This window comes from Peromyscus eremicus, chromosome 19 (assembly GCF_949786415.1).
Source record: "Peromyscus eremicus chromosome 19, PerEre_H2_v1, whole genome shotgun sequence".
NCBI lineage: Eukaryota > Metazoa > Chordata > Mammalia > Rodentia > Cricetidae > Peromyscus > Peromyscus eremicus.
Genome location: NC_081435.1, coordinates 21,950,576 through 22,022,664, shown reverse-complemented (window position 1 = coordinate 22,022,664; position 72,089 = coordinate 21,950,576). Strand labels below are relative to the sequence as shown.

The 72,089-nt window shown below is 40.0% G+C and overlaps 1 protein-coding gene across 1 annotated transcript; it reads right to left on the bottom strand.

Annotated features, from left to right (window-relative positions):
- Positions 1-30,262: 30,262 nt before the first annotated feature.
- Wdr36 (WD repeat domain 36) lies at positions 30,263-64,212 on the bottom strand. The gene is made up of 23 exons (XM_059246333.1): positions 63,922-64,212; positions 61,857-61,884; positions 60,040-60,140; positions 58,987-59,104; positions 56,982-57,114; positions 55,214-55,268; positions 53,857-53,989; positions 53,459-53,634; positions 53,028-53,148; positions 52,205-52,270; positions 51,370-51,456; positions 49,906-50,051; positions 47,509-47,623; positions 46,561-46,726; positions 46,270-46,378; positions 43,775-43,854; positions 37,920-38,027; positions 36,178-36,275; positions 35,643-35,788; positions 33,911-34,030; positions 33,672-33,753; positions 32,177-32,364; positions 30,263-30,442 (listed from the first exon to the last, which is right to left on the bottom strand). Exons 1-23 carry the CDS (start codon positions 64,156-64,158, stop codon positions 30,293-30,295), a joined length of 2,763 nt encoding a protein of 920 aa, XP_059102316.1. The 5' UTR covers positions 64,159-64,212; the 3' UTR covers positions 30,263-30,292.
- Positions 64,213-72,089: the final 7,877 nt, after the last annotated feature.

The following is a 72,089-nucleotide window of genomic DNA, read 5'->3' as shown; positions in this document are numbered from 1 at the left end:
ACTCAGGCTTCTCAGCCTCATTGCATACCTTGCTACTCATAGCCAGGACCATGAACTCGCTCCTCACCAACTCGTCTTTGGTTCTTTTGTGTCCCTGTTTGGATGCCAATGTTGTGTGACAAAACTTTTCTTAGGGAGATGGAGCACACGTCTACTCACCCCAGATGGGCAGCCCACCACAGACCAAAGTACAGATACCACTCAAGTCTGACTTAGTGAACCAGAGTTTTATTGGGGATAGTTACAGGAAGTGAGTGAGGGGTTACTTACAGTAGCAGAAATGACCCAAAGACAGGTATAGCACCAAAGCCCATTGCAGCATGTGTGACAGCTCACAAATCTGGAAACCTGTGTTCTGGGTCTGTGGTCATTCACCAGTCTGACCACGAGTATATTTTGACAAAGAAGAAGCTTTTATTCAGACACTGGTGTCAGGGCTCTACCTGGCACTAGGAATTCCCAAATATACCCTGAACCACATTGGTCAGGGTTTTATAAAGGTAAGGATGTGCAAACACACACCCTGCAATCAGAAGGCTACATGCTGTTTTGCAAATAGATGTCTTGCAGGTGTCCTGGTTATTTCCAGCAAAACAACTTGGTTTATAGAAGCAGAAACAGTGGTTAACCTTGTGACCTATTATCTTTCATAAACTACAGTTTGTTAAAGTTGTACAAGCTCAACAGGTTGGGAGTGTCCTTTCTACACACTTAGTTGGTCTAGACCCCTTCCAGGCAGCTCATCTGGGTCTTGCTTCTTTAGGGCACCTGGTCTGCTCTCGGGATCTTTGCGCCTTTGTCTGCGAGTCTGAGCAGCTTGGCTTTCTTTCTTCTGAGAGAGAGACTCTCAGCTTTTATTGCTTACAAGGGCAGGGAGGGGGCTAATGAAAACTCACAGAGATCTGCCTGGCTCTGCCTCCAGAGTACTAGGATTAAAGGCGTGCGCCACTACTGCCCGACTCTTAGGAGGTTCTTAAAATGAGAATGTACAAGTCAAGGCTTGTGTCAAGGCTCACAATGTAGGGAACTCATGGATGCTTCACTTTAGGTTCTAGGGTGCAAGGGTTTAGGTCTAGATTAAAAGTCTACTCTTGTAGGACTGTAATCAAGTCATTGAACCTCTTTACCTTAGCTTCCCATCTTTGTGTGTACATATTACTAATTTCCACCCTATGAGAAATTCTAAGGACTCATTTTTTTTTCATTTGTTTTGGTTTGGTTTTTTGGTTTTTTTGAGACAGGATCTCTGTATGTAGTCTTAGTTGTCCTGGAACTCTCTATGTAGACCAAAGTGGCCTGGAACTCAGAGATCCACCAGTGTCTGCCTTCTGAGTGCTGGGATTAAAGGTGTGTGCCACTAATGCCCGGCTCTAAGTACTCATTTAAATCCTTTATTCACTAAGCATAATAACTAACACATGGTACTTAACTAGCTCAGACTATTGTGAGTTATTATTGTTAGTGCTCTGAGGATTCATTTTACAGCACTATTGTACAATTACAATTCACATAGTTGTCTAAGCGTTACACTAAACGTTTCTTGGAGATCTATGACTCAGTTAACTGTTTCCTTAATTAAGGAGTGGCACATGGTATATTTTTATCATGCTTGCTTAATGAATGAATGATGATGGCTTTTCAGATTTAACACAGTGCTCATTCTATTTAAAGCATTATATTACTCAAGTAGTCTAATTTTTCAGGGTGTATGGGTATCTTACTCCATTTGATAGTCATAACAAAAATAAAATGACTTCTAAACAACTGAAACTAAGTTCTTATAGTTCTGGAGACTGGAGAACGTGAGATCAAGGTACCAGAAGACTGAATGTTTGGCGAGGACTTTCTGAGTTCACAGATGTCAGCTTCCAGCTGTGTTTTACATGGTGAAGGGGTGGGGCAGCTCTTGAGGGCCTCTTTTATTTTTTATTTTTACTTAAGAAATATTTTTACTCATTTTACGTACCAATCACAGATCCCTCTCTCATCCCTCTTCCTGCTCCCCCTACCAACTTTCCCCCCCAACCCCCATCCCCTCCTCCAAAAGGGTAGGGGCTCCCATGGGGAGTCAGCAAAGCCTGGTACATTCAGTTAAGGCTGGACTGTGGTGGGCCACAAGAGTATATTATAGAGATTCAGCTGTGTATTAAAGCTATACTTTGACTGGCCAAGGGTCTGTCAAAAGGCAAGCCATTTATTATGAATATTTGGTGTTATCTAGCTCTTAATATTTCAGCTGTCTTCTGCTATGAAATTCTTGCATGCCCAAATATTCCCAGACCAGTTGGCAAACAGCTCAGATCCTCAGACCTACTGAACTTCTAGGTAACTAACTTCCCTGCTGAAGCCAGTACTTAGATAAGGTCATGTAGGCAAAGACAAGCTGGCAGAGATATATAGCTTTGTTTGCTAATGAAGCTCAGACCATCCCCTCGCCTTCAGGCCTAATAGCTCTCCAGAACAATCGGCTAAGAACAAAAGAGGTTTTTACATATCAAGGTGGAAGGTAGAGCAACATTCCTGAGGAGGCAGAGAACTGAGTGCCCAGGGGAAGGAGAGACAGGAAGTTTCTGTAGAGACAAAGAGAATGGCATGACCAGGGAGAAGAGAAGAACACAGAGGTAATGTAGATGATAAGGCAGAACTCTTGAGCCAGGAGTGGAGAGCTCGCTGAGATGGAGGGAGAAGAAACAGAGGATAGAGGACAAAGATGAGGCAGGAAGCATAAGAGCTTGGTTGTCAGCAGGACTTTGAGGGAACCGGACTGAACTGAAGCTATGGAGACAGGATTTCATCCCAGAGAAATAAAGTAGACAGATAAAGAGCTTGGTGTATCTAGATGTATTCTTGTCCTGAATGCCTGACAGAGCTGTAGCTGAATAGATGAAATTTTGTCTTAGCGGAATAAAATTAACAGACATTAGAGCACAGTATATGCAGATTTTTTTTCCCTCAGATATCCCATGCCAGACGTAGCATCTCCCTGGACTCTGCGTATTCCATACTGGGCCAAGCCCTCCCCCCTGCATCAAGGCTGTGTAAGGTGTCCCACCATAGGGAATGGGCTCCAGAAAGCCAGCTCATGCACCAGGATAGGTCCCGATCACACTGCCAGGGACCCCTCAAACAGACCAAGCTATACAATTGCCTCCTGCAGGCAGAGAGCCTAGTCTGGTCCCATGTAGGTTCCACAGCTGTCTAAAGTTCGTGAGTTCCCACAAGCTTGGTTCAGTTGTCTCTTAGATGTCCCCATCATGATCTTGACTCCCCTTCCTTATACAATCCCTCTTCCCTCTCTTCGACTGGACTCTCGGAGCTGGGCCTGTGGATCTCTGCCTCTGCTTCCATCACTTACTGGATGAAGGCTCTATGATGACAGTTAGGTTATTCACCAATATGATTACTGGGATAGACCAGTTCAGGCACCCTCTCCACTATTGCTAGTAGTCTAATCTGGGGTCATTCTTGTGGATTCCTGGGAATTTTCCTAGCACCATGTTTCTCCCTAACCCCATAATGTCTCCCTCTAGCAAGATATTTCTTTCATTGCTCTCCTACTCTGTCCCTCCCCCAGCTCTACCACCCTGTTCCCTCATGTTCTCATACCCCATCTCCTCCCCTCTACTGTCCCCTCATCCTCAGTTTTCTCATGGAGATCTCATCTGTTTCCCCTTCCTAAGGTGATTCATATGCCCTTCTTAGGGTCCTCCTTGTTTCATAGCTTCTCTGGAGCTGTGAGTTGCAGTCTGATTATCCTGTGCTTTATATCTAGTGTCCACTTATAAGTGAGTACATGCTATATTTGTGTTTCTGCATCTGGGTTACCTCACTCAGGATGAGATTTTCTAGTTCTATCCATTTGCCTAAAGATTTCCTGATGTCATTGTTTTTTACAGCTGAGTAATACTCCATTGTGTATATGTACCACATTTTCTTTATGCATTCTTTGGTTGAGAGGCATCTAGGTTGTTTCTAGGTTCTGGCTATTACAAATAATGCTGCTATGAACATAGTTGAGCATGTGTCCTTGTGGTATGATTGAGCATCCGTTGGTCTTATGCCAGGAATGCTATCATTGAGTCTTGGGGTAGATTGATTCCCAATTTTCTGAGAAGTTGCCATACTGATTTCCAAAGTGATTGTACAAGTTTGCACTCCCACCAACAGTGGAGGAGTATTCCCCTTGCTCCACATCCTCTCCAACATAAGCTGCCACCAGTGTTTTTTATCTTAGCCATTCTGATAGGTATAAGATGGTATCTCAGAGTCATTTTGATTTTCATTTCCCTGGTGAATACGGATGTTGAGCAATTCCTTAAATGTCTTTCAGCCATTCAATATTCCTCTGTTGAGGATTTGCTGTTTAAATTGTAGCCCATTTTAAATTGGATTGCTTGGTATTTTGATGTCTAGTTTCTTGAGTTCTTTATATATTTTGGAGATCAGCCCTCTGTCAGATGTGGGGTTGGTGAAGATGTTTTCCCATTCTGTATGCTGTTTTGTCTTATTGATTATGTCCTTTGCCTTACAGAAGCTTCCCAGTTCAGGAGGTCCCATTTATTAATTGTTGCTCTCAGTGTCTGTGCTACTAGTGTTATATTTAGGAAGTGGTCTTCTGTGCCAATGTGTTCTAGAATACTTCCTATTTTCTCTTCTATCAGGTTCAGTGTAGCTGGACTTATGTCAAGGTCTTTGATCTACTTGGACTTGACTTTTGTGCATGGTGATAGATATGGATCTATTGCAATCTTCTACATGCTGATATCCAGTTATGCCAGCACTATTTTTTTGAAGATGCTTTCTTTTTTCCATTGTACAGTTTTGACTTCTTTGTCAAAAATCAGGCATTCATAGCTGTGTGGATTAATGTCAGGGTCTTCAATTTCATTCTATTGGTCCACATGTCAGTTTTTATGCCAATACCAAGCTGTTTTTATTACTATAGCTCTATAGTAGAGCTTAAAGTCAGAGATGGTGATGCCTCCAGAAGTTGCTTTATTGTAAAGGTTTGTTTTAGCTACCCTGGGTTTTATTTTTTCTTTCTTCAAGGACTTAAAGTTCTTGTCATACAGGTCTTTCACTTGCTTGGTTAGAATTACCCCAAGGTATTTTATATTATTTGTGGAAATTGTAAAGAGTAATGTTTTTCTGATTTCTTTCTCAGCCCATTTATCATTTGTATATAGGAGGGCTACTGATTTTTGAGTTAACCTTGTATCCTGCCACTTTACTGAAGGTGGTTTATCAGTTGTAGGAGTTCCCTGGTAGAATTTTTGGGGTCAGTTCTGTATACCACGATATCACCTGCAAATATCCAAAGTTTGACTTCTTTCTTTCCAATTTGTATCCCCTTGATCTCCTTTTGTTGTCTTATTGCTCTAGCTAGGACTTTGAGTACTATATTGATATGGGGAGAGTGGACAGCTTTGAGTTTCTCTCCATTTAGTTTGAAGTTGGCTGTCAGCTTCCTGTAAATTGGAGGGCCTCTTTTATAAAGGCACCAACACTGTACATGGAATATGTACTCTTATAACCTGTTATCATCCAAAGGACTCACATCCAAATATTATCATATTTGGAATTAAAATTTCAACACACTAATTTGGGGCGTGGGGACTCAAACCGTATCAATGAGCCTAGACAGACAGAGCGAGGTCATTCGTGATGGATCTAAACTGTGAAGCCTTCATCCTGTTCTCTCAGGCTTCCACACTGTGTGCTGTTTTTCTCAGCACTGTGGTTAAGAGTTATGGATGCTCACATCTCGAGGTGGTAAACAAGGAAACAGACACAGAATCTGTGGATTGGTATGCAGGCACTCAGCTCCTAAGGGTGGTCGGACGTGGATGAGCAGGGTGAAGTACATCAGTGGGATCTCCAAATGCTCTGCCTCTCTCACATACTGGTTAGCTGACTTTGGCCACACCGAGCTGCTTTTGTCTTCGTTTTCCTCGTATGTGATGTCAAAACAGTTAAGAGTGTTTTTTGAGAAGGCTATCTCGAGAAGCAGCTGAGGAGACTGTCCCCCTGGCTTTGGTAGCTCTGTCCCAGCTGCACACATTCCAGGATCCAGGCCTCATCTCCCAGCTTTTCGGGAGGCTTCCACCTGTGCCTGTGCCCCCTCAGTGTGGTCAAGCTCCAGAACATTCTCTGTGTTCCTGTCCCAGGAAGAGCATGCACTGAAACGAAGCAAATGAGCAGCCCTCTTGATAAAGCTCAGAGTATGATTTGCAGGGGCCTTGTTTGCAATGTCTTTTATTTGCTTTCTGTAAGATGGTATGCACCATAAGGGTGGATATACAGAGCCCAGGCTTTTCACTCAGGAGGAAAGGTACCCTTTCTAGTCCCCACAGATCGTGGCCAGCAGGTAGTCTGCTGTGTATTTGGGGGACTGAGACATGAAGTAATGAACGCCTCAAATGTGGCCAGCTGTTCTCAGTCCCAGCTGCACAACCTAATCATCTAGGAAACTGGCTTAAAACTTTTGATTCTTTATTTTTCATTATCTTTAACTGTGGATATGTGTTTGTCTGTGGGTGTGTGCAGGTGTGCCCACGGAGGCCAGAGGCATGGGATCGCCTGGAAGAGCAGCAAGTGTTCCTCACTGCTGAGCCATCTCTCCAGCCCCAAGGGTTGTTTCTTTGAATGCCACACCCCAGATCAATTAATTCAGAATTTTTTCAATGAGGAGGTATTAGCATTTTTGTCAACTATCCAGATGATTCCGATATGCAGCCAGGATTGAAAAGCCGCCCTAAAGCTTTGCAGCTACACAGTTAGACTCCTCTAATTGGCTTGCTTCTGGCTCCCTCTGTAAGACAATGTGTTCACCTGCAAAGTTCTCTTACGGTGTTGACACTGATGTTGTCTCGAACGGGGTTTTCTTAGGGCTGTAATTAGCACTAATTAAAAGATGGATACATAGCTGAACACTGGCATAACTCTTTAGACATGCGTTTCTCATTCTAAATAAAACCAACTGGTAGAAAGCCAAAATAATGTAACTGGCCACGCAAAGCAGCAGTTCCTGAGGCCTCCTTAAAAGATGGTGCCAAGCCTGTGTTTTCAAGTCTTAGGTGGTGTTGCCACCTAGTGGCCAAATGTGATGATTGCAGCACAATCTTTTTCTCTTCAAAGAATTTTATTTACTTATTTATTTTGTAACATTTGTTTTGTTTTTGAGAATTTCATACAGGAATACTGTATTTATTTCCATCCCACTCTCCCTCGGCTCTGGCTCCTCCCATGTCCCCCCACTCCATCTCAAATTCATGACTTCTTTGTTTTTGGTTTTTGTCTTTATTATTGTTCACACACACACAAATATACAAATGCACACACATACACACATAACTTGCTGAACCCATTTAGTGTTGCTTATATGTATATGCATTTAGGACTGACCACTTGGGATTAGATAACCTGAGGGTGGCGAGCTTGTCCCTGGAGAGGACGATTTTTCAGGTCATTAATGGCCTGCAGCTCGTTTAGGGATGGGGCCTGCGAGCTTCCCCCATCCGCTCTGGGATTGCAACCCACGTTGGTGCAGCACTGTCTTTCTGGAGAGAATGTTACTAGGAAGGCTGTGACCAGCAGGGGCTGAGATCTGCCTGGGAAAGCATGCTTTTCCTATCAGTGCATGGGTTCATCTAGCTTCCACAAAGTCTTACTGATTCACAGTATGCCCCACGGTTGGGCATGTCCGGCGGACCTAGACACTTCCGCCTAGCCAGTTCCGGGTCAAGATAGCCATTTCCTGGTCAAAATAGCCAGTTCCGGGCAAGCAACGCAACCATGTGATCTACGCACATGCGTGGAGTAGCCACATGAACCTGTGTACGCATGCGCGACCCAGCCTTTATAAGCTGGCGCCATATTTCCGGCTTCCTTCTTTATGCACGTGTCTCTTCAACGGGCCTGAGCACACCTGTCTCTCTCTCTTATCTTAATAAAACTCTTGTTAGTGGATTTTGTCATGTTTCATGACATTTCCTCACAGGGTAAGAGCACCACCAAATAACTAACACTTACCTAGAGCCTTGTAGTGGTGACTAAATCTGGTGCCGGGCCTCAATGTGATATTAGTGTTAGATCAAATTGTGTTTTAATACAGAAAGAATATAGGGAATGAGAATATAGGAAACATATACACAGAGAAAACTAAGATTGTATAAGTAGAGGAAAACGTCAAAGAGTTATAGGTTCAGAATGTTAGAAACCTTGATTTATTATTTTTATCAGACTTTATCTCTGTGTTATTAGCTCTCTGGCGCATACTCAGAAGCAGTTCTCAACATCTGTTAATGCCATCACCCTAGGTAGCAAAACTCCAGTTCTGCTTAAAGCAAAATTATCTTGGTCTACAAAACTCAATGTCTGCATCCCATCCCTTCAGCTAAGTGTGAAAATGCTCTCTGTATGGTAAAATTATCACGATGGGAGGAATGTTTGCTTCCCAATAAGCTGGAAACACTTTTTTCATCCTTTCTGCCAGTAAGGTAAGCAGATGTGAACTAGGCATTCATCTGTGGCCTTGGGAATAGAGGCTTATCCTAAAGACGAGGCACGGTGGCAGGCAGAGCCTGCTGTACCAACCTGGAACAACCGTCTAGACTTCCACATGAAAAGGAAATAACTCTGCCATGTACTGAGTTATCTTTCCCCCACAATTACTGTTCAAAGCTCTAATGCCCACACAAAGTCCTTTAGCACAGAGCCTTTAAGAAGTAATTAAGGTTAAATTAAGTCTTTTTGATGGGGCCTCAATCTGGTAGGATTGTGGCCTTATGAGATTAAAAAGAAAACCCAAACAAAACAATTTTTTAAGGAATCTCTAATATTGGATTTCTCAGCCTTGGAGCTATGAGAAATAAATTCTGGTTTTTGTTTGTCGATAGTTGTTTGTGCTCTTTACTCTTTTGCATCTTTGTTCTTTTGGTGGGGGGGCACCACCCTGCTCCCAAATAAATACATGGAGTCTTACTATTTTCTTATGAATGCCTGGCCTTAGCTTGGCTTGTTTCTGGCCAACTTTTCTTAACTTAAATTATCCCTTCTACCTTTTGCCTCTGGGCTTTTACCTTTCTCTTACTTCTGTATATCTTACTTTCACTCTTACTCCACAGCTGGCTGTGTAGCTGGGTGACTGGCCCCTTGTGTCCTCCTCCTTCTTCTTTCTTCTTGCTCCTCCCAGAGTTCTCCTTCTATTTATTCTCTCTGCCTACCAGCCTATGGATTTTCCAGCGTCTGAGGATTTTGCTATGTCTGCAGTTGGATATCTGAGGGAAAAAAAAAATCTGTGTACACTATGCTCTTATGTCTGTTAACTTTATTCCTCTAAGGCAAAAATCTATCAATACAGCTACAGCTCCATCAGGCATTCAAGACAGGAATAAATCTAGATGCACCAAACACCTTATCCATCTTTGGGGTGAAATCCTGTCTCCATAGCTTTAGTTCCATCCTGACACTCAGTCCCTCTTTGTCCTCTCTTACTGTTCCCTCAAAGTCCTACTGACAACTACGCCCTTATGCTTCCCGCCTTATCCTTGTCCTCTGTTTCTTCTCCCTCCATGTCTACTTGCTCTCTACTCCTGGCTCAAGAGTTCTGCCTTATCATCTACATTACCTCTGTGTTCTTCTCTTCTCCCTGGTCACGCCATTCTCTCTGTCTCTACAGAAACTGCCTGTCTCTCCTTCCCCTGGGCACTCAGTTCTCTGCCTCCTCAGGAATGTTGCTCTACCTTCCACCTTGATATGTAAAAACCTCTTTTGTTCTTAGTCATTAGGCCTCAGGCAAGAGGATGGTCTGAGCTTCATTAGCACAAGAAACAAAGCTATATGTCTCCCACCAGCTTGTCTTTGCCTTATCTAAGTACTGGCTTCAGCAGGGCAGTTAGTTACCTAGAAGTTCAGCAGGTCTGAGGAGCTGAACTGTTTGCCAAATGGTCTGGAAATATTTGGGCATGCAAGAATTTCATAGCAGAAGACAGCTGAAATATTAAGAGCTAGATAACACCAAATATTCATAATAAATGGCTTGCCTTTTGACAGACCCTTGGCCAGTCAAAGTACAGCTTTAATACACAGCTGAATCTCTATAATATATCCTTGTGACCCATCACACCAGCCCCACCTATCTTTTCTCCTGCCTCACTATTGGCCATTCAGCTCTTTATTAGGCCATCAGGTGTTTTAGACAGGCAAAGTAACACAGCCTCACAGAGTTAAACAAATGCAACACATCTTTGCATCATTAAACAAATATTCCACAGCATAAACAAGTGTAACACATCTTACAGTAACATTCTACAACATTTGTTGTTGTTGCTTTGGTTTTGGTTTGTTTGTTTGTTTAAAGTCCATAGTAGTTAGTTGTAGCTCTCTAAACAAAATGATTCAATGCTCATTTCGATACACGGTGGCAGGCTTAGTGATGCCCAATGCAGAACCTACCAACAGAATGTTTTACAGGCCACAAGGTCATTTCTATACAGATTCACAAAGCAGGAGTTTATAAAGCAGGTTGAGAAACGGATAGTTTAGTCCCATCTGTTTCAGTCTGGAAGTTTTATGTGCTGGTGAGACATTTGATATCATGCAGGAAACATGCCTACTTCCCCTTCAGCCTTAGAGATTGACAGGAATATTCAAACTGTGTGTGTGTTCCTTGCTGCTGAATCGTGTAAAGCCATCCTTGAGAAAGATTAGGGTATCATTCTGATACCCCAGAGCTCAGTTCTCCATCTGTGGCCAACAATCCACACTGTCAGAAACAATTCTGGCTCTGAGAAGAAAACCTGCAGCTTTCCCAGACTGAGCTGAAGTCTTCCAAACCAGAGCCAAAGGCCACAGCCGCTGGAGTTTCCACTTCTTCTCTGCTAGACAAAGGAACATGCAGAGAGTGCTGTTCTAAGCTGAAAGGCGAGAGGATGCATCAGAAATCAGTGTGTTACTTCCACAAATACCATTGTTGCTGCACTGAGGATATTAAACCTCTTTAAAACGTTACCCCCCTCCCCAAATGAGGGAAGGAGAGAGGAAGACAAGAAGAAGAGAAAGAAGGAAGAGGGGGAGGAAGAGGGGGAGGAAGAGGGGAATGATCAGAAAAGGAAAGAAAGAGAAACAACACAGAGAAGGAATAATAAAGGGAAGTTCCATGGAAAGATGGTGTGAAGACATAAACCACACAGTGTGACAATGGAGAAACTTGCCGGCCTAAACCATTTGATTTGGAGAGAAAGAGAGATCGAAGGATGAAGAAGCCACAAAGGGATACAAAGATGAAACTAACTGCCTACGCTATATGATTATAGCTCCAAAACACCTGAAATATGCTTTCTCACAGTGTTTGGTTCCATACAGGAAATACCCTGATGCGTGGCCACCTACAAATATGCTATTGGCAAACTAGTTCAGGGGCAAGTCCCTTAGCCCACAGTGCAGCTCACTAATTGGCCTGAGGAGCAGTGTTTCTTTTAATCTCATAGAAAACAAATGAAGCCAGAATGGGTGTCAGAATGTGTATCTGGTTGAAAACTCAAAGATATCGAATACCTCCGTAAATGATAAATGTTCAGTGTCTGCTTGGTCCTTTTGACATTTTCTGTATTCATACATACATATTCTGTATTTTGTCTAGCATATCTTACAAGTTTGCAACTATTGTGATTTGAATGTTTGCTTCTTCCTGAACTGATGTTAAAATTTTATTGTAAGGGTATTAAGAGGCGGGGTTTTGCTGTTATTTGTTTGTTTTTTTGAGACAGGATCTTGCTATATAGCCCTGCTGTCCCCGAACTAGCTACAGGCTGGTTTTGAACTTGCATCAATTCTCCTGTCTTTTCCTCCTGGATGCTGGGATTACAGGGATGCACTACTCTGCTCAAAAGGTGGGATCTTCAAAAGGCAACTGGGTCATGAGGGTGCTGCACTCAGGAACAAGTCATTGCCGCTACCATGAGAGCACATTTTCAACCACTGGTATGTGTTCCTTAGGAAAGGATGAGTTTAGCCTTCTTCTGGCTTTCTCGCTCTCCCTTTGCCCTTCAGGCACAGGATGATACAGTAAGAAGGTCAAGTCCCTCAAGGACCAGCTGCTCAGTTGTGGACTTCCCAGGCTCCAGAACCATGAGTCAATATGTCTCTCTTCATTGTAAACTGCTCCAAGTTGTGCCTTCGGTGGTCTTCCTTTATAACTGTACCAATTTATCGAGTTCTGCTTAACAGAGATGAATGTTCCCATTCATAGACTTTTATTTAGCCTTCTGTCATCTTTCACTTTAACAAAGCTATGACTTTAAACAATGCTATGTTTTTCCATAAAAGATAAAAATGCCAAGTTTGGAATTTAGCCCAGTGCATCTCACTAAAATAAGTGTATGAAGCAGTTGAACAAAAACCCTGTCATGGAGGATATATGCTGGGTTGCTATCTGACTATGCCTTCACTGGATTTCTCAGACATGTATTTTATTATGCAACAATTCTCTTATTTTCAAAAGGGCAACAATGATTTTGTTTGTTTGTTTGTTTTAGATTTCCTTATTGCTGTGGTTTGAATGTAGTTGGCCCCCATAAGCTCATAGGGAGTGGCACTAGGTGTGTGGCCTTTTTGAAATAGGTGTGGCCTTGTGGAAAGAAGTGTGTCACTGTCGGGGCAAGCTTTAAGGTCTCTTTTGCTTAAGCTTTACTGAGTATCATAGTCCACTTTCTGTTGTCTTCTGATCAAGATGTAGCCAGCACCATGTCTGCCTGCATGACACCATGCTCCCCGCCATGATAATAATGGACTGAACCTCTGAAACTATAAACCTAATTAAATGTTTCCTTTATAAGAGTTGCCATGGCCATGGTGTCTCTTCACAGCAATAGAAACCCTAAGACACTTATAAGACTATACAATTTTATATTCAATCAACTATAGTAAAATTCTGCAGCTAAGTATTAGATGAAATAGACAACACAGTGTTAAACAACATTAGATTAGCCCGACACCCCAAAGTTAGTTCAAGAAACAATAGAACTCTTTTTAGATGCATTGTTGCTAGAAGAGCCAAATATCAATGATTCCCAATAACACCAAGATTTGTTTTCAATCTCCGCCTTGGTGTTCATATGGAAAATCATGGTAAAGCTTAATACCTACACAAACACAAGCAATGGGCCAGGTAGCAAATATCACTAAACAGATCAGTTACGGTACTTGTCTGAAGGCACATTTTGCAACTTACTCATCTAAAAGGTAAACACCTCCATCCAAAAGCAACTGGTACAGAGATGCTGGAGTGTGGATTTGTTCTGAGAACGGAGTTTCTGTTTTTCTCACTGCCAATTGCTTTCAGTTCTAAGTCGTTATGGGTTTTTCCCCTTTGTTGTTTATGAAACGGAGTTATCATTTAGTGTTTTTAGTATTGTAATAAAGGACATTCCTGATAGCTCCCTCAATAATGAGTTAAACACACCTTTCAGGTATTCGTCATACGTTTACTCTCAATTGTTTTCGGTCTCTTCAGACTATTTTGTCACACTGCATTTTCTTATCTTAGTATGAACTAAATTAAAACTAGATAAAACTTGGAGACGATATACTTATCGTCTGTCTTAACTGGAAATTTGGTGTGGAGAGCACAGAAATGGAGATGGAGCCAAGTGATTTCCCCAATGCCTCACTCATAAAAATCACTTGCTCATCCAGTTTCTGGCATAATTAGACAAGATCAGCCCACAACTCTCCATGGCTGAGCCCTTTTTCACTTATGGCGGCTGTGGATAGCAATGATTTCTAGAAGTAGACAGACATGCTGGTTGTTTTTTTTGTTCAATTTGACTAAACTAGCATCACCTGAGAAGAAGGAACCTCAAACGAGGAATTGGATTGGTCTGTGGACATGTGCATTTTTTGATTGATGATTAATGTAGGGGGGCTCATCCCATTGTGGGTGGTGCCACTGTCATGCAGGTAGTCCTGGATTGTATAAGAAAGCAAGCTGACTTTATAAAGACTGAGCAGGTTGTATTTATATATTTATGAATAAATATACACATGTATATCTATCTCTTTATATGTAACATCAATTAAATAGAAGCCATGAATTTGACAAAAAGCAAGAGGCACCTACAGGATTGGAGGGAGGAAAGGGGGAAACGGTTTAATTTATATTTTAATTATTTTTAAAAAAAGGAAGCTGAGCAAGCCATGGAGAGCAAATCAATAAGCAAAGTTCCTACGAGTTCTTGGCTCCCAGGTTCCACCCTTGACGTCCTGACTTTGTTTCCTTCAGTGACAGACTGCAAAGCACAAACTGAACCAGGCTCTTTCTTCCCATGGTGGCTTTGGTCAGTGTTTTGTCACAGCCACAGAAGAGTAACTAGAACACATCCCAAAGGAGGAACGGGAAAAGGAGTTGATTTGCGCAATCCCTTCTCCCAAGCAGATTGGTTCACCCTACCCTCATGTGGGGTGGAGGATGTCAAACGTGGAGAAAACCCAGAGCAGGTTTTTGTCTTAATAAATGTTATATCCGCCTGTGTGCTTAGCGTCTCAAGCATATGCCAAGTGATACTACGGGATATCAAGGGGGGCCCAGACAGGCCTTCATCTGTTTATACACTCTCAGAAGAGGTCTCATTCAACTTTGACCTGCAGCAAAGCTCAGAGTGGGAACCCTGGCATGTAGCAAATGGGGGAATGAGTGAGTGAGCTCACAGCAGGAAAGCTAGCGTATAACGAATGAATGAAACCATACACACAAACCCACACTCTGTGTAATCTCATGTTTATGAAACCCAAGAGTGGTCAACACAGAATATTCTAGAGCAGCAGCAGCTTGTACAGAGTGAGTGGAAAAGAGAGGAACTGGACGGGATGGGTCAAGAGGGATGTCTGCAGTGATGGAATGGGGTATATCTTGTTTGATATTTTAATGGATGTTGACAGTTGCCAAAATTTGTTAACCTGAACACTTAATATCTCTGTGGTTAAATATGTAAATAACCCCCCCCAAAAAAATAGGGTCTTCACAGTTACCATCCATAACCTTGCAACAAGTCCCCCAAGTCAAGGATCCTGAGTAGCAGATTCTCTCTCCACCAGGAGTAGTGAGGGTCACCAGAAGAATGAGTGAGGAGGGAGCCAGTTTCCAAAAAATGCCATACTCCTAACCATACAGTGCAGACATGGGCAGTGGACGCAAATGAAATGTGGATCGATGACTCCTGCTCTGAGTTAGCCAGGTTATTTTTTGGATGCAGTTCCTAAGCAAACAGGACTAGAGGCAATTAGGTGGAAACTCTGCACGGTCATCCCCTTCCAGGCACCAGATCAGGGAAAGGCTTTTCCAATGCATCAACAAATTAATACATCACCTTGTTTTTTTCTACACACGTTGAGATCTTCCCCCAGGGTGAAGAACAAGAGCTGGCTGTGATAATGAATCCCAACCAGGACACCTCAGTATTACAAGCTCTTCATTAACCCCGTGTTCCTGTTGGTGGTACGGCATTGCCTTCCTTAAATAGAATGCTTGGAAACAGGAAGCCAATATTTCCCAATTTCAGCTTGAATTTGTCAAACTACAAACTATTTCCGAGTCAGGAAGGAAGCAACAGAAGGGTTAAAATGAGATGATGTTACCAGTTGTGGTCAATAAATGTAAATCTTGAGATTAGGGCTGTTCATCACTTCTGAAGACCTATGTGCTTTTGTCCAACATGGTAAGACAACTGTGGTTTTCTTCTGAGGAACACACTTGGTCAGAAACAAAATTGGTCTTTAGTAAACTATCCACCATTCTACCAGGCTATTGGCTGCTGTGGTTTCATAATTGTGAAAAAATGTCAGCATATTTGTATGAGTAAGAAGGGCTGCCTGTGGGGGAGAGAACCAGAGCTTCTGGAGCAGGTAGGGAAATCGCAGTCTGGGACGATGGGCACATTTGTTTGGATGCCTCAAAGACATTACAAATTGAACTAGCCTTCACTTCATACTCAACTACTCTGACCCCCAGTCTGGTGAATGGTAAGGTCATATATTCAGAATTGCAAAGCTGGAACAGGAGGGAATTTAGGTTAGTGGTAGAGCCCTTGCCTAGCTAGTACAAGGCTCAGTTCAAGGCTCAGCTCAGGGGCTGAGGAGGGAGAAACAGGAATTGACATTACTAACTTATTTTCGACTCTAACCAGGTGTGCTGTTTCTAAACACCCTCCTAAATATGTTCCTCACACTGTAATGTAACAGTCTCATGACTAATTTTTTTCTCGAAACATTTTATTTCCTGTACTGTCTTTCCCGCCTAACTTTCCCAATGAATTTTTTGCCTCTGGTTTGGTTAGTGTGTTTGTTTGTTTTGAGACAGAGTCTTTGTGTATCCCAGGTTGGCTTCAAAGGCTCTATGTAGCTGAGGGTGGCCTTGAACTTCTGATCCTCCTGCCTCTGCCTTCTGAGTGCTGAGATTTACAGGTGTACACCCCATACTGGGGTTATGTGGTGGAGGGGATCAACACCATGACATCCTTCATGCCAGGCTACTATTCTACCTGCCTCTTCCCCAAAATGAATTCTTACCTACACTTTTTTTAGGCATTATTTTGGTCAATTTCCATTTTTCTGTAAATATTCTCCAACTTCTCATCTATTTTTTTTCATACCTCTGACAACACATTCCTACGAGCTTCAGATCATCTCTGACTTCAAATATGTTCAGGACTAGATCAGAGTAGTGTGTAGGGCAGGTTCCTTCCTCTGACAGGCTCCTGGGGGCTCAGCCCCATGCATCTCCCACTGCTCCTGCTCTGGTTCGCCACACTGAACCATCTGATCAATACACACTCCCTGAGAAGGAGACTGTGGGCTGGAAGAACAAACTTAATCGATGTTGTAGAATATTAGTTTAAGATATGTTACATTTGTTGATGCTGTGGAATATTTGTTTAATGATGCAAAGATGTGTTGCATTCTTTTATGTTTCATTTGTTTAACTCTGTGAAGCTGTATTTCTTTGCTTCCTTAAAACACCTGATTGGTCTAATAAAGAGCTGAACAGCCAATAGAAAGGCAGGACAAAGGATAGGTGGGGCTGGCAGGCAGAGAGAATAAATAGGAGAAAAAGAGGGGGAGGGGAGAGAGATCAAGGAGAGAGAAAAGGGCCAGCCACACAGAGTCAGCTGCAGAATAAGAGTGAAAGTAAGATTACAGAAGAAAGGGGGAAAGCCCAGAGGCAAAAGGTAGATGGGATAATTTAAGAAAAGCTGGCTAGAAATAAGCCAAGCTAAGGCTGATCATTTATAAATAATAATAAGTCTCCTTGTGTATTTATTTGGGAGCTGGGTGGCGCCCCCCCCCCCAAAGAGTAAAGAGTAAAAAACAACCAACAACACATCGAAGTACCTCTGGATTCCAAATGATCTCACCAGCCCACAGACAGTAGTTGGAAGCCTTTTCTGATTTCATCTTACGTAAGATCAGCTGCCAGTCTCTGCTGGCCAAACCTCACTCAGCAGCCACCTGAAGTGATGACCATTGGTCTTCATTTATCACAGAAGCTCTTTTCTCCTTCCTTTATATTTCTTTCTATCCACATTTTGATGCTTAAAAGTATATAGTATTAAATTCTATCCTTCTTTATATCTAGTTATTTACAATAAAACTCCCAGGTGTTCTTGCCATGATAGGAGCAGTGGTCTATTGAAAACCTTTGTAGTCTAATTCTTAAATCTATTTTGAACATTTCCAGCTTTCTTGACATCCATTCTGCCAGTAGATCCAGGCTATCTACTAATATGTTCTCTATTATGGAGTCACTGAACTCTTCAAAAAGAGAAATATTCAACACGTTCTTGCTCAGTGTTCCTCAGTGTTTCAAGGATTAAGAATAAGGATCAGAATCTTTGCCATGTGATCTTTGGGTAATAATGTACAGATTCATCATCTGTAAGAAATGTGCACTCAGGCAGGGGATGCTGATCACAGGAGAGGTTGTGTGTATTTAGGGGCAGAAGAATATTTTCAAAATCCCAACTCTAAATTTTTCTGTTAAAATGCTACTACTGCTCCAAAGAATAAAGCTTAATATAAATGCATATCCATAACTCACCCCACCCCCTGTGTGCAGTGTCTATGCAGAATCTACAGGTCTGCATTCATGGATTTAACAAACCACATAAAAATATTTGGGAAAAAGTGTTAGAGGGCTGGAGATGTGCCACTTGGCAGAGACTGCTTTCCTGGCAGAAGACCCCGAGTTTGATCCCCAGAACTACATAAGCAGATGGTTCAGGCTTATCATCTCAGCTCCTAGGAGGTGGAGGCAGGAAATCAAGAACTCAAAGTCACCTTTAATTACATAGCAAGTGTGAGGCCAGTATGGGCTGCATGAGACCCTGTCTCAAAAAATAAAAAGTCTCTATAATGACCACATATAGACTCTTGCTTGCCACTATTCCCTGAACCATCTAGTGTGACAACATGCTCATTACATCTGCCTTGTATTAGATATGGTAACTAAAAATGTGAACTTCCCAATCTGTGCTGGGCCACTGAGGTGTCCAAGGATATGGCTTTTACAAGAGGCAGTTTAGTGGTTACCGAATTGAGGAAGGGAGAGAAGGGATATGTTTTAAGCTGCTGTAGTAAGTTTAAAGAGAAACAGAGGCAACATTGAAAACACAGCATTATTTGTACCGGAAAGTGGCATGACATTTTTTCTTCCTCCTTACAATGCCATGCCCTCTTCTGTTATTGCTTAATAAAACGTGGCGCTATCTCTATTGTTAACAGCAACCAATGCAGCATATTTTCATGAAGGTAATATTGGGGTGACATTTAAACTTTTGGAAATAGGTTCTAAAACTTTCCCAAACAGCCTCCTAATGTGAAGGCATTTAACATATGTAGATGTGAGAAAGAGAGAGATTAGCCAGCTGATTACCATTCCTAGGTTCAATTTTCCTTCATCCTGGATTTAAACAGGCTGTCACCACTGACAGATGAGGAGGTAAGAAGACAGACTAGAATCTCCAGAACTTTTGGCTGGGTCTGAAGTTGACTTGGATTCTTTAGGCTGAATGGGTATGGGATGCAGAGAGCACCCTGATCCCCAAGTCCAACAGCATGAAAGCAGTCGGGCTCTGGCCCTTCTTTTCCTTCCTTTATTACTCCAGTAGAGGTGGTCTGCTCAAAAGTAGAGTTGGGGCATGCAGCAGGGGCAGGGCAGGGCTTGGAGTGGTGCCAGGTAAGAAAGAGCAGGAGACCTCTTAGTGCCACCTTAGGCGGGAGGAAGCCTGGAATTTGGGCAGCTATTTAAGGGCGAATTTACTCAAAGGAAGACTAGTTGGGCTTTGCCACAAATATCATCTTCTCTATTCTCATGTAAAAGCCACATTCCTGTCAACTTCAGGAACATTGCTCATCACTCACAGCTACTCAGAGTATGCACTATATCCACAGACCACTGAAGACTGGGCTATTTGGGCCAGTTTTTTTTTTTTTTTTTATCTTGTAATAGCCACATAATTTCATTTCCTACTAGATGGGTTTACCTTTGATAATGTATATACCAAATTTTATTGGTTGAAATCAGATTTATCCATAACTTATATTTAAAAATCCCCAGTACACAATGAGCCATGGGCAGTGGCTGCTGCCAATGTAGCAAGTTCTGTGGTTCCTTTCCTTCCAATGGAATCCCGAGTTACTCTTCCCCCGTTTCCGTTGGGTTCCTTGCTTGAGAAGGCTTTCCCTGGTCTGATGACTGGAGCTGTGGCAGCCACCTTGAGACCACACAATGGTAGCAATGAAGAACAAAGTGGCCTTGTCCTATGTATCTGCGTCCTTCATCATATCACTGAATAACCCAGTCGGTGGGGAGTAAGTGCCCACCTCCATGGTCCCTGAAATGTAAGAAAAAGAGATCCGTAACTGTTCTTGCTTGGAACTTGTTGTGCTTTATTAGCTTGGAGGGTAGAACTGCCTGTTGTTGCTGCTGAGAAGTGGGCATCTAAGGGGAGAACGGCTCCGCCTTTGAGGACAGATCCCTCGTGAATATCTTTTCTATGCTTCAGGAATTCGCACTGTAGAATCCTGAACCTCTGTGTCTTGGCTGGCAATAATATGAGTTGTGAGTGCTGTGAAGCCAGGGCTTCGTGGAACCTGACCAGGGAGGGCGGTGACCGTAGCTTCCAGTGTTCAGAGGCATCATAGACTGACGTCACAACGCTCAGTGTCCACTGTGGCAGAGTACCTTGGGGTGATCTGAATGTTGTCCTCAGCCATACAGGGTAATAAAGATTTAGATACATACCTACTATTTTTCAAATACTATCCTGAAATGTATGATGCTGAGACTAATCACCCACATTGACTTATTACACTGTAACAACAATTTAAACATTCTGGATATATTGGTTTGTTTATTATAGAGTTTCAATCTAGGTACAACTGGACTCAACTCATTGATACTATCTAAATATAAGGGTTAATGGGGTCTTAATACTCGAGAGCTGCCTGGCCCTCTGGCCCCACAAAGGGATTGATAGTAGTAGCAACGTAGGTTCCATATCTTCCATTAGATGGAAGGTGTTTTGGAGATGAATCTTTTTATACAGCGCATGTTAACATTTCCTGATGAGGCCATGATTCTTCAACCAGACTAGCAGGGCAGTGATCTTCAATTTTTTGTTGTTGTCTTAAGACTCAGTCTTAAAAACTGAGGGCCCTCAGTTTTGGTTTAGCCCCATTAAATTCTGTTGGTATTTGATGTCCTTGGCATACTGAAAGTGAAAAGAATCAGATAATAGTGACTATGAAAACAGATTTTCATAATAGTTTGCCGACCTCCTGAAAAAGTTTCAAGGAGGCCAGGGAATCCTGGGCTACTCTTTGAAAAACCACTAAATTAAGTATTTGTTGAATACCAGCTGTGTACAAAGCACTGATGTGACGTCTGTAGAAAATCTGTAAATTCAGCTAAGACAGAAGCAGAAGCCAAGGCAGAGCAATAGGGATGAGATTATCATGTGGACACAAGATGATGAGACAAGGGAGTAGTCCAGGAACCAAGATGACATCACCAACTGGGCGGGGACAAAGATACAGGGGTATTAACGATGGAAGTCATCTAGACTTACCTTTAATGTTGCTGGGCAATGCTACTATTTATTTGAAAAGTTTTGCTCTATAAAAATGGCCTTTTCTTCTCCTCAAAAGATAAATGTGATTTTGTGTGTGTGTGTGTGTGTGTGTGTGTGTGTGTGTGTCTGTCAGTGGTTTTAGGGGATTGAACCCAGGTTTCATGTAGACAAGGAAAGCACTCTACCATTGAGTTATACCTTTAGCCCCACATCAGGGATTTTAAAACTAAACTGTCAGGTGATAGGTGTGGTATACCTGCAGAGTGACTGTGACTTCTCAGCAGGAGGGAGAGTGGTAATTTCCTCCTGAGCACTTGAAAGGTCAAAGAGATAAGCTAATGTGAGATAACACCTCTTCACCATTTTGTTGGCCTGGAGTCAGGTGGACTATTTTTGTTTATTTGCTGAAGGAAAGTGAAACTCTGAACCCATATCCCACCCACTTTCTGGGAAACACGGGGCCTGACCACTGCTGGGTGAGGAGCTCATCTGACAAGAACTGTACTTCCCACAACTTCCTGGAGGGCTGCCTGGCTCAGCACTCACCCTGTGACTCATGGCTACTTGCCCGTATCTCTTCTCGGTTCATGCCAGAGCCGACCTGGAGACCACCCACCACTCCGAAGAGCCAGTACCAGAAACTCACATCCAGATCACTGCTCAGGTGAAGAGGGAGCCTGGAGTTTTGGGGAAGCTCCAATGACTCAAGCAACAAACGTGGCTGTAGCTTCTTGGCATACTTTTCTGGGAGAAAATGAAATCAGACCAACCACATAGGCTATATCTTTGTAAACAGGATGTATGAACATGGTATATACATACATCTTATAACAAATGTAAAATTCTGTTTGAAAAGCTAAACCAGAGGTAAAACAGAATGAGCTAGAGTACACACACACACACACACACACACACACACACACACACACACACACACATATATATATATATATATATATATATATATATATATATATATATATATATAGCAACACCAGAATCAGGCTGTTAACACTGTATCCTATTTTGTTTAAGAAAAATACACACAATCCAAGTCTCCTTTGTGCCCAGGTGAGGCCCACCGACCTCCCCATAGCCTGGAGACGGCAGTGAGCTTGCATGTGGTCACCCTGCTTTCTTAGCCCCCTCACATTCGGTGCTATCTGCCCTCCCTCCTCACTCTCTTCACTCAGGGTCCAGGGCATATGACTTCCCGTGGTCCCTGGCTCTGGAGATGGATAGACACATGTTGTCTTTCCTGCCCTGCTCATCTTCTGAAAGTGGGGGCATCAAGGAACTTGTCTCTTTCGCTTTGGGATTCTGACCACCGTGCTATGTGTTCCTTTCATCCCAGGCTTACTAAGGAAACAGCCCAGGAAAGAGAAGAGAGGTGGAGAACAGTACAGAGTGCCACTGCTGTTTCCTCACGTTTGAGCTCCTGCCTATGAAGCTTCTTCATCTCACCTCCATGGTGCCACAGCAGTCGCAAGGAGCCACCCACATCTACGCCATCTCCATCTTTCTACCTAACGAGCCGAGAACTAAAGCTGGACCTAGATTGCTGGGGAGTGGCCCTCTGCTCCGGAAGCCATGTTCGACGATCAGCAACATGGATGCCTGGCCTCCTCTTCTCCAAATCTGGTCATCTATTACTAACCAGAGAACAGAGAAGTAGTCTTTTCTAAAGAAAGGCAGGTTCCTATTCTCCCTCCTGATTTTCTTTCTTTATATACACTGTGTATTTTACACATTCCCAAACTCCCTGTTAAAACAATGACAGAAAAATGGCACATGGCACTCTGATATTTTGTCTTGTGTGCATGCAGCTATGTATGCATATTAAGGCTAGTGAGAATTCCAACACACACACACACACACACACACACACACACACACACACACACTTTGAAACAAGAGAAACTCGCAGAATGTACTCTTTTCAGAGCGTGAAGGCTTCTTTCTCCTTTGTTACTGCTCTCTGAGAGAGAAAGGCCAAAGGCTGAGCCAAGCGGAACAGCTGTATGAGCTAAAACCTAAACTTCCCGGTGACGAGGGTGCAGCATGCTTCGTATTCTGAAGCAGTTCAAGGGCACTCAGCAGCAGCCCGTCGTACAACGCCCACCCGCACCCTGCCTGCTGGATAGAGGCTGCCAAGTTATGGAAACAATTAGCCTTCCATACCTCACCCACTTGCCACTCGCTCCCCGGCAGGGCTTTCACACTCTTCACTCAAGCAGAGCGTGATCAGGAGGAAATAAAAGGGTCAAAGTTGTGGGAGAGGCTGCCACCCTTGCAAAGAGCCAAAATAAATTAGTTGTGGAGAATGAAATTCAGTCAGGGATAGCAGGACAAATAAAATAGTTAACCTATTACTAGATATAGTAAAAAATATATATTGCTTAAAAAAAAAAAAAACCTGTGTACTAATATTTATGCTGTGATGGCTGTCTCCACTGTCAGCATCACTGGAATGAAAAAATAAGATTGTAAAGCATACAACTGGAGTGTCTGTGAGGTCTTTTCCAGAGACGATGAACTAATAGGGGCAAGATCTAACCCAAGGGGGCCTGCATGATAGCATATTCTCCCTTTTCCTGGTAGTCATCACGTGGTATGCTATACTTCTTTGCAAGCTCCCTGCTATGAGGGCCATGGGTGCGGTGGGGTGAGGGGAACTTAAGTTAATTTCCTCCCAATAAGTTGCTTGCGTCAGGCATTCTACCCAGAAAGGAGAAAGCTAACAATATATGCTACCCTTTTGTTTTCCAATGAACACTGAATTATTTACATTACTCTGGTCCAGGTGATCAGCCAGTAACATGCTTCTGGTACACAAATAATGATCTAAGCTCTGACCCCTAGCTTCCAAGTGAAACACAGGCGCTCGAACATAAGCCTGTAATCTCACCACTGAGAGACTGACACAGAAGGAGCCGTGGGGTTTGCTGGCCAGCTAGTTTAGTCCATTAGTGAGCTACAGGTTCATTGAGAGATCTGTCTGGGCAAGCTGTTGAGGAAGATGCCCAGCATCAACCTCTGGCTCCCACACATGCCAGAAGAGACACTCATGAATATCTGCATATTCATACACCACCCACAAGTACAAACAAAACCAACCAGATAAAAACTAAGTATTGAACAACTTTATGGGCCTGTCTTAGGGTTACTATTGTTGTGACAAAACACTGTAACCGAAAACAAGTTGGGGAGGAGAGGATTTATTTGGTTTACACTTACACATCACAGTTGATCACTGAAGGAAGTCAGGGAAGGAACTCAAACAGGGCAGGAACCTGGAGGCAGGAGCCGATGCAGAGGCCACGGAGGGGAGCTGCTTGCTGGCTTCCACCTCCCGGCTTGCTCTGCTTGTCTTCTTCCGTTACCCATGTTACCTGCCCAAGCATAACTGGGATTGAAGGTTCAGTATAGACAAAGACATAAGTCACTACGGAATTCTTCATATAAAGCTCCCAAGACCAACATCTATAAATTTGAGGCAAAGATAAACCACTAATCAAAACTGCTGCCTCTCACATTCATTTAGGCAATGGGTGGCTAGTGATATTTTGTCTAAATTCTCTATTTTAGCTGTTTCTTTGCTGGCAGTTTAATTCCTTTTTCCATGTATGGGCAGAAGGAAAGGCTTCCAGGAGAACTCTTCTCATCTTCCCTACACTCAAGTCCATGAGCCCACTTCGTTTGTGCTGGCAGCCTGTCTCGGGCTAAGATGGTACCACCACACTCTGCTCTGGTGGAGGATGATCGCTGCTCACTCCACCACAGGGGCCTGTTAAGTCTTCTTTCCCAGCATTCTTCCCCATTTTCTCTAGGAAGCAGATAAAAATTTCCAGAGCGCTTCAAACATCTCTGTTACGGGGAAACGTGTGAGCAGCAACAGGCCCTTCTGTCTAAACATGTCAGCACGTACACATACTGAATATGACCACCATGTGTCCAAGGGCACAAGCCCCCCTAGAGGCTCCTCAGGGGGGCAGTAGTACACTTCCTAACTCCAGGGTTGCAATGCACCCAGGTATTTTGCTAATATGGCTTCATTAACCCCATTTCATTATGGGGAGCCCAGGGCCTACAAGTCTTAACCAATGCCTTCATTTCTTTCATTCTAGCTTTCCCCCCTGGAAAGGAGGGGATGTTATCATTCCTGACACCCTAACTGCTTCCAGAGTCCCATGGCCGTGCATGCGCTGTCAGAATTCAGGCAAAATGCTTAGTCATTCCAGGGCCTTCCATCCTACCTAATCTGCAAGTAGCTTGGTCACATAATCGATGTGCATGCCTGACATGGCTAAGTAAGCCCCTATACGCATGCTTGAGGTGATCCTTAAAAGCAGACTCCACCCGTTCCCTCCCATCCTGCACTTTTCTCGCTGGCAGGCCTGCTCACTTGCCCATCTTTCCTATCCCCCCCAATAAAACTCTTAAAGTGGGTTTTGTTGTATCTCGTGGTCTTCCGTCCGATAAATAACAGGGGTCATAGAATATGCCTTATGGCCTCCTCCTCCTTCTGGTTCTTCTCAGTGTTCAAGTTCAGTCAAACCAGAGGCCTTAGAACACCGTGAGGTCTCATCCCTCCAGGCCTTTATGGCAGAGGTTTGGGGTTGGGATCAAGAGCGTACTTTTAAAACAAGCCGATGCTGACTGGAGGTCTGCACTTTCAGAGAACCAGTGTCCTCTGTGATCATCACACATGAGAGCCAGAGACAGAGAGAGACAGAGAGCGCTCATGTATGCCCGTGAGGTAGGGTGTTAGTGCTTGCATAGACTAGAGAACATGGGGTCTTAGGTGTCCTGCAATGTTATTCTCTTCCTTACTCTTTTGGGAAGGTTTGTCACTGAACCCAGGGCTACGATGGTAGCCATCACACCCCAGGACCCTCCTCACCCACTTCCCACCCCCTGGGCTGGGCTTGCAGACACACTGCACTGACCTGACTTTATGTGGCAGCTGGAGACAAACACTGATCCTCATGCTTGCAAAAGTAAGCTCTCTTCAACACCAACCCAGCTCTTTAGCCCCTTAAATTGTTTATCGTATATTATTTAGGGCTCTGGATCACAAATTATAGAAGACTTTGGTACTTGTTTAATAGGAAGGATTTTATTTTTTAAGAATTCAAGGGTGCCTTTATCTCAGGCACACTAAGCAAGATTTCTATCATTGAATTATAGTCCCAGCCTTTAGTCTGCTCTTTTCATAGTATTTTATTCCTTTCATTTCAAGGCAGTTGGTCTGAAAGGTATTTTTCTTACACACTTTGGTCAGAGTTTTGCTCTGTGCTCTGTCTTATTTCTACTGATAAGCGATTTGAGATCCTGAGATTCCAAAGCCACAGTCATTTGTTTCAAAGAAGTAGTAATTGCATGAGCCATGGGTCACAGCCCTTCTCGTCCTGAGGCTAACTCATGAGGCTTAGTGTATGTGCTTCTCCCTAGAAATCCAGTGCTACAGAAGCATATGAAGTGCAGTTATGTGAAGAATACAAGGCCTGTGTGGATCTCTAATTGCAGATATGCTAATGTGTGACGATCACAGAGGACACTAGGGAAAATGGAAGAAAAATGAAACTAGCAATATCATAATATATTAGAATTTAATGAAAGATGGTTATCTAGCAGAATCCTAGTTCATGCATCATCATGTAACAAAGACCACTGAAGGCATCTGCACCTGATCTGGCAACAAGACAAGCACTTCTGCAAGGCAGGCCTAGTAGTTTATGGAGATCAAGCAATCCCAACTCAAACCAATCATATGGCACATGAACACTGAGTTAGAAATAGCCTCAGCAACTGCAAAGGATGATTTTCCAGGAAGAATATTTTAATTAACACCTTTAAAAGAATTCTGTAATAATTTATAAAATGTTTTCAAAGAGATTTGATTACAGTAACACAAAAATCCCCAGAAATGTCAAAAAATGTATTTTACACATACACACATACATACAAACTGTGAAACTAAGATACCAAGAAAGCCAGCCCACAAATATTTAATAATAATCATTGTTCTTGAAGAGAAATACTCGGCTTAGTACTATTAGAAAAATATAATTATAATTCTATGAATTAATGCCACCCAAACCCAGATTTTAAGAAGATATGCCTAATAGGAGACAAGAAATATTTGAACTATATTTAAGATAACCTTATCCCACTTAACTATAATTGGAGCATTTTGCATTATTAAAATATCAAAATAGCACAATGAAAATTTAGCATACAATGAAACAGCACTTTTGCTCAATGACAAAAATAACTGGATCTTCATGGTTTTTGAACAAATGACCAACTAAAGGCATTTCCATATCTTGTCTTCATTGTGCTGATGAATATAGATGAAGATTTAGCCATTAATCACTCACACAGATACATACACAAGCACACGGGATAAATAGCTTAGAAAATGGAGGACTTACTTTATGACTTAGAAAAAGACATACAAATTATCAACTTAAACATATATAAAAAACGTAAAATGCCTATAAAAGTCAAAAACATACAACCACCTGGAGGAATTACTGGTAACCAAGACCAATGTTTAGGTTGCATAAAACCTCAACAAGAGTGGACATGGTGGCATACACCTTTTCTCAGCACATGGGAAGCAGAGACAGATGGATCTCTGTGAGTTCTACAACCTGGTTGACATAGTGAATTCCTGGCCAGCCAGAGCTACACAGTGAAACCCTGCCTTAAAAAAAAAACCAAAACAACAAAACCCTTCAACAAATCTATAATAAAAAGACAAATGATTCAATAGATAGAACACACAAATGAGTTCTAAGTAAAAACCAAACCAGAGTTTTTATCCTATTAATGCAAGTGGTAAAGATATGATTCCAAATATCCCTCATGTTAGGAGACAGCAGGTACTCACTGTGAGTAGAAAGAATAAACAATACAATCCCTTTGGAAGTCATATGGAAATATCTCTTCAAATTAAAAATGCTTATTCTCTGGCCCACCCCTTCAAACCCTTAGCTTTGCTACACAGAAATCCTTAGAGCCAGAGACCTAAGCAACATGTTTACTTAATTCAGCAGTGGTTTGTAATTACTGTGTGTGTGGGCGGGGGTCTGGGGGGAACAGAGGAAAACTCCCTAATTTTAGGTATTTGATAGGAAGAGTAGATTGTAAGACATACACTGTGCAAGTGAAGACATTTCAAGTTACAGACTTTTCTTTATGTAAAAAATTACCAAACCTCTACATTTCATTTTTCTGTGGCTATGTACTGGGATCAAAAACTGTTGTTAAAAACAAATCTGTCTGATATTTTTATAAGTAAAATGTCATCATATATGATGCATATTAAATTTCAAAAGTAAAGATTAAAGTTCAAAAGTAAGTAAGTATGCAGAGACTGATAACATTTTAAGAAAAATATGTACACCAAAATATTTTGTATTTTTTTTTTCTTCTTCTCTTCCTTGATGTTAAATGTCTAAGGTTTTGGAGGGTTATTGACAAAATAATGTGGTAGCACTGTTTTAAGACATCTCTAATAAAAATGACAACAGGATCAAGCTTGCACTTTTACCTGAAAAGGGTAAGAAAATTTAGTTTATGATTTATGGAACAAAAAAACCCCACTTGAGCTCACAGCTCCTATCATTCTGTTTTACTTACTACATTGTGGGATTATATGCACTCAGGCTTTACTGCAGCTTTAAGCTATTGTCTGTCAAAGTCAGAACTTAAGCCATTACTAACATTCACGTCACTGCCATTGATAAATTAATATAAAGTCAAATACAAAGTCAGTAGAAAGGAGGGTTGTATTATTCCTATAATAACTGACAAATTTTACCTCACACAAGTAGATCAAAAAGCACTTTAATAATACATTTCTCATTGGTTCATTTTCATAAGTTTGATTCTACATTTGAGTGTGTGTGTGTGTGTGTGTGTGTGTGTGTGTGTGTGTAGGTTAGAGGACAACTTGAAAGAATTAGTTCTCTCCTTCCACCACGTGGGCCCTAGGAATTAAACTTGGGCCTCTAGGATTGGTGGCAAAGTCCTTTAACCACTGAGCCTTCTTACCAGCCCCTCTTTGTATGGACTGTTCTTTCCTGGAAAGAAATATGTAACGTTCTCTAAACTAATGCTGAGCAAGAGTACCCAGGTGTATTCTAGGAGTAGTTTTTAGAGCATGGGTCCTTAAGAATTGCTTACTCTTCATTTGTTACTATTTGAGCAGGATCTCATGTATTCCAGGCTAGCCTCCAGCTATGGTTTCCAGTGTCTTTCTAGTCTTCCAGCCTTTCCCTCTGGAGTGGTGGGATTGCAGGTGCACACCAGCAAGCCTGGTTTATACGGGCTCTGTGCTACATCTCCAGCCCCAAGAATTGCTTCATTTTAATTCCTGAGTTGCTAAAGCCTGGGCCATAGAAAAGAAAATGATGACAAGTGTAGTCAGCAGTTTCTTCCCAAATAAACATGTCAGAGGAGGAGGAGAAACTGTCAAAGCCAGTCTCAGTGGAGCTTGGAATCTCCCTGTGCAAGTACCTGCTGCACCTCTTCCTGGTGCGCCTGCCTGGAGCAAGGACCTCTCACATTTTGATCTAACAAAAACTTGTTAAGGAAGGAGTCAACAGAGAAAGCTCTAGATCCTGTGCTATAAACTAGACGTGCCGCAGGTCCCAGACAACCTTACTTGGACTCTTCTGTAACACAGGAGGGCTGTACCACAGGTACCAGACATAAAGCACAGCTTCAAGAACCAACAATTTATGCTTCATCAAAAGCCACCCAGAAAAGAAACACTCATTTTTCTAATATAACAAAAAGCATTTTTAGAAATACATTATAGATCTGCTTTAATTGACATTGTCAATTTGATTCAGCAAAACTTCATACTAAATAGACACAATTATATGTAACATACTGAAAAAATACTAAATGGCAATAATTCAAAAAGCCTCATGTATGTGACTAGTGTGAAGGAACTCAGGTGGTTTTAGATCCCCTAGGTGTTCAGAGCATAAAGAAGGTATAGTTCTACAGCTACAAGGTGTTTTGCACTTAGAACACAGAACACTGCTGGTCGAGCATTGCCAGCACGTCCTTCCATACTGAGCTGGGAATGAAGACAAGTTCAACATTTCACATACAGCTTTGATTTCTGTAATCACTAAGTTTATTTTTTACAACAAAGCACTTTTGATATAATTTAAAATACACATGCTTTGATTGAAGAGAGACTGTAAATGAGTCCAGTCTTCTTCTACCTGTGACGACAACTTTGCCAGTTCTTCTAACAGCACTGCTTCTGAAGGGAGCATCTTGAGGTGTAACTGCAAAGAAAAGTATGATGGTTAAGTTGGACATTTTACTTAAGAATATTAAAATTTTGATTTTTTTCTACCAAGGAACCTAAGAAAATAGTATCTAAATATTTCTTTCTGAAATGGTGGTTTATTGTTCTCTGATTTCCTGCTGTTCCATCAAACTACTTTTTACTTCAAACTTTTTTTCATTCTTCCACACCACAAACCCCAGTTACCAGATTGTGCTTCCAGTTTTCTTCTCTATACCCTACTGATGATGGTCATTGATTTTAGTTTCTAAAGATTTATGCAAATTTGTTTGTAGGGACTAACATTTGGTTAACAGAGGAAAACCTATAGACACAATCTGGGATTTCTTTAAAAAAAACAACCTATCTGGTACTGTGCAAGTATTCAGCTTGTAAAGGAATTTAAAATACTTGTGTCTTCAGCACATTACACCACCACAGTGGACCCACAAAGCACATCTCTATTTCATTCATCAAAAACCAAGTTGTGCCAAATTACTTGAAACTGATGGTGGTGAATACTTTGATTTCAGCAGCAGACAAAAATGAACAAACAAAAGAACCTGACTTTCCCTTATGATCACAGGAAATTTAAAAAAACGTAACTACTTAAAAAAGTTAAGGTTCAGCACAAGTAACAAACAGATGACAAACAGGGATAAAGTCAAAATTATGCCAAGTAATAAAATAAAGACTACAAAGCGCATAGCCCAGACAGCTGTTGTTTAGTTACAGTTAGCCAGAGTATTCATCAGGCTACCTATTTGACTGGCTACCTACTTGACCCTGTGGATGCAGAGCATGTCCATCTGTTGTAGATTATTTTAAGGTGTGTTACTTCGTTTAACTCTGTGAAGCTGTGTTACTGTACCTGTCAAAACACCTGACTGGTCTAATAAAAAACTGAATGGCCCAGCTAGCTCAGTCAGCAGAGCATGGAACTCTTTTTTTTTTTTTTGACAGGGTTTCTCTGTGTAGCTTTGCGCCTTTTCCTGGAACTCACTTGGTAGCCCAGGCTGGCCTCGAACTCACAGAGATCCGCCTGGCTCTGCCTCCTGAGTGCTGGGATTAAAGGCATGCGCCACCACCGCTGGGATTAAAGGTATGCGCCACCACCGCCCGGCTGCATGGGACTCTTAATTCCAGTGTCATGGGTTCATGCCCCACATGGGGCGCCAAAATATTTTCTTACTCTTTTGGGGGCCCGCTACCCAGCTTCCAAATAAATCACACATGGAGGCTTATTCTTGATTATGAATGCCCGACCTTAGCTTGACTTTGTTTCTAGCCAGCTTTTCTTAAATTATCCCACCTACCTTTTGCCTCTGGGCTTTTCCTGTTCTCTTACTTCTATAAATCTTACTCTTACTCCATGGCTTGCTGTGTAGCTGGGTGGCTGGCCCCTGAGTCCTGCTCCTTCCCTGACTGGCTACTTCTTTCTTCACTCCTTCATATTTTTTCTTCTTTTTCCTCCCAGATTTTTCCTTCTATATATTCTCTCTGCCTGCCAGCGCCACCTATCCTTTCTCCTGCCTTGTTATTGGCCGTTCAGTTCTTTATTAGACCAGTCAATTGTTTTAGACAGGCAGAGTAACACAACTTCACAGAGTTCAAAATGCAACATAAACAAAAGTAACACACCTTAAAATAATATTCTACAACACCCATCTTTGCAGAATATTGTTTAATAACACTACTACAAAGGAAGGGAAGTTTCTTACATCTCACTCACCTTTAAAAACAATGCAAGGTATGCCTGGGCTAACTCAAAGTCACGCTTTCTGTCCAACATCATCCCGATCATTTTCAAAAAGGCTTGCATGACTTCTACTGAGCCACCATCATCGGGAGACAAGTTTCGCAGCTCTGTTTCAATTCCTGATGGGCCTAATTCTTTCAGAAGGTGAAGAGCAGCTTCATCTGTATTATTGTAGAAGGAATCTAGTTATTTCTTACAATTACTTAATTTAAGAAGCTACACTCTTCCTTCATACCCCCAAGCAATATATATGTAAATGGAATCAGAATTTCTTTCTGTGCATGTTTTTTTCACATTACGCCAAGGTTAATGAAACAGTAAAAATTTCAATAGCAGTAAAAGTACTAAAAGTCCTTAACATTTTGCATTGTCAGGAATTTAAACTTTGCTGCTCTTAAAAAAATCCCAAATCTTCACAGTAGACATTTCATTAATCATAAATCAATTAGAACAAAAAATCTGTAACATGAGGTCATCGAGGAACATACTGCACTGTTAACAGTGACTACCATCAGGAACAGGATGAGGTGGGCGAATTACTTTTTCTTTCTATCACTTGGTTATTAAGATACATCAACAATATAGAAACACACAAGGGGAGGACTCCAGCCTGTTCTATCAACCCCAAGGCTCCTCTAGAGGTCAGCACTACTGTTTACTATGCATCCCATGAAAACACACTCAACACCACCAATGTTATCCGTCCCTTGCTATCTTAGTCTATGGTTTTAGCTTTTGAATCATGACAAAAATCTGATTGACCTTGTTTTCTGTCCTTTAGTATATCTTAAACAATTGTTTATTCTTTATTCTTCAATAAACAAGAAAATTAGTATCATTCTCTGACTTTTGCCCATGTAAACTCAAGTGATAATGGTATGAAACACAAGCATTCTGACCATAAAACAAGAAGATGAGTCAAATTTCTCAGGAGAGTGACCATTTTTAAAAATTGCTTATATTTACTATAAGCTACACAGTAACCTAAAAAGTTTAAATAAAATAAAATTTTCCTTTAAAATTGCATATAAAATTTACCTAAAATCTTTATAAATGTAGTTATTGTAATAAATATAAAATTACCTGAAATATCTGCCTTTGCTATATTAAAAACCACATTACTAAGCAGATTCTCAAATGAAAACAAGGAGCTTGAGGTTCCCTGTTGGAACTGGCAATGCAGCACTGAAAAGCACATGCTGTCAGGGAGTTCTCCTTCCAAACACAATCTGAGCTTCCATTCAGAAGGCTGGGAAGAGTCTCAATAGACTTACTATCAACATCATCTGAATTTAGTCATTCAGTCAGCATAATTGAAAAGCTATGTTGCTGTAGATTAGAGCCAAATTCTCAACATCTTTATTTTTACTTATTCTTTTATCTACTATGAACTCTGTTCAACTTTTCTCTCAGATAAACTGAACCAGAAATGAAGAAACTTGTTGAAATATTTCATAATTTAACTTACACTGATTATTTACCAATCCTTCTTCAAGTTTCAGGTAGAAATTTGACTTTTGAGCCAAAATCCCAAGATTTACCACCTTTGACTTAAATAAAAACAAACACACATTATTTAAAGAACATAAATATTACTCAAAATACAGCTTATAACTTAAATGCTTCTTAATTTACTCTGTTTATGACACTGGGAGCTATACAAAGTGACAGACACCCCATAACTTACAACACTGATCTGATTCCTACCTGCTGGGGGTCCCCATTCTGCTCAGGTACAGCAAACCTGGGTACAAGCCCAGGAACCGTTGGGATGAAAAATGGTGCTGACTGGGGTACTTTGGGTGGCTCTTTTGGTTTATTCTTTTTCTGATGAAGAGAAAATGAGGAGAAAAAAGACTAGTAAGTATTTATCCTAGTAACAGTTTTGAATGTCTTAGTACAAATGAAATTGAAAACAAACATCAAAATGAACAGTAGGAAGAAAAACTTACCACGTAGAATGTTAAAATAAAATCATTTTCAACAATGCTGTAGCTAGCCTTCACTCAGGCTTCCAATGTATAAGTGCTGCTCGGGAGCAGCTCTAAGACAACGTTCTTGTTCACAAAATGAATTGCTATACTCAGTATCTCTTAACAAAACAAAATATAAACAATTTAACAAATGGCTAGTCTCCAGAAGAAAATTCAAAACTAGAAGTTCAGACTCCCCCATTAGAAATAATTTGCTAAGATTTTGGAGAAATATGACCTTAATTCTTTTTTTTTGTTTGTTTTGTTTTTCAAGACAGGGTTTTTCTGTAGCCTTAGCTGCCTGGAACTCGCTCTGTAGACCAGGCTGGCCTTGAACTCGTAGAGATCCGTCTGCCTCTCTACCTCCCAAGTGCTGGGATTAAAAGTGTGTGCATCACCACCTAGAGACCTTGATTCCTTTAATTTTGTTGGAATTTAACTTTTTTTTTTTTTATAATTCCTGCCTACTACTACTTCTTCTTCTTTTTCTGTTTTTTCTTTTTTGAGACAGGGTTTCTCTGTGTAGCTTTGGCGCCTGTCCTGGAACTCACTCTGTTGACTAGGCTGGCCTTGAATTCACAGAAATCCACCTGGCTCTGCCTCCTGAGGGAATTTTAACTTTAATACTTTTAAAAGAAAAATACTATTGCCAATTTATAAAATATTTCATATCGTAAAAATTCCACTGAAAGTTCTATTGTCAGAATTTCTATTTTATGCAAAATTGTTATTTTTTTCATTATGTGCATGTGTGTGTGGGGGTTTGTGCCCTTGAGTACAGTGACGACAGAGGCCAGAAGGGGATAACAGATCCCCTGACGCTGGAGTTACAGGTGGTTTTGAGACCCAATGTGGGTGCTAAGGACTGAACTCAGGTCCTCTGTAAAGCAGTACCTGCTCTTAACCATAGAGCCATCTCTCTAGCTGGAAAAATTTCTTCAAATTGTTCTGTCTTCAGGGATAAATGGGCTCCCTTTGTTTTCACCACTACAGTATCATCAGACATCCCTCAGTCCTGCCTCATGAACTCACTTGCTGACTCTGACACAGAAAGTTCTGAAAGTCTACTTAGCAGCAGAAAGAACATGCAACAGTAAAAGGTTAATTGTAGCTTAATAATAATAATAATAACAACCCTAGTATAACTTTCTTAAACATAGCAGTAAGACACACACATATTTAGATAACCACTTCTCTTTCTTTTGTTTTGAAAGCAAGAAATATAACTTATTGAACCAGATATTAAAATAGCCTGGTTCTAAAAGCCCTGCAGTCATGGACTGCTTCTGCTACAACCAAACACCTGCAGTGCGCTTAAGTGGACATAGAGAAGGGACCTCTGTGATGACATCCATGAAACACCATCAAACAGCAGAGCCTGATGACCACTCCCCTCAAACCCTCAAAGCAGGAAATGCTGCTGGAGTACAGGCTGGGACGCAGCCTCAAGACTACTACAATGTTACCTTGATAACATCAAGATTCAGAAGGTTTTTCCAGCGTGACTCAGGGAGAAGTGACAGAGTCACCAGGTGCTCACTCAACTGTTGTGGCGACTCATACTCTATCATTTCATCACTTGGCTCAATCTGTTCTTCCAACACTTCCGGACCTTAAAACAGACGCTCAGGTAAGACAAATGAAGGCCAAAGCTCTATCATATAAAATAACTGATTTCATCCCACATTCATTTGCATTTTATAACATTCAATCAATGTAGCTTTGCAAACTCTGTTCCCATATTTCCTTTGCTTATTCCCTTTTCCTTCTTTCCTCCTATTAATTATAATTCTCATCAGTAGACTTCAAATACTTTTACACTGGTATACTTTATATCTCAAAGATATATCATCAGTTATGGCTTTCTATAAATTGAAGTCATTCAACATATTTTAAATCAGCTAAAAAAACCTTTGAATGCATTACATTTTGATTTTTTGTAGTAATAACCCAACAGATTTTTAATACACCTCAGAAATTATTTTGTTATTTTGTGATTACCTTGGGTTTGACAAGTCCCAGGAAGCATCACTACCGAAGGGACATAATCTGGAGGAAGTGGTCGTAAGGAGACAACTGAATAGAGGGAAATATTCGACCTGAGCAAGCAAAAAGCAAGTATTTTATAATAGTATCATTACTACAGAAACATTATCTTCAGAGAAACTTTAATATCTGGTAATGATCTCGAATTTGGCCAGAGACTACAATGGTTAACTAGTTAATACCTCAAAAGAGACTATTAATTTGAAAATGTTATCATAAAAAAGCTGTATAAACACATTAATGGGGCTGGAGAGCGCATAGCAGTTAAGAATACTGGCTGCTCTTCAGGAGGATTGGGAGCAATTCCAGCGCTAACATGGTTGTTTTACAACTGTCTGTAACCCCAGTCCCAGCAGATCCAATGCCCTCTCTGGTCTCTGCAGGCACTGTATGCATGTGGTGCATAGACAAACATGCTAGCTAACCACACATACATTAAATAAAATAAATGAAGTTTCTGATTTTTTGAGACAGGGTCTTACTATACAGCCTTGGCTAACTTGGAACCCATTATACATAGAGCAGGCTGGTCTTGAGTGCTGGGATTAATGGCTTGCACAACCACAGCAAGCCCGAGTCTCAGTTTTGAACATAGTACAAAAACTTGTTGACAAGAGACTAGTAGTAGATAGTATTTTAATAGGATAAAATAACTTCCATATAGCATTTGACAAATACCAATCTTTACTCAAAAAAGCATGGTACAAAGAAAGCTTGAGAAAGTGAGCTAAAGTGAATACCCTAATTATATTCTTGGGTGCATTAAATAGTTGTCAAGTGGCCTTTTCTAAAAGGGCTAAGTGATCATGCTTCTGCTATGCATCTGCAAAGCAGCCCCTAGGTGAGTGTTCAGGATAGGAATATCTGTACTAAAGTAGGGGCAGATTTCCCTATACTTACGATATGAATCTCAGTGGAAAACAGAGTGGGAACTCAGGTCCCAAGTCATATTATCAGCCGTACTCTATGGAGAAGCACCACACTCCTACACAACTCCCTCCTCCCTCAACTGCTACCAATCTATTAAGTGCTCAAGCTTCACTGATTGCAGATGACACGTTTTACTTTTTAAGATGGCCAAAATGATAATTTAAATTGACTTTTTTCCCATTAAAACTGGAAAATATTTTATAACTAGAAAAGACTGATAAGGTAGACTACGCGTGCAGTCCCAACACTCATCAAATTGAGACAGGAAGATTACAAGCTTAAGACCAGCATGCAATAAATATACAAACTTCAGGACAGCTAAAAGAATTGAGTTTATAAACTCAGGAAAGAAATAAAATCTAGTTGCATGCAACTAGACTCCATCTTAGGAAGCACTTTGCGCATGTGTGCCGTACTTTATATTATGAAGCACACTAAAGTTCAGCAGTGATTAGCCAAGGTCACACAGCTACACAGAGGGACAAGTCCTAATGGGAACTTCCTTTGCTAATCTTTGAAATCTCTTTAGCAAATCAAAGACAAATTTAATAATAGACATAAATGATGTAACTTAGAATGTAAACTTGAACAAAGCTGTCTAAATTATCACGCATCAGTTGTAGATTCATGGTAGATTAATTAGTCTATGTGACAGTTATATATAAAAACAAACGAAATGGCAATTTTAACCCCCACTGATTTTGACCATTGTCATCTTCCTCCTCCTCCTCCCCAAAATAAAAGAGGTAGTGTATGAAAGAACTCACCACAGGTAAATCCCAAGGTGATCCACATGGGAAGTTGCTAGAAAGTCTCCAGTTGGGGACATAGTGACATTGAGAGGAGCCGAGTCCAACAGGAAGCAGTCAATAAGGCTACAAAGAGAAGTTTAAGTACTTAAGCTCTACTTGTAGAGGTGTACTCTTGTTTATTTATTTATTTATTTATTTATTTATTTATGTTTTTCGAGACAGGGTTTCTCTGTGTAGTTTTGGTGCCTTTCCTAGATCTTGCTCTGCAGACCAGACTGGCCTCGAACTCACAGAGATCCGCCTGGCTCTGCCTCCCAGTACTGGGATTAAAGGCGTGTGTCACCACCGCCCAGCTGTAGAGGTGTACTTTTAAAAAAAGTATTTTTTTTTACTAAAATAACAAGCAACAAAAGTTGGGGAAAAAGTATTTTGTTTTTTACAAATTATAGCCAGAAAGATCACTAAGCACTGCTTTGTCAACTAAGCTGCTATGTGAAAACAGACAACTGGGAAGAACCAAAACAGTAAACAGACTGATAAACTGGAGAGGATTCAACAGTAAGGAGAATACAAGAAATACTGTTTTTCTTACCCCAGTTTTGGTACACTATATATTGAGAACAATTTTAAAGACATCACACATCAGACATTGAAAGTAGAGTAGGGAGGGACCATTATGCAAAGCATACCAACACAACCTGCACATCTTGATAGTGAGCCACTGAATGTTTTTGAGGAGATGATTTCATAAAGAAATTCCCCATCAGAATAATGCAGAATACATTTGAACAGGAAGAACAGTGGGATTGCAGTAGTAATCATCTAGCAGCAAAAATCTCCAGAGCATGGTTAGTGGCTGCAGAAAGTCCAAGCAGGCCAGGGGGGCAAGAGAACGTCTAGAGCAGAGGCTCCTCAGCCTGCTGGAGGAAGAATACCTTCAGGAAGTGCAGGCAAGTTCTTGTTGTCGTTTTTAAAGATTTACTTATTTTACTTATGTATAGGAATGTTTTGCAAGCATGCATGTATGTGCACCATGTGTATGCCTGCTGGATCCCTTGAAACTGGGGTTATGGATGGTTGTGAGCTACTATGTGTGCTAAAAATCCAACCCCAGTCTTCTGCAAAAGCAACAAGTACTCCTAACTGCTGATCCAGCTCTCCAGCCCCAAAGTAGACTAGTTTTAAAATTATTAAAAAAAAAAAAAAAAAAAAAAACCACGTCAAAGACAATACATTTTTCATGGAAACATATAACAAATGTCTGAAGTTCAGGCTCTATGCTCATACATGTGACTGAAGAGAGATAATAGCACCCAAGTTGTCCCCTGCTCCTGTATTTTGTGCTTACAAGTATCCTGATGTGAGCACTTGAGTGGAGTAACTAATGCAATCTTTACCAGCCTGTGAGACACAATCATCTTTCCCTATAGATCAGAAAACCAAGTCTCAGTGAGACTTAAAAACTTTCTAAGATAGAAAGCAACTGACTTAGATTTAAGCCCAAGCAGACTGCACTTTTAACCACACAATTACAATAAAACCATAGCTGTAATTAAAGATACACAAGCAGTGTATGGGACACACCACAGCAGTGCAACTGTCCATGGCAGCTCTTCAGGGAAGACATTAAGTGACAAACCCAAAACGAGAGGGGGGAAAAAAACCAAAACAACTAACAAACGCCAACTGTATGTTCAAGATAATCACTGTTGGCCAGTTCTCTGTTATGGGAAAGAGAGGCAATAAGCGACCGGTCTGGCTTCTGCTTAAGCCTGCATGGGAAACTCACAAGAAACACTTGTGGTAGGGACTTAAGACAAGGAAGCAAAGTGATCAGCCACTTAAAAGCCAGTGAAGATTAAATGTCAAATTATTTCTCTTAATTCACACAACCTGAACAACTCAGAGTGGACAATATTACCCCAGCATATAAGGCACACCATTTCCTCATTTGTTACTTCTCCCTTGTCCTGAAGCACAGCAGAGGTTGAAGTATGCAGGGGTGAAACCCCTACCATGTTTTAGTCCATCTGTTCAGAAAATTAACTGCTGGGGCAAACTTGTTCTAGTTGAGAATTCAATTTTGTCAATTTCATTGTGCAACTTCATTTCTACAGCTGTAGTGTGTGGGTAGACTGGCCTTCCACGGTGTAAAGCACCAAACTGAGGAAGCAGTTTCCACATATATAGCATATTTCCACCGTCACCTACGCTCACAAAACTTCAGTGTGCAAGCTTAATCCCAGACAGAAGTCTCCTGATAACCCTAGAAAATGAGAAGTCCCGGGTATGTTGTCATTTTTCCTGATGGACATTAGCATTCAGAGGGATCTAATCTTTTAACATCAGAGCCTTGCATATACAGAGGAACATTAAGTTATTTCTATTATTCCAGAAAACTGAACTAGTGTTAGCATATTTTATTGCTGTAGTGGCAGAATCACTTTCCACAGGAATTTTCAGTAAGGAGAACAAATGGATGCTTCTGCCTTAAGAGAAATGTTATAACAGCATTGTCTTCTAATTTGTCTCATGCTAAAGCTGCACGAAATGTAAAGCTGAGGAAGGAACGAGATAAAACCAAATGCAAACTTCTGCTATAAAGCCATTTAATCATATGTATTTCTCATCACCTAGAGAGTTAGCCTGAATGTCCAGTAGATCAGAAACCAGAACAGAACACAGGAGTGGCGTCGGCATTAGCTGATGCACGTAACTTCAGGGATTATGAAGTCTACTTACATTTGCCATCAGTGAGGTGAAGAGGTGCTATAAAGAGGAGCAGCTCCAGAGGGACACAGCTGCGGGGCACTACACTCAAATATTCACTCAGGCATCACCTCACTTTTTAGGTTGCATAACAATATACTCATTTGTGTTTTTAATTAAGGATACTTATTTTCATTTTATGTGTAAGAATGTTTTGATTGAATGTAAATATGTATTTTATATCATGTAGTGCTTGCCGAGGCCAGGAGACAGTATCTGGAACTGGAATTACAGACAGCTATAAATCACCTTGTGGGTGCTGGGAACCAAAACTAGGTCCTCTACAAGAACAGCAAGTGCTCTTAACTGCTGAGCTATCTCTCCAGTCTGAGTATATTCATTCTTCAAATACTTACCATGCTACATAAATGATGAAAATGTTAAAGAAGAAAAAACAAAGAACCAAAGGTTGCTGTTCTGGTATGTTTTTAAAAGGTGGAATCTAAACAAATAGCAGCTTCCTAAGCTTCTACACTAAGACACCAGCACTTCTCTATCACCTGTCTCCTACACTGAGACACCAGCACTTCTCTATCACTCGTCTCCTACACTGAGACACCAGCACTTCTCTATCACCTGTCTCCTACACTGAGACACCAGCACTTCTCTATCACCTGTCTCCTACACTAAGACACCAGCACTTCTCTATCACCTGTCTCCTACACTGAGACACCAGCACTTCTCTATCACCTGTCTCCTACACTGAGACACCAGCACTTCTCTATCCTCTGTCTCCTACACTGAGACACCAGCACTTCTCTATCACCCATCTCCTACACTGACACACCAGCACTTCTCTATCACCTGTCTCCTACACTGAGACACCAGCACTTCTCTATCATCTGTCTCCTACACTGACACACCAGCACTTCTCTATCACCTGTCTCCTACACTGAGACACCAGCACTTCTCTATCACCTGTCTCCTACACTGAGACACCAGCACTTCTCTATCACCTGTCTCCTACACTGAGACACCAGCACTTCTCTATCACCTGTCTCCTACACTGAGACACCAGCACTTCTCCATCACCTGTCTCCTACACTGAGACACCAGCACTTCTCTATCACCTGTCTCCTACACTGAGACACCAGCACTTCTCTATCACCTGTCTCCTACACTGACACACCAGCACTTCTCCATCACCTGTCTCCTACACTAAGACACCAGCACTTCTCTATCATCTGTCTCCTACACTGAGACACCAGCACTTCTCTATCACCCATCTCCTACACTGAGACACCAGCACTTCTCTATCACCTGTCTCCTACACTGAGACACCAGCACTTCTCTATCACCCGTCTCCTACACTGAGACACCAGCACTTCTCTATCACCTGTCTCCTACACTGAGACACCAGCACTTCTCTATCACCTGTCTCCTACACTGACACACCAGCACTTCTCCATCACCTGTCTCCTACACTAAGACACCAGCACTTCTTTATCACCTGTCTCCTACACTAAGACACTGGTCCTGGGGCTGGAGAGATGACTCAGAGGTTAAGAGCACTGGCTGTTCTTCCAGAGGTCCTGAGTTCAATTCCCAGCAACCACATGGTGGCTCACAACCATCTGTAATGAGATTTGGCTTCCTCTTCTGGCCTGCAGGCATACACACAAACAGAATACTGTATATATAATAAATAAATAAATCTTAAAAAGAAAAAAAAAAGACACTGGTCCATTCTTAGAGAGCATGACATAACCTGAACAAAGCTGATATGGAAGGTCTTCTTCTTGTGTTTATCATTTTGCTCAGCCATTTACAGTGCAATCCCTTGGGCAAATTACTAAATCTCTTTAAGCCTCCTTTTCCTAACTTGTTCAACAGAAATAATAATAATACTAATGATGATGATGATACCACCATGTTTACGGACACAAAAGAAGTGGAAGTGCAGAAGCACCCAGTACCAGTGTCATGCCAGCTTAGTTGACATTAAACAGCATCTGTTGTTTGATATCGCCTTTCAAGTTATATGTTCCATTCCAAATTTCAGTCCAAGAATTACTTGTTTTTTTCTTTAATAAAAATATTCCTTTGTCAAATTGGTGATTTCACTTTTTTCTAAAACTCAATGTCTTGTTTCTTGCTTGTGCATTAATCTTAAATAGTGTTCATCTAAAACATACATATTTAAAAAAAAAAGTTGAAACCTTACCAGGTTTAAATCTACTCAACTAGTTACTAAAATAAAATGTTCAGCAGATAGGCTATTGCTGAATCAAAGCTTCAAGGCTTTAAGTGCTACTTTCAGACCCTAGTTTTCCATTCCAAAGATAAACTTGCTACCAAAAAAGTCACCATTCTTATTTTAACTCCAATTCTATGATACTCATTTTTGGGAAACTGCAACAGGCCAGGATGTAATAGATTACCAGTATTTCTAAGTATCTTCAAACTTCTGTTCTTCAGTCTTCAAGCTAAGCTAAACTAACTACACTTTGCTTTACTCTACAGTAAGTGAGAAGGGACACACCTGTAGACAAAAGTCCCCAGGGATTACGGTGGACTCACTCACTGGCTCCTCAGCTGTGCTCGCTCTCAATCAGATGCACAGGCTAGAAGGTGGGTGTGATTTCTGCCTATAGCAAAGTTACAGGGAAATGAGAAATACGGGTATTTCCTTCCTAAAGGTCAGACTGCTTGCACATTTGAAGTTAACCAATTCCTGAGAATGTGCTGGATTAGCAGTGAGTTCCACTCAGCAAACAGATTTCTGACACTGCTGTATCATTGAGAAAAGAGAGAAAAATAATATCGAGGAAAGCTATGGTCTTTTAGTTTTTAATTAAATTCAGTTTGAACAATAGCAAAAATCCTCAAAATAAAATTTGGGCTCTACTTTAGAGTGCCAAGACCACACGGGCTTTCTCAAGATTTACACACACCACTTCTGTATCTGTTTTGCAGAAATGAGTAAGAGATTGGCATTTACCTTGCTCATTTGATTTGTCATGCTACTGTCTGACACTGAAGAGATCAACGACACTCGACAAGTAAAACATGCCAACCACATAGCAATAAACAACAGGCAAAAGTCACATGTTCAGACAGTGATTGAGAAATCATCCGAGGGACTTAAAAAATGAACTCACCAGCCAGATGGAAGGTCCCAAGTCCTGACAGAGCAATCCATTGCAGCACTGATTAACCAACGGCCATCAGGACTGAATGTCTTCAAAACAAAACAAATATATATTTTTTAATGTATTTTTTATATATTATAGATATTTTTATGTATACTACATAGGTATGCATATATAGACACATGTATACACATGAATACCTTAAAGCATACAAAACTTGAAAGGATTTTAGGTTTCATGAAATGATAAATGTGACTGCAAAATTCAGACTTTTAGTTTACATAAATAAAAATGTATTTCCTATTTATCACTTCTCTGGAACTTACATAAATATTAGGTTTTTAAGTGAATCAAATCAGGTTCATTAAATTAACATTGTGCCAATACTTATAGCACTATTTATTTACCTAAAGAATTAATAAACTGTGACTACACATCATTATTAAAAGTAAATTTTAAAAAATATTCAAATATTCTGAAACTGTGGTTATAGATATTCTGTACTCTAATTTCAGCTGTAAAGATTTGTAAATAAAACAATGTTGCTTCTCTGAAAACTGTATCTACTGTACTTAACCCTAGGAATTTATCTAAATCACTATGATTCTGAAGATAGAGAATGAAAATTCTGTTAAAACCATGTTAACAAAGAAATCCTACTTTTACAGTAGGATTTCAAAAAAAACCAAAAACAACCTTTTCCCTGTAACAAAACTTTTATTTCCAAGAATGAGCAAAAACATTTTCAAAACACAATGAGGTAACAGATTCCTGATGCCACTTTAAATATCTGTTTCCAGCTATAAAAGGATGGACAAGAGGTCCTCCTCCATGTAGTGTTGACAGCCTTAGCTTAGAAGTGAAAAAACTCCAAAGGAAAAATTAAAATTTATATATACCACAAGGATTATTTATTAGCAAATGTTACCGAAGTAAACTCAAAGCTTATCTATTCATCAGGCTGCAGCAAGATTACCAAAACTCAGACTTTAGGTGTGGGCAGCTCAGTCTGGGGAGGGGTGGTGCAGATGTGGAGGATGGGAAAATCTGGCTCTCAGAGACAGGCCTGTGTTACAAAAGCTAACACGAGGGATTAAATGGAAGTGAACACCTCTGAGCAGGAGAAACTACAGATACAAATGGGGAAGTAAAAGCTACAAAGGAATAAATAGGAAGAGCAAGCTGACAACAACAGATGTTTTTAAAATGCTACTTCATCATAATATCTCATTCCTACCCTGGTTCCTCCAGATACTGTCAAAACAAAATCTGCTGAAGGCAGATTTTCTCCAAGTTGCACAATGTAATTCCCTAAACCAATTTCTCCTACTTTTAAAGGAAAGAGTAAAGGACTGTCAATTCTGACTTCTGCTCATAAGTAATATGGTTGTTAACTACTAGCTTTATCATTCAGTAGTTACCATTTTCTTATTTTTTTTCTCTTTTCAAATAAATAAATCTGCAATTAATACTAGATGATACCATATACCCAATACAGTCCTCAGTTAACAATTTTAAAGGTTTTAGGTTTATTTAAATATAATATAAATAAATATAATATACTTTAAAATCTGCTTATGTTTTAACAGTGTTACACATCCCCATTGAGAAACATAACGAAAACTTATTTTTATTGAAACCTTTTGTAGTTTAGTTATATAAATTCTAGAGTACATAATCGGGGAACCCACAGAGACAGCTGACCTGAGCTCCTGGGAGCTCATGGATTCTGGACCAACAGCTGGGGAGCCCCCATGGGACCGACCAAGGCCCTCTGTATGTATGTGACAGTTGTGTAGCTTGGTCTGTTTGTGGGACTCGTAGCAGTGGGATCAGGACCTGTCCCCAGCACTTGAGCTGACTTTTGGGAAACTATTCCCCATGCTGGGTTACCTTGCCCAGCCTTGATACAGGGGGAGGAGCTTGGTCCTGTCTCAACTTGATATGCCATGCTTTGTTGATGGCCAAAGGAGGCCTGCCCCTTTCTGCATGGAGATGGAAGAGGATGGGAGGTGGGAGGAGGGAACCAGAGGAGAGGAGGGAGGGAAAACTGTGGTCAGTATATAAAATAAATGGAAAAAAATTTAATAAAACTTAATTAAAAAAAAAGTCTAGAGTAATATATCAGAACAAATCTGTTGTTCGACTACATAAATTCATTACAAATAGAAAAAAAAGGTAAATTCTCTCAGCTCATTTTAAAACTAAATGAAAAATGATATATTCACACTCAATGGAACATTCACTCTACAAAGTATATATCTGACTTTATTTAAAGACAAAATAAACTCTGGCATTTATACTTCAATCTGATAGTATCAATTCTTGGCATAGTAATAAACCATTTCCCAAAGTTTTCTTAAAATCTCTTTAAAAATTAGCCTGAAAATTAACACTCATTTTGAAAATCTTCTTAAAAATAACAAATTCAATTACTTGAACATCTTTATCCTAAACAGAAGGAGAAATGAGTGAGGTTATTTCAAAAGCTGTTTTGTTTTTACCATGTCATTTATTTGGCCTTGGTGTCCAGAGAACTCTCTGACAATCTTCCTAGTTTCTATGTCTAGGACAGTGATGGAGAAGTCATCCAAGGCAAGTCCCAGAATGCCACTGGGAAGATAAACGCACAAGTTTAATAAACAAAGAAAAAACATGGGAACCCGAATTTTGTTAATTAAAATATATCTTTGAGGAAATTAAACTATGAAGTTATTTACCAAAATGCTTTTGGTTTCTTCCCACTTGGTAATTTGCTTTGCTTACGAGTTTTCACTAAAAACAAAAATGTTTACCTGTCCCTATGGAGCAGCATCATATTTGGAGATGAATCAAGGCTCAAAGAGTGGATTAAAACCTTGCTTTTAAAGTTCCAGAATTTGAGTAATCGTTCACTACCAGCTGTAACTGTCAGCTGGTTTAATCCATCCACTGCAACACCTCTAACAGAACCTGTATGAGCTTTTAAATACATGTTGAAAGAAAAGAGAAATCAGGATTGGCAGGCAGTATCTCAACAACAGGCCAAGTGACTCTTTTATCCAAACACCTCAAGTCTCATTAGTGATAAAACCTACAATACTGCCGGGCGGTGGTGGCGCACGCCTTTAATCCCAGCACTCGGGAGGCAGAGCCAGGCGGATCTCTGTGAGTTCGAGGCCAGCCTGGGCTACCAAGTGAGTCCCAGGAAAGGCGCAAAGCTACACAGAGAAACCCTGTCTCGAAAAACCAAAAAAAAAAAAAAAAAAAAACCAAAAAAAAAAAAAAAAACAAAAACAAAAAAAAAACCCTACAATACTGAAATTAAACTGAATTACAAAGTAGGGGAAAAATTCATAATTATTAGACTGTTCAAGCAAAAACATTTGATTCCATGAAAGATAATTTAATAAAAGTTGAAATTTTGTCTAAAGCAAAGAAGAAAAATATGTATCTACTTTCCCCCTAATGTATTCATGACTTTCTTCCCTTTGAATATTTTAATATGGTGGGTTTTTTGGTTTTGTTTTTGAAGACAGGGCTTCTGTGTAACCCTGGCAGTTCTGGAATTCCCTCTGTAGACCAGCATGGCCTTGAACTCAGAAATCTGACTGCCTCTGCCTCCCAAGTGCTAGGTTTACAGGTCTGTGAAACCACCGCCTGGCTTCGATATGGTGTTTATATCATATATAACAATATCTGCCTCACAGAGCTGTAGAAACCCATCTGAATCTTAATTTTAAAAGAGGAAAAAGATCCAGTACCTTTATCATCTCCAAAACTTCCTCGATGTATACCAGACTGCATGTTATATACATCTACAGTTCCTGATGAGAGGCCAATTATTGCAAAGTTTCCACAGGACGTTATATCTACTGCCTTTAGGCAAAAGAAAAAAAGAGGGACAATTCTATTTCTGTTTTAATTAAGTGTGAAGAAATTAACTAAGGCAACAAAATATAACTAGTTAACTGAAATTTACAAACGTAATTTTTTATAGTTATTTTTAGAGTTGACATAAAACTGAAAACATAATAAATACCTATTAGAAACCAAAAATATTTTAATTGTGACACATTAATATAATATATATATAATAATATATATACATATATATAAAAACACTGGATAGAACACATCAATTTATATGCATTTATGTAAAATAAATATCTTAATACTCTAAATATCAGTATGTGTCAATAAGCTGCTTTTTTTTTCTAAGCCAAAAATACAAGATTATCTATCTCTTGTTTGGGGCCAGAGAAATCACTGGATGCCAATGTGTAAATTACACGTTATTCACCCAAAAGACAATACAAAAGACTCACACACAAATAAATAAACGGATGGCTTCTAAGACTTAAGTAGAAAATATTTAATTAAAGTTTACTGTACTGGTAACATAAAATTTACACATTATGCAAGATGTACTTCTATAGCACTGCATAAGAATGTTGAATGTATCTATATTTCTCTAAATAACAGAGCTTACAAAAAAAGGAAACAAAACATTCTGTTTAAAAACATTCTATCTTTGAAAACGGAATACTTAGTCTTACCCAGTTTTGAGTACCTCATATTGATGTAGTATTACAGAGTGTACCCTCAGGAACTAAGGCATTACTTACAAGCAAAAAAGGTCCCTATGGTCCCTTGCATTTATTTAATAGTATCTGCCACTGTTAGAAAACCTACTTCTAGTAATTTCCTTTTCTAATTAATTCATTCAAATATATTACCTAAGACAGAATAAGCAAAGCAAAACTAAAAAGCATGAAGGCAACCTCTGAGTGATAACCTTCAGAGCAGACTTTCTAACTGCTGCTCCTGCTTATTCGGTACTGGTTACTGGCTTTGCTCCAGGTAGTTGAGCTGTCAGACAAATGATTCAGCACCACTTAAGATCCCACAATATATCTGTCCACCAACCACAGAGGTACACACATTATACTCTGAGTGATCACTGTAGTCTGTACATTACAATTGTACATTTAAATCCCAGCCTGATCACTTACTACTTTTAATGGACTTAGACATGTTACTTGCTACGTTAAGCCTCAGTCTTACTGTTATAGTACCAGCTAACAATGGACTGTAGCAAGAGATTATTGTGAGGATAAATGAAATAGTACATGCTACTCAGAGAGGCTGGGATGAAATAGGTGTTCGTAAAACATTAGCTGTAATCATCTTCACTACTTATATGAAAACTGTTATTAAACACTTTGCAGATAGACTTCCTAAAGAAGCTTAAGATCTCTGAGGTTTAGAAATCCATAAAAAATGCTTAAGATTTGCTTTTCATACAAGAAAATACTGCATACATACTTGTAAAGCAATTTGCACAAAATAGGGTGAAACACTGAATTATATACTTTAATAAGCATTTTCAATCAAAAGCAGAGATATCCACTAAGAATCATTAGAATGAACAAGTACATCAAGGTCACAAGACACAAGAAGGATATGTAAATGTAAATTATATCTCAATACATTAATACTCAGTACAATTTAAAAGCAACCCCACTTATAATAGCAAAAATTAAAAAAAAAAAAAATCTTAATTGTCTTTCTGTAAAATTCATAGGACCAAAAGAGCCAAACTAGTCTTTGGACAAGAACACACTTGGAGGAATCACACTTCTTGTTCTCAAACCTTCCTACAACACAAACATAAGACAGGGCAGTAGTTGTTAAAAATAGACACATGTAGCCGGGTGGTAGTGCACACCTTTAATCCCAGCACTGGGGGAAGAGGCAGGCAGATCTGTGAGTTCAAGGCCAGTCTGGTCTACAGAGTGAGTTCAAGGACAGCCCGGGCTACAGAGAGAGAAACTCTGTCTCAAAAAACAAAAGCAAACAAACAAAAACCCAAAAAAGAATATACACATACAAATGGCCCAAGATCACATGAAAAGATGCTCAACACCACAAGTCCTGCAGGAAATGCAAATCAAAACCATAGGATGACAGTACTTCACATACAATCACAAATTCAAAAAACTCAACGAGTTAAAAAACTTGATACTGTTAAGGCATTATCTCCAAAATGTTAAACCCTGTTTTTGTTTGTTTTTCTATTAAAAGTATTAGTAAACCTGAAACAAAATGACTGAAGTGTTTCTTTAAGGAGAAAATGCCACATAAACAAGGTCACTTACTGTTGCAACGATGTTATCTGTCTTTAATTCTTTTGGCTTGAGAAAATAAGCACCTATTGTAGATCTTTGGTAATTCCAGGTTGAGCAAGACAGCTTTCCCTGGTGGCAAGCAATGATACCATCCCAGTCACTTTGACGAGCTTCCTCTTAAACACAGTAAAATCATAAATCAAAATGCTGGTCCTTCCATTCATTCACCTATGAGCTAGGCATCTTATAGTCCACATGCACATATAGTCCCAAGGGCCCAAGAGTAAAACAAACAGTTTATCTCTAATAATAACCAACTTCCCAATTTAATGGATTATGAACAGATAAAAATCATTTATTTTATAATGTTCGACATATGCAACATAAAATGGCTAAAGGAAGTTAATACATCTTGCCATAGATTCTGTTGAGAAAAAAGTTTATTATAATCAAGTATGACAGAATGACAGTGTTTTCTAAAGGGACTCAAGAACAGTTTACTGAGATTTTAGGATAAAAATAGTAGCTCACCAAGAGTGGTAATAAAACAGAAATTAGCAGGCTAGTGGTAGAGGTGGTGTTGGAGCCCTATAGGTAGGGGGCCCAAGAGCGACTAAGCAGGGCTGGAGTGATGGGGAAGGTTAAGGGCCCTGGCTGCCCTTCCAGAGGACCCAGGTTCAATTCCTGGCACCTACACTGTAGCTCACAAACATCTGTAACTCCAGTTCTAGGGACTCCAAGACCTTTTTCTGGCCTCTATGGGCACCAGGCACATATGTGGTACACATATATAGATGCAGGTAAAACACCTATACACATTAAAAATGAATTAAAAATTTTAAACATTAAAAAAAGTAAGTAAGAAAAATTGAGGAGAGCAAGTAGGTGAAGTATTTTCTTGGAAGAGGTGGGAGAAGAAAAACTACTAGTCAAAATACAGAGGATTTTGAAAGTCATGTTTCGAATATTCTAGCCAGAGCCACTAAACGGTTCTAAGTATGATTGAGATGTATGTTTAGAAAGGCAAAACAGACAGGAAAGTGGTCAAAACACTTGGTAATCCGGTTATTTCTGTAACCTGGAAATAACCTTAAAATTGACATAAGTTTACAGAGTTACTTCTTGGTAGTTTTCAATGACCTATTATCTGTGTGCCTCCTCCTCACAAAGGTCTGACCTAATGCCACAGCAATGCAAAGTCAGGGAGTTTGGACGAGAACTGTGTCCTCAAGTGTTGCTGTCTGAATGATCTTTCATTAGTAGGCATACGATACAGTAAAACGAACTATAAAACCAAATGTTACTAATGGCTGTTATAAGAAAAGGGGATTAACATAAAACAAGCTCCTGTTAAAGGCAACCTTGTCAGTGTTCACACAAGATTAGCATGCACTTGAGTTCACTTCCTGGACACTTACTATCCAGAAACACTTATTAAAAGAGGGGATACAAACATAAATCAAAGGAGACATGAAAAAGTGTGAAATTACTCACCAGCAGCAAACTTGGTGATGGGTGGGAGCCTTACTGACATGGTATTCTGAAGTCCTTTACGTTTAACTATCTTTTTATTAATTAATCCTGGGGTGGGTAAAAGGGGTAATAGGAAAGTTCTTTAATGAAAAAAGTATGGTAAGGAAAAGTTTTTCCTTGTTATAATAAATGTATAATATTCCCAATTAAATTAGAGGCAAAGCAAAGATGTTATTACCACTGCTATTAAATAGTGTCTGAAGTTAATGAAATCATGAAAATAAGTTGTATGAAATAACAGGAAAACACTATTACTTTTCAAGGATACTATAGTCATAGAGGAAATGAATCAAAAGAACCAAAGAGTGCCAGTCAGGGTTTCACTGGGATGTTTCACAACCAATAGAAAAACCACCCAGTAAGTGGCCAACACCGTAGCAGCAATCAGATAAAAATATAGTTAAAAAAATATTGTGTGCTTATTAGTAAAAACACACATGAAAACCTGTCAAGTCCCACTGAGTACCATCATATGTGTAGTGGCACATGAGAACTAAAAACTTTCTCTAAAAATCATACAATCCTGGTGAGAAGAGCTGGGAAGGGATTACCTCTCTCCAATTTTATTCCAGGAGGAGTTACTTTAGAAATGTGAATATAAAACACATGGGTATACAAAGGTATTTGCTTAAATAATGCCTCCTTCGTAAACTTCTCAAAGAGAAAAGTGTTATCCAAGAGAAGAAATGAATTAATGGAACTTCAGGTCTCTCATAGAATCCTGAACTGATTTTGTGTGTGTGTGTGTGTGTGTGTGTGTGACCAACCCCATGTTTCTACCTTGCAAATGACTTACCATGCCCCAAGCTCTTGTTGAATTTTTCATGGACTGTAGAAAAGGACTGCAGAGTTCCATCTTGACCTAGTGATATGAACAGAAACCCCAGTCACATTTCATACAGAACACGCCTGTTAGGACAGTCCAACAATGGAGTCGGTCGTGTGAGTGCGTCTAAGGAAACAAGTGTCTTGTGATCTGTTTCTCTGAAACATAAAATTACTCTTAGAGTGTGTTTTTGTGCTCCACGTGTAGCAGATAGGAGTGAGTGGACTTCAGCTGTTGTTATTCATAGGCATCTATAGAAAAATAGGCTTTGCCACAGCTATCTTGTCCTTGTGGTTGAATACCTTAATCATGTGATTTTTTTTTTTTTTTTCCCTTGGTTTTTCGAGACAGGGTTTCTCTGTGTAGTTTTGTTGCATGTCCTGGATCTCAATCTGTAGATCAGGCTAGCCTCAAATTCACAGAGATCCACCTGGCTCTGCCTTCCCAGTACTGAGATTAAAGGCGTGCACCACCACCACCGCCCAGCTAATAATGTGATCCTTAACCCTAAGATTATAAATTACCTAATGCTCTGAATAAAATTGGCTATGGCATGAGACTTTTAGTCTGCCTCATTTTTTGGCCCCGCTCTCCCAGGTTTCACGCCACCAACCACAGCAGTAAACACAAGCCAATCACAGATGTTGGGAAGTTTGGTTCTATGCAAAGCTACAGTTTGGAACACTTCAAAGAGCGATTTCAATTGAAAAGTCTGTAAATACCAAACCGATTGAACACTGAGTTTCTACCTCTTAATGTTTACTCAAAATAATGCTAAGAAGCAGGGACTCACTTGCACTTAAAATCTGCTGTCCATTTTGTCCATAATATCTGATCTTGGTAAGAGAAGCACTATGTCCCATCCTGAATCTCAACAGTCGTCCTTCCCCTGCAGGGCCGTCAAATATCCATATCTACAGAGAAACAGAACGCGAGCTGCTTCAACCACGTGCCATCCGCAAGGAGTTCAGTCATCTCCTGAACACGTTAACCAACACCGGGCAGTGCCTGCAGCACCCGCCACTGGCCCCACGAGGGGTTTCAGGAAAAAGTCAGCTGCAATTCCTAACCGCTCGCCAGTCACACACCCTGCTAGATTTCTGTTTCATCTGCACCGATCTCATCCCACACTCCATTAGCCGTAAGTTCAAGGCTGACATATTAAAGCAAATTTATAACAACCCCAAGCCACTTGTGCTTAGAAGAGGACAATAATCATAATACCCTAAGAGCATTGTCAGCGCCATTTGTAACAAGCAGCGGCTCTCTGTGGAGAAATGTCAGCCCAGCTATTGCTGTGGAGTGTGCATTTCTCATTTGATTGATTAATTTTTTGTCTTCCAGATCCCAGAGTCCAATATGGCCACACGGGCTTCCAGCTGCCATTACAGGATGACCATCTGTTAATAAAATAAAAGCATTAACCAAAACATACCAAGACAATAATTCTCTCGATGTATAATTAATCTGCCCACATTTCTATGCTTTCTTCTACCTTAGTCTTATCTTAGTTTCTATTAGGTTAAACTATAAGAAAACATGGTTTTTAAAAATACCCTTATCTTTTTAGTAATGAATTCTAAGGAGTCTTAACTCTTACTTGATTAAGTAAGTTAAGTTACCTGTGCGAAATGAAATGGAAGTAATGGGTCCCCAGTCCTGACGGAACTTCATTAATGTTTCATCGAACTTAATGTTGTGAATGACAACTTGACCAGACGTAAGACCAACGGCAACAACATCCACAGCCGGTGCCTGAAAATTAAATGACTCAGCCTTTTATTTTCTTAAACAATATAACTTCTTGATGATGTACACTACTATGTGCTATCAAACGAAATGAAGTATCTTCTAAAAAGAAGAAGAGGAACCCCACTAATACTATCATTCTGGCATTTACAGTCACTAACACGCAAGTATTTAACAATATATTTTTCAAATTACTTCCCAGCTTCAATTCTGCTAGTCACAGTGACTTTCCAACCTCACATCAGTGCTGACTTGGTAAGAAAACAGTCATACAGAAAAGGAGACTGTATATGAATTCACTACGATCTCTGACTAGAAGAAATGGGGGGGAAGGTCAAATCTTAAAACCATGGAAAGACTTGCCATAAGCATGGAAACATAAGTGACCCACTTAAATGGGAAGTAAATAACTGTTTACTAAAAGAAAATAGGAAAAACCTATAAAGCATTTTACTGTTTTATAATTAGTCTGTTCCAGCATTAATAGTCAATAATTACAACAGGGAAGCCTCCCTTAAGAGCTCCTGTTTTAATACAGATGAATATCCAGTATCATTATGAAATGAGTCAGGCTATACATTTCATCAGCAGGCTGTTAAGTGCCTACTACAGCCAGACTCTAGAAGCTAAGGACAACAAACAAACAAGGTCCTTGTCCTCCAGACACTTAATCACTTGAGAACTGGAGGCTTCAGGGCATACAATCAAAACCAGAACAACGCCAGTGGTGGAATGCAAATAAACTAAGCCGGTGTGGGCAGCGCATATTTAGAAAAGTAAGGCTACACCAGTAGATAAACCAGATATTCTGCAGATGTACACCCATGCACATGCTTGGCTGACTAAACGTGAAAACAAAAGCAGTTGTTTATGGCAGATTCTACCATCTAATAAACACTAGATTTGGAGCCTCAATTATTTCAAATGCCAAAGTTCAGTCCTGATGGACTTCGCTCTGTGCTCTCCAGTCTCCTTTCCATCATAGTTAAGGCATTGAACGATACGCTCATTAATGAAATCACTAGGAAATTCCAAGTACATAGAATCACACAAACTTTCATAGCAACGCCAGTTCTTCTTATTTTCAGCTAAGTTTCTATAACACTATTTCCTCAGGGTAACAGTTTGAAGAGAGAGCAAGGCACGAATCTTTACTTAAGTCTAAAGCACGGTCACTCTGGAAAGGCGTGGCTACACTAGCCTTGTTTCTCTTTAATAAGCAACACTGACCTGCTGAAGGGCTGTCACTCCAGCTTTCCACCCTGGAAACGTATACAGAAGTCTACTGTAAGAAGAGAGAGATAACACTTAGTTTTCAAAAGCAAACAAAAGCAACTAGCATTTACGAAAATAACAGGTGCTTTTTATTTTTTTTATCAAGGGATGCTACAGTCTCTTTTTAAAGGACTCTTATGTATATGGGTGTTTTTGCCTGAATGTTATAGCTGTGTACCACATGTTTACAGAGCCCTCAGAGTCCAGAAGAGGGTGCTGGAATCTCTGGAACTGGAGTTACAGACTGCTGTCAGCTGCCATCTGGGTGCTGAGAATTGAACCCAGGTCCTCTGGAAAAGCATCCAGTACTCTTAACCCCTGGGCCATCCCTCTGGCACCCAGATGATGTTTATTATAAATTCTGGCTTCAACACTCACTATTCTTAGAACATATGTTAATTTACTTAATATTTAAAATGTAATCACATAAAATAAATGCTATCAGTATTCACCATTTCCCAGAAAACAGAAGTGAAATAATTAGGCTAAGATAACATAGTAAGAAAGGGAGTCGAGATGGATTTTAGACCTCAAGCTGCTAATTGCCAGTTCTTAAGAAAAATAACATTATGAACAAAAATCATATTAGAGTACAATAACAAAAGTAAAATATAGGTAGACTTCATTTTTTTATTACAAATTATTTCTAGAAACATCATCACAGATGGGAATAGTATTTGTACATTTCATGACTTACATTGGACAATTCTGATGCTGCCCTTGGTTTCAGAATCAAACCATCAATGAAATGAGGTCATGACACAAACATATAAAAAACAAAACAATCACCAAAGAATTAAACCATAAATTCAATTGTGCAAGTGGGCACAGTTTAGATTACTCAAAAACTATGCAATGGATAAAGTACAGCAAATAATGTAAAAGAAAAATCTAAGAAAATCACTATGGATAGAAACAGATTTTGGTCAATAACCCTGAACCTGGCACAGAGTAGGCAGTCAAAAGCATTAAGTTGAACTGAAGACTGATTGGAAACTAAGAAATAGGATTAATATCAAACCTTCCCCTTGCAACCTTATCAAGGCTTCAGAAAGGACAACTGGGGAGGACTCAAATATTTTGTCTATGTGTGAGTGCCCACGTGTACGTCTGCACACCACATGCACGCTTGGTACCTGAGGAAGAGGTGTCACATCCCCTGGAATTGTAGTTACAGGCAGTTGTGAGCCACCTGATGTGGGTGCTGGGAACCAAACCCAGGTCCTCTGCAAGAGCAGAAAATGTTCTTAACTACTGAGCCTTCTCTCCAGCCCCTTGTTTGCTTTTTAAAATACTACATGAAGAAGGTTGAGCTGCCTTCCCTTCTCTTTGGATACGTGTTCAAATAACAGGTAAATATGTACTTAAAATCATTTTGGCAGTCTTCCATCTCTACTAACAGTAGACAGTAGACTGACAGTGATTAGAGTAATTTGTGTTTAAACAGATTTTTACTAGTCACTGCCCAATTACTTTATGGAAACCTTCACTAGGACTCCATGGACTCTTCTCCATTATTGAGCCATTAGCAAATACTGTTCAATGGGCATTTATGACACTACCCATCAAGTACCAGGACAACAGACCAGCTTTCACATGCGCTGTCAAGGCAGTATTTCAAAGGGAGTATAAGGGAAATAGAACGAGTGGAGAGACTTCCTAATCCTTGAGGAAGCAGTAGAGGAAGTGGGAGTTACCTAAGGCACTTAAATGAAGCGCTTACTTGGATTTTACATTCCATAACTGCAGGCTTCCCTGTTCACTGCCCAGCAGGACTTTATTCAAGTAGGTGCTTGGATGCAAAATTGTAGAAATTTGAAAAACTGATTTATCAAATGTCAATTGAAGGTATTCTTCTACAAAAGTAAAAGTTATTAACAATATAGTTATTGTTTATGAAATAATTTTTTACATTTTTCATATAGTCACATCTACTACATAAGTCAATATAGCACACTAGAGACTTACTATAACGAAATCAAAGACTTACATATTAATCTATAAACATTTATTTTATTTTGTTCATGTGATAGACACACATGTACACAGTGTGCATGTGATGTCAGAGAACAGCCCACGGAGTTGCTGGTTCTCTCACTCCATGCAGGACTAACACCAACCACCGGCAAATGCCTTTATCCAATAAACACTTCTTGAGAAATAAAATGTAATAGGTCACCTTGCAAATGCCATTTAGACTACCAAAAATAATTGACAAGTTCTAGTGTAAATACTACTGCTCAAAATTTTACTGTCAAATCAAGTTTACAGAAAGGATTAAAAATGATCCTGAGGATCAGCATTAGGATTTTTATAATTCAATAAAGAAGCAGGAAAGAAAGTTCTAAATGAAACACAAATATTTACAAAGCTCAATGAGTCACTGAAATAAAATACAAAGAGGCAAACCTCATCAAAACTAACAGTAATGATTACATATTTCCTCAAAAGAGTTTCCAACAGAGGAAGTCAGTTATAATCCTGCAGAGTGTGTGTGTGTGTGTGTGTGTGGGGGGGAGGTACAGCGAATAGTTACTTGCTGAACAATCAAAAAGCTCTTAGAAATTGTATGTTTACTACGTTTAAGATTACTCTTTATTTTGCTTTTTATTTCAGTTTGTGATTAAAACAATGTTTCAATAATTTGCCAAAAATTTAGTATCAAAGAAGACACAATAGCTGGGTGGTGGTGGCAAACATCTTTAATGCCAGCACTCAAGAGGCAGAAGCAGGCAGATCTCCGTGAGTTCAAGGCCAGCCTGGTCTACAGAGTGGGTTCCAGGACCGTCCAGGCTACATGAAGAAACCCTGCCTCAACGACCGTCCCCAAAAGGCACACAGGAGAAGGATAAGGGAAAAGTATGCAAACGTCAGAGTGCACTTTACTATGTCCTTGCCTTTCTGTGCCAGCAGTTTTACTTGAAGTCACTATAAATAGCTCCATGCTGCTGTAACAGCAACAAAACATCTGGGAATTGGCATTAAAAAGGAGCCACACCTGAGACCTTATGAACACCTGTCATCACAGGAAGTACTTTCCCTTACATGAGTAAAAAGGAAACAAAGGGTTATAACTTCAATGAGTAAATGGGATACCTCCCACAAGGGCAGTATCTAAATAGTATTTGCTAAAAACAAACATGCTTACTGTTCAATAGATCACCGAGAGGTAGTAGTAACTAAAAATGCAAACTGAAAAGATCCAATTCAGAGTGGACACACAGCACCTGATGAAGGAAAAGCCAGGGATAGCCTGGTGGTAAACTCCTCACCTTTGAGGCTTACACAAGCTTTAAACACAGTGCTGCTGCAAAGGAACATCAATTAAATGGCACTGACTCACATCCTTTGGAAAAGGATGACTATTTTCTTTCAGGCTATAGGACCTTCAAGTTTACAACCACAATCTCCTTTACTTAAAGTTGAAGATATTACCCAAGAATGACTCAGGTGTGACTGTGCATCCAAATTAATTTCACAGAGAAAACCACAGAACATATCCCCAACCCTGGAGGATGTATTAGCTGAGATGAGTACACCTAATATACTGAAGGTGTGCACAGTCTAAGTAATTGTTTATTGAGAACCTTTTTTCATACGTGCTAAATACTCCCAGTGTTTTGTTGTATACATGTGAAAACTCTGGTAGAGAACTTACGGTTTTCAAAGACTTTTAACTACATACATAAGTATATATAATATCCCCATGCAGAGAAATAAAGTCTTACCTTCTGAATATATGTGCCAAATGATAAGAATGCTGTCAGTATCCACTGAGATAACGTGATCCCCAAAGGGTTGCAAAAGATGGATTTCTGCTTTATGGCCCTTAAAAGTATGTACTATCTATAATGTGAAAGTTTAAAAGAAATTCATGTTACTCAGTCCATCATGTATTATCCAGAAAGCATGTTAACACTAAAAATGTTCATGCTAAGAAATGTAGTCCAACTTTTGATTATCTGAGATTAAATGATGAAATAATAAGGAACCGGGGCCATTCACCTGCTCAACCAGCCAATTCATAAGGAAGTGAAGTAGGAAGATGTCATAAATGAGAGCTAGAGAGCTCAGCCTCTCTGCTGTAGTTCAAGAAGTGGTGTGCACACACACAGGGGCCCCTCCCAGTACTACCAGAGTAACACCATATATCCTAGAAAAATGTATGCGACAGAAGACTTGGCCTCCAGAGATTCCACCATAGTGACTTGCTGATGAGAGAGGAAAAATAGGCATAGACTACTTCTTCCTTATACCACTCTGGTTTGACACAGAAACACATTACAGTAGCTAGCCCTTCCATAACTTTCTCCTCCAAGGCTTGGTTCCCACCAGGACCCAATAATTCTACTCTTTTCCTTGGTTCTTTGGCCCAGCAGGTGGTCAGTTTTCCCACAGCTGATAGCCTCCAACATCTCCTTGTCTCTACTTTGTTCCTCTAACCTCAAACATACAGTGCATACTTAATGTTTATTCAGCTGCACACACACACACACACACACACACACACACACACACACACACACACGAAACCCATCTTCTCTTCCTTCAGAAACTGACATAAAATAACAATAAAGCAAATTAAAGTAGCTCATAATTTAAACCTCAAGGCAGGTGGTGGCGGCACACACCTTTAATCTCAGCACCCGGGAGGCAGAGGCAGGTGGATCTCTGTGAGTTTGAGGCCAGCCTGGTCTACAGAGTGAGTTCCAGGACAGTCAGGGATACTATGTAGAGAAACCCTGTCTCGAAAAACAAACAAAACAAAAACCATAACAAACCTCTTTATTACGGGCAAATGCAGAGAAAACATTCCCATATGCAGCAAAGACTAGCCTCCCATCAGCTGCCATGCAACAGATATCCTGTGGAACAGAGTTACCTAGGAAAACAGAAAAGAAATGTGGGTTGTTAAGACTCTGAATTGATTGGAAATCTTAAATATACATAAAATATTTTCACAACTGTAACTCAAACTTAAATAAAGATGAGAATCAGGATATAAAATTTTTACTTCAATGTCATAAATATGTATAGCATGCAGACATAACAGAATTCTAAAGAAAGAAAAATCTTTTTGAGAAGTTGAAAAAAAATCAGCACTTAATATACAAAATTCTGGCAGATGGACAACTAAGTAGCTATCACTGGGAACATGTTAAACAAAATAATTCCAAGCAAAACTGAAAAGTACATCGCAACTTGGACTAACCCTAAAAACTCTATACAGTATTCTAGATGCTGAGCACTAAAATAATTACATACATTATGGATGGTTTCTACTCAGACTTTTGCAAAGTAAATATGCCTATTACCTTCAGCCATTCTCACATGATATTATTTCCTAAGGCCTCTTTCACTTATACAATCACAATGCCCGTTCCTTCTCTCTTAGGGCGAAAAGAGTTTTGTAGACAGAGGACAGTCTCAGGTAGTTTTAACCCTGTGTATTCCATTTGGGGATTTAGGTTCTACAACAGTATTTTTATAGGACTACCGATTTACTTCTTACTCAACTTGGTTTACTCTCTTCTGCTTATTTACTTAAAACCAAACAAAACACACACATGGTTTATCAGATATATACAATGAATTCCTTAAGTCTTACATCTAACAAGGATTGTATTTGAGGGTAAAACTAGTCTGTCTCAGCTGCCAAGCCCTTAGTCTATTAAACAGCCTTCAGAAAGTAAATATACTTCTCACTGAAAACAACAACAAACTAAATTGAGTCTCTATAGATAGATAGATAGATAGATAGATAGATAGATAGATAGATAGATATTTAATAGTAGAAGGAATAAACACAGTAGTTGGTCCTTCCAGAACTAAATCCCTTTCTCCTCCAGAGCTTTAGTTCCACCAGGATCCAACAACACTACTCTTTGCCTTGGTCCTTGGGCCCAAGTGGCGGTCAGTTTCCCTATAGCTGATAGCCTCCAACATCTCCCTGCCTCTAATTTATTCAGCTAACCCTGAACATACAGTGAATGCAGTTCTTCCATTGAAGTTTCTTTGTCTGCATACACACACACCCCAAATATCATGCCAATAACTGATTCTGGCAAGTATCATGCAAGAGCTAAGAGACACTCTGAAGAACAAAGGGACAATCAGTCTCTAAGTGCATGTTACAACAAAATAAGTAGTGACAACAAAGGATCCTCCTCACCAAAGTCACCTTAACCAAATCACCAAAGTTATCACTGAGAGGAATAAGGCTAGCAACAGCACATGTCTCCCGACACAGCACCAAGAACCTGAATCCAGAAACCTCAAACTGAAAGTATTAAAAGACAACAACAAAAACCTGCACTCCTCATAAGCACCAATCTCATCTTGAGATGGACTTTAGTTGTACAATGTCTGCTTAGCATGTGCAAGGCCAAGGGTTTGATTCCCAGCACAGAAGAACCAGCCATTAAAAATAATAATAATAATAATAATAATAATCATGTAGATCAGAAAAACAAAGTTCTGATGAACTATAACTAAGTGATATGGCAACTAACAATACAACATTCTGTCCTTTAAATTTATGACAAAATCAAAACTGGATGTAGCAAACATGAACAAATTCAGAACAAAATACACTTACTTACTGCAACCAGACTAAGTTTCTGAACCTGTTTAAAAAAAAAAAAAAAAAAAAAGAATTAAGCACATTTTCATTAACAAAACAACTACAATACCTAAGACCCCAAAATTCAGTTATTACCTCCTAAATAAATTTGTTATGCTGTCCTTGCGAAGAAAGACACTCACTGATCCTAACTTGTATTATGAAGAATGCCTGTATTTTCACCTGTTTTACCAGGGGTGATAAGTGACAGACAGCTTCTGTAAATGGCTTTGTGGGTCACACAGATTTTGACTGTGGCATGAAAGCACATGCACATAATAAATGGGCATGGGTGAACTCCAGTAAACTTTTATCTATGGATATTAAATTCTAATTTTTACATAGTTTTCATGTCATAAAATAATTGTGATCTTCCTCCAAATTTTACAAAAATATGGAACCACTCAAAACACACAAAAACAATGGTCATGACTAGTTTACACACTGTAACTCACTGATTTTAGTATGTGGGTAGTAATCCAGCTGGGTGACATTAGGAACTTTACTTAGCTACTATGTGCCTCAAATTTGACCCTTCTGGAGGAAAAAATGGGGTGGGATTAGAATGCATACACACATTATAGGATCATTCAATGAGATTTTGAGTAAACATCTGTAAAACAGAATGGAGCCAATCATACAGTAAACGTTCAATAAATATTAGCTAGCTAAAATAAGTCCTATGCAAAAATCTGTCTAATTTTCTTGTACTATAAATGAATCTGTGGGAAGTCTGAAGGCATGGTAAAAAAGCTAGAGGAGAGTAAATGGTAGAACAAGTTAGCTTACAAGTTATCTTGGGCACATCAGTGACTTGAACACAAAAGGTTCATATTTTTACTGTCAAGTTATTTCCAGTTTCAGACAATGCACTGGTTGGTATGAGCAGCACAGAGTCTTCAAATATATCATGTTGTTATGCTAAGAGTAAAAGTAAAAAGCACCACAAGTTAGAACAAAATGAGACCTTCACTGATTTTTTTTTTAATCAGTAAACTTCAATACACAAAGCAAAAGGAGAAAGTTTTATAAAAATTCTCAATGTGTTACTTTTCTAATCACAGTGTTTGTTTGGAAGCAGAGTACAGGGGAAAGGTGAGTTTATATGTAACAGAGTAGCGAGAGAGCACTAGACCAAGGACAATTTCAAGCACTTTTAACTGAGAAACAGAAAAATTACACTTCAGCTGGGAATTCAGCAAAGCCCACGGTTGGCAAGCAAGGAGGAAGCATCATCAGCACAAGCTTGTACAGGGTGAATAACCTCATTATAACCCACTCTTGACAACATCACTGAACCAGGCTTCCAGAACTCAACAGCTTTCTTCAGCCACACCTACTGGGACATGCTGTCCTCATTAAGAACTCACACTCTTTTGCATAAAATAATAGAAAACGGGTGTAATGACAGATAGGCTATTAAAAGTTAAATACCATCGATAAGAGGAAGGGCCTTGGCAAGTAACTTAATTTTCCTAAGACTTACATCCTAATTTAGTTAAGGTTGCTACCAGATAATGAAACCAGCCTTGAGTGTCTGCAGTTTCATTAAAGACCTTTGCTATTAACGCTCAAAAACGTAGGAAACTAGATAGCTATCAAATGTGAAGGGTTCCCTAAATCTTTATCTCACCGTCTCTATTTCTTCCACTGTTTTAGTCTGAATTTCCAACCAAATTCCTGTGGCCAATTATACAATGAAATGCCCAAGAAGTCTTCTTGTGGAGAAAGATTATGAATGAGGGATAGGGTCTTGCTCTATATGTTTACATCCTTAGGCGTATGTATGTAAACAGGTATTCTGCCAAACAACTGAGATGTTCACCAGTAGTTTTCCCCTGGGCCAGAAGATTCCTCCGAAACTCGCCCCAGGTGGCGAGGTGCCCTAGCAAGGGCAAGGATGCCATGAGGACAGCACCACAGGGAGGGATTACGTAAGACAGGGCGGCAAAAAGGGAAACCCTAGGTAGGTGGGAGGCGAAAGTGGGACAACACCGGGCCAGTTCTGGTTCCTGGGAAGCGGGTGGAGGAAATCACTCACGTCATACGTGTGGAAGCTCTTGCCCACGCAAGTCGTCACATAGAAGCGGCGCTTGAGCGCGCTGTACCGCACCACGTGTGGAACGTCGTTGCTGAAGAGCCCCAAGGCCCGGAACCCCGCGAACAGCACGCTGGCCGTGCGGCCTTCCACAGGGCTCTCCATCTCCGCCGCAGCCAGGGCTCCGCTCAGCTCGCGGCCGGGTGGAAAGTGCTCACCGGGCGCTTCAGCATGCCTCATGGAGGAGCCTGTGCCGGAGCAGTGCGGGAGGAGTACTTCCGGGATCCGGCGCCAATGTGCTAGCCCAGCCGGCTTTCGGTGTCACACAAAAGCGGCTCCCCCGGAGCCCGCGGGCCACGTGCAACTTTGGTTCCGCCGGTCGCATTCGCTGGCCGCTTTCTCCGTGGCGTGGGTTTCCTATTGGTAGAAGGGAATCACTTTCCGGAGGGTCGCTGGGTTGGCAGCTACAAGTGAAGTAAAATACCCAATAGCTTGGAAAGGACTTTAATGACAATGGGAAAGGCTAAAACTGGGATTATAAAAGATGTAAAAACAAGAGACCAGGGATATTTGTTAAGAAATTGAAATCAATGCCGGGCGTGGTAGTACACGCCTTTAATCCCAGCACTCAGGAAGGCAGAGGCAGGCGGATCTCTGAGTTGGAGGCCAGCCTGGTCTACAGAGTGAGTTTCAGGACAGCCAGGGCTTCATAGACAGACCCTGTCTATAAACAAACAAATAATTGAAGTTAATTGTTAGTTGATAGTAATATCGTGTTTGTCTTTAACATTTTTTATGGGTTGAGCATGCACACTGACATATGTACGTACACATGTATAGTGTAGCAGTTGTGGTGACTCAGGCCTGTAATCTCAGCAGCTGGTAGGAGGAGGGAAGATGGCATATTGAAGTCCATCCTGGGCTACGTAGTGGGTTCTACACCAGCTTGAACTAAATAGAGAGATCTGATTGGAAAAAAACAATGTAATGTGTAAGAATTTACTTCAGGGTAATTGGAAATGGGAATAGATTTAGTTGAAATAAGATTGATAGTTGTTGAATCTATAAAATAATGTGAGAATTCTTCATATTAGTCTTTGGGGTGGCCCACATCTTTAATCACAGCAGAGGAGGCAGAGGCAGGCAGATTTCAAGGCTGGGATTAAAGGCGTAGGCCACCACTGCCAGGCTAAATGTTTATATAATTTAAAACTTTTCTGTGAAGGTCTTGTGTGGCTCCAGACAAAATCCCAGCGCTAAGAGGACACAAAGTCCCACCCATAACCAAAAAGCTATTTGCAATTGATACCATCAGGGTTTCTGCAGGGGGGGCCTGTGTGTGCCAACGGTGCTCCAGGTCAGTTGTTGACCAATGCAAAATGGACTCCACGTTTTTTATGCACTTTTTGTTATTTTTTGGTATATATAATTTTCATTTTTTTTTTTGAGAGAGAACACAAACAAAGTTGAAGTTGCATCAGTAAAGAGGTGTGGAGGATCTGAGAAGAGTTAAGAGAAGGGAAAATAATTTAATCAGAATATATTATGTGAAAAAAACTTTTAGAAGTACACATTCAAAAGTAAAACAAATGAAAAAAGTTTTGTAATCATGTGTAAAAAGATATTATTTTTTATTATTAGAAGCAAAAACTTTTCAATACATGATTAATTTTGTGGAAAGGTTTGAAAAATTCCCTAGCCAGGACTATACAGTGCACAAAGCCTTTTGACACCCATTTTTTTTTCTTGATATCATCAAACTCTTGTCAGGGGGTGTTTAGACTAAAGTCTATGCTACTGTTTCATAAAGGAGAAAACTTGTTTATCGATGTTAAGTGATTTGCTCAAATTTGCAAAATTGCTTAGTGCCAAATCCAGACCAGCACAAAATTTCAAAAAGAGGAAGAAGGAGAGGAGGTCACAGAAAGACAGTTGGAGGATGGGAGATTTGTGTAATCAGCAATTATATTTTAAGAGAATATACGGGTCATATGATGGGTTTAAATTCATTAGACCCCGAGATTCCCAGATATTATCTAACTTCATCAGGATCACTTAAATAATGTTAGTCTAGCAGCCTGACTTTAGGAAAGTCTGACAATCATTCTCTCTCTCTCTCTCTCTCTCTCTCTCTCTCTCTCTCTCTCTCTCTCTCTCTCTCCCTCTTTGATATTGTGTTATTTTCTCCAAGGGAAATAGGAGCAAATGCCTATTCTTCCTAAAAAGGGCACTCAGACCAAAGAAACACTTCAACCTAAATCCTGCTTTGTGAACCTATATGTATTTGGAGATTACTTACAGTGCCATGGATAACTCAAAGGCAACTGTATCATCAAAAGCCTACCCTAAAATTGATGACAATTCACAAAAAGCACATCCCTGGAACTTCTAAACTGCAGTAAGCTCCACCCTTGTATCCACTCCCCAGCAATTATTTTTGTTTATAAAACTCTTGGGGAGCTGGGAACCCTTAATCCCAGCACTCGGGAGGCAGAGGCAGGCAGATCTTTGTGAATTTGAGGCCAGCCTGGTCCACAGAGTGAGTTCCAGGAAAGGCTCCAAAGCTACACAGAGAAACCCTGTCTCAAACAAACAAAAAAATCAAAATGGTTATGGAAAATCTAGCAATATGGTTGCAGTAGATATGTGTGTTAACTACTGTGTTACGTCATTTTAATGGGATGTAATGGACTAGTTGGGAGATATATAGTTTGAGCAGTTAGCCAGAATTCACTTCTTCTTGAGTTACTTACTATTCAGCAGCCAGTAAGTTGTGTGACTATGTGATTAGATAAAGGAAAATCGCTCTTCTCTCGTCCCTTAGAGATGCCACTGAAGACACCAGAACCAAGCTGAAATTACAGAGGAGAAGTAGAGTCTGGGACAGTATGGCAGAGATAGTAGTACACTGCTGAGAAATGATAAATTTCAATTGATTCAATGAATTAGGACATAATATTCAGGCAAATGTATGAGTATGTCATGGTGTCACTTTGAGCTAATACTTTTCTTCTTGATAAAGGATCCTTATTGGTCCTGGATATGCCCCTCAAGTCTCCTGCCTCAGTGTTGGGATTGTAAGCACATGCCACCATTCCAGCATGAACATTTTTAAAGGTTGAACATGACTTTCCTTGATATTTTGTGTAATAGGAGTAATAATTTTTGTTATTGACCTGATATCATGATATCAAGATCCCAGGATGTTCTTTAATAATTCCTGCTCATATTCATCCCTCATATACGACTTTCCCCAAGGATATGTTAAAAAAAAGTCTACTGACCCTAAATAAGGAAGCAATGATCGGTCACAGTAGTGATTCTAATACAGTCCAACTTGAACATGCACTGAGTTTAATGGAGTTAAAGAAATGTGGCCAAAACATTACTTAAGAGAGCAAGGAAGACACAAAAGTAGCTGCATCACCAAAAATCTAGCCCTACCCTGCACCAAAAGCTGTATAAATGCTGCATCCCTCGAGGTCCCTTCAGGACTTGCAGGAAGCTGAACAGTTGGAGGGTTTTTCCCAGTAGTCTTTACCTAACTCTGGTGAGGGGCCTGGTCAATCTGGTAAGTTCCAGGAACTTCCTGAGACTTTTAAGTTGTCTAGTTCCTGACTTTTACTGAGCCTCCCTCCAGGATGAAATGCATCAATTCAGAGGAAATTGCTGTCCAAGTCCCATCGCTAGTGATCTTTAGTAAAAAGGTTGACCCTATGTAACATGGCTGGATCACATAAAACATTCCTGAGTCACTAGCTTCTAGGGGAGTTAACTGCCATGTTAGGATTATCAGGAAGACTTACAGAGCACTCCACATTGCAAAGAACTGAAGGCCTCTTGTCAACCAACTTCCCTACCTTGTCAGGTTTGTGAGATAAATGTCTTGGAAGCAGATCCACCAACCCCAGTTAAGATTTCTGATGACTGAAGCTTTGACTGAAATCCTATTTGAAGATACCTGAACCAGCTCTGGGGACATGTCATTCCTAAAACTGAATCTGGAACTTTATAATCTAATAAATACTTGTTGATGTTGAAAACCAGTAAGTTTTAGGGAACTTTTAAGATAGTTTGATGTTCCTTGGGCTTATCCAGTTTGTAAATGTTTGCTTCTTTTTTATTGTAATAACTGAATGCAGTAGAAAGGTAAGGTTTCTAGGTCTTTTTTAATTTACTTCCTCATTTCCTTCATGAGTGAACTAATGTGGACTGTGAATATGTAATTAGATAGTGGTATTGCATATAAATTCTTTTATTTTCAGTCCAATATTCTTCACTGTGGGGACTTGTTCTTTCTGGTTGTCCCACTGTCCCTCTGGTGATGGAGGATGTACGAGTTCGTCTATCTGTTATTAGTTGAATAGTAGCGTAGTAGCAAACATTATAGTGGGAAATTGTCAATTGGGGTGTATTTGGGTGAGAGCTCTACCTCTACCCCTGGCACCCTGGCATCCCTATACCCAAAGAGTCTGGAATGTTTGGAAGGAGTCTGGTGGGAGATCCACGTCAACTCCCCTCCCTATCTCTTCCCCTAAACCCACCCCTTCAAAGCCCACCAAACACAGCTTCTCCCCCAGAGAGGCTCAAGACCACTCCCACAGGGTATTTAATCAGCACCCCAGAAAACAGACATGTGGTTCTTCCGGAGTCCCTGTCTCCTCTCTGCAGGGCTAGGGAATCTCCCGGGAGCACTTTACCCATTAAACCTGGGCTTTCCAATTCGGTCTGATTCGGTTTGCTGCATCAGAAGAGAGGCCTTCAGGGGTTAAAACTTATCAGGGTGGAAATAAGAGATTGGCCTACAAAGTCAAGTCTGTCTTTCCAACATGCAAGTGATGCAGGAGCTAGTTTTCTGTAGGTAGAAAGGCAAAGGAGCTGGTGATGAAAGCTGCAAGTTACCCAGATGTGTTGCAACAAGAGTAGAGGCTGTGGTTGAAAGAAAGGTTAAGGGTTAAAATGACAGAGTCTGGTACACCAAGAAAGAAAGCTTCTAGCTAGGTATGAGATAACCAAATTAATAGATATCATAGGGCAGAGCTCAGGACCTCGCCCCCAAAAGTGTTGGAGGAAGAGAGGTCATGTACTATTGTTCTTTTATATACCCTTGCTTCTCATGGAGCCAATTGTAAAAGACAAAATTGTAAATAACGATGGATTCTAACAAGAAGCTTCCATCTAAGACTATCCCAGATCAAGGAGCAAACCCTGAGGTATGTGTATATGAGGTGACCAAGAAAGACTGCAAACTACTGGTGGCTGGGATAGAGTTAACTCTCTGTCATGATGAAGCTACAAGCTGGTCATGTAACTGTGAAAACAAAGGGAATATATTCTAATTAGCTGCCAGCGAGATACCTGTGAGGTCAACAATGCCAACACCAGCTCAAGCGAGTTAGTGGCTCATGGACAGATAGTCAAGATAGTCAACAAAAAACTTGGAGATGGACAGAGGAGGTTTGTGACACCCCAGTTAGGAAGATCATGAATAGCACCTGATCTTCTCCCTGTTTGGGAACATGCATGAAATGTGCGGGTCCTCTCTGACTTGTCCTGAAATAACACAAACAACTAACCAATCTCAAAGAAATTATCTCAGTCTTTGTTCAGTCTTTGTTATAGCACTATAAAAACTCTAGTGATATTCCCTGAAACCATATATACACAATCAATAAAAACAGACTCAGCAAATTGGATTTATATATATTTATGCATGCTTCTAATAATCTAAGAGAAAAAGACTATCAATTTGAGAGTACGGGAGACATGGGAGGAGTTGGGAAAAGGATTTGGCAGAAGCTGGAAGGAGAAAGTGAAGGGGGAAATTAATGTAATTATACTTTAATTGAAATGCATTTTTAAAAAACTCTGGGCAAGGAAGTTCAATGGTATTCCCTATTTTGGAGTTCAGTTCCAAAAACTCCAAAATTCAATGGTATTCCCTATTCTCTACTCTTGGGAGTTTCTCTCACTTTTCTCCAATTTCTCATTTTTCTATAACCACACTCAATAAAGCTTACTTCCACTTTGCATACTTCCATTTTGCATGAAAATCCACTACTAGCCACATTTGTAATCTTCACTGATGCGACACAAGGAACACAAGTCCACTGGCCTAGTAGATCTTGGGTGACTCGGAGTGTCGGGAACCCTATGTTGTTGGGTTACACACCACTGAACCATGAAAGATCCTGTCACTCTCAAATACCCTGTATCAGAAGCACGTGTATTTTTAAAAATTATACTGGCAATTTCACTCCAAAGTCTGGGAACTATAGAAAATACTTCTTTTTAGCTAATTTTGGGAAGAATCATCGTTATTGAATCTTAGAAACCACTTATTTCAACTCTCATTTGTGGTGTGTGTGTGTGTGTGTGTGTGTGTGTGTGTGTGTGTGTGTGTGTCTAAGATGAAATTCATGCCAGGCAAAGGCTCTCTACCACTTAGCTATATCTTGGATCTTGGGTTTGCTTGGTTGGTTTGTTTTCAAATTCATAATACAATGGTCTGCTCTCCATCTTGGGGTCGTTCTCTCCAATGTCTCATTGGAGTGTTTATTTTGCTTAGCTTTGCTATATAAACTTCTGCTTAAATTGTTTATATCTTTTGATTTAGTGCTTTCAAGAAGACAAGAACCAAGACACTTTCATAATTCCATGTAAAATTACTCCTTACATCAAGCTTAACTTAACTTTGCTTGGTATTCATATCTGTCAACAGTAGTTGTAAACTCACACATAGGTAATTCAAAATTAATTATCCAATTAGCTCACAGAATGAGGAATCAAGACACGGACTCATACTTCAAGGATAATTAACATACTTGTTCAATTATACTTCAAAAGCTCATATTCTTTCCATCCTAAAGCTATTCATTTACAAATTCCCCTCAATGCCAATCTTAAGATACCTATCAGCTGTAATTATTAAAGCACATGTCTTTGCACACAGGGTGGAAATTTTCCATCCTCTATCCTTTTTCCTTTCAGGATTCCCACAAATCTTATATTAAAAAGAAAATGTGTTCATATGCTCACTCTGCAAAAGACTCATGTCAAGGGAACTTCATATGTCTATTGATTGTAACCCAGTTACTTCTGCAAACAAGATTATTAGGAACACTAGACTGGCATATACTAATCAAAGAGAGAGAGGGTTCATAATGAAGAATTGATATAAAACTGCTGAAAACATGACTATAGCATCTACTAGTTAGAAAATATATGCATTAATCGCTTTATTTATTCGTCACTGAATTTATAGAGAACACTATAAATTTACACTCTTAAGTAATGGAAAATGCAAGGTTTGAAACTAAGCCAGATATTGATGTATTAGTTGTATTACAATATGTGTTTTACTCACTATATGTTTTCTTACATCTATAAAATCAGAATAATATCACAAGTACTGGTCATATTAATGATACAATAATCTTAGCCTCTACTTCAGATTGTATCTCCTAGAAATGAAAGGGAAATTTCACCGAGCAAATACCTCAACAATATGGCAGCCTGAACAAGACTTGAACAAGGACAGCACCAATAGACTAGTTAACATGGAAGGGCAAAGTCTCATGGGGTCCTACCCCTAGACAAAGAACTATAGGCAACTACTAAATGCGGAGAATAAGAAAATTTGTCTTCCCCAGGGATGAGTCCTCATTTGGCTATCCAATACCAAGCAGTCAGTCTTGAAATAATATACTTACAAGCAACACTAAATAATTAAGCAAGTTGCATTTACAAATATATATATATATATATCAGATTTAATATTAACAAAAAAGAAACAAGTCCATGAATTTGAGAGAGATGGGGAGTATAGGAGGAGCTGGAAGGATGAAAGGGAAGGAGAAAATAATGTAATTATATTTTAATTAAAAATTAAGTTAAAAATAAAGGCAATGCAATTGAAGACCAAAAATATTTTTTTAAAAAGAATGTCAGAATAGGCACAAGGATTATTCCAGCTGTGCTACATAACAGATGTTAACAGGTGGAAATCAGTAATTAGGGTTGCTCAATGTTTACTTCTATTTACTACACACTAGTGTTGTAGAATATTATTTTAAGGTGTGTTACTTTTGTTTATGTTGCATTTGTTTAACTCTGTGAAGCTGTGTTACTGTGCCTGTCTAAAACACTTGACTGGTCTAATAAAGACCTAA

Coding starts and splice junctions, on each gene's coding strand:
- Wdr36 (XM_059246333.1), bottom strand. CDS start 64,158: ATGAGGCATGCTGAAGCGCCCGGTGAGCACTTTCCACCCGGCCGCGAG. Junction 55,269..56,981: donor TTATGGAATGTAAAATCCAA/GTAAGCGCTTCA, acceptor CTCTTCTTACAG/TAGACTTCTGTATACGTTTC. Junction 30,443..32,176: donor ACCTTGCATTGTTTTTAAAG/GTGAGTGAGATG, acceptor TTTTCTTTGCAG/TTACACCTCAAGATGCTCCC.